The 72,089-nt window shown below is 45.7% G+C and overlaps 2 protein-coding genes across 2 annotated transcripts in view; both read right to left on the bottom strand.

The window, feature by feature from the left end:
* Window positions 1–1,789, bottom strand: part of LOC138667547 (olfactory receptor 5B21-like) — a 5,977-nt gene extending 4,188 nt beyond the window's left edge. Inside the window, exon 1 of the mRNA XM_069755712.1 lies at window positions 1,641–1,789. Coding sequence (XP_069611813.1) covers window positions 1,641–1,665 — 25 coding nt within the window. The 5' untranslated portion in view covers window positions 1,666–1,789. The remainder of the gene's footprint in view (window positions 1–1,640) is intronic.
* Window positions 1,790–53,737: 51,948 nt separating this feature from the next.
* LOC138666720 (olfactory receptor 1500-like) lies at window positions 53,738–66,402 on the bottom strand. The gene is made up of 2 exons (XM_069754907.1): window positions 65,479–66,402; window positions 53,738–53,764 (listed from the first exon to the last, which is right to left on the bottom strand). Exons 1-2 carry the CDS (start codon window positions 66,400–66,402, stop codon window positions 53,738–53,740), a joined length of 951 nt encoding a protein of 316 aa, XP_069611008.1.
* Between the last annotated feature and the right edge of the window lie 5,687 nt (window positions 66,403–72,089).

The following is a 72,089-nucleotide window of genomic DNA, read 5'->3' as shown; positions in this document are numbered from 1 at the left end:
TCCTTTCCTCAACCGTCAATCTACTAAAATGCTTGTGCATGCCCTCATCATCTCCCGCCTTGACTACTGCAACTTCCTTTTCTGTGGCCTCCCTGCTATCACGCTTGCATCTTTCCAGTCCATCCTTAACTCTGCTGCCCGACTAATTCATCTCTCTCCACGCTACTCCTCCGCTTCATCCCTCTGCAAATCTCTTCACTGGCTCCCATTCCCTCAGCATATCCAGTCGAATTACTAACACTGACCTACAAAGCCATCCACAACCTGTCTCCTCCATATAACTCTGAACTAATCTCCCGATACCTTCCCTCACGTAATCTCCTGTCCTCCCAAGACCTCCTTCTCCCCTTCACACTTCTCCGCTCCTCACCCAACTGCCTCCAAGAGTTCTCCAGAATATCCCCCATCCTGGGGAATTCTTTGCCCCAATATGACTATCAACCACATTCGAATCGTTCAGACGGAACCTGAAAACCCATCTCTTCAGGAAAGCCTTCAGCGCACTGACCATGCTGCCTCCTCACCACTACCAAAGCCTGCAAGTGCAGGGTAGTCACCCCTCCAGTCTTTAATTGTTAGTTTGTTTACTGTAAGTGATGTCTGTAATTTGTATGCAACCCTTTCTCATGTACAGCACCATGGAATCAATGGTGCTATATAAATAAATAATAATGATAACATCCTCTTCTGCCTATTTATTCTGCAGTGGGACTTTCAGTGACTACAATAGTTTTGATGTTACAAAGCCACGACGTGCTTTGCCCGAGGACTAGTGATTGCCTCAAGTGGCATACATCATGACGTCAGGCACCAGACGATAGAAGAGACTGGATGAATTAGAGGCCGAGAAAATACCCTACTGTGACAGGACAGGAGAGCAATGAGGGGGGTGTTATGTTCTTTTTTACACTTTATGGTTATTATAATTTAGGATTTGGGATCCCAACGTATAATAAGCAATTTTTTTTATATCAAATAACTTCTTTGCAAATTTTCTTTCTAAATTCAAATCAACTGCTGAATTTAAGCTTTGACAGTCTCTTTTATCACCATTTACCAATCAAAATTGCACTAAAGGATAGCATTCTTAAATTGGGTTATCATCTCAAAGTAGTCAACAACTGTGAAAAGTTCATGAAGAACTTGGCAATGTAGCCAAGCTTGACAGTGAGAGGTGGTCTTCGTCAGAGGTTTCACTGTAGTCTTGGTGAAAAGCCTTTCTATTTAAACCCCGCTGTAGGAAAAAAATATTTGCTATCTTCAGGAGACAAGGTTTCTTTACCATGAGGGTTATTAATCAGTGATCAACCGATCTACTAAGCTGGAAACAGAAAAAAACTGACCAATACATCCTTACTAGTGTGAATAGGTGCCAGATAACTTAACAGTTCAAGAAAATATAAAGCGGCTCTGAATTGTTTAGAATGGCACATCTGGAAAATTGGAACTGTATTACTGCCATAGAACATTGGTAAATTTTGAAAAATTGGAAATGCAAAAGTTCCTATAGGAAAATCTACAGTAAAAAGAAAGTACTTAGCACATAGATTGGCCAATGTATATGAGCCCAACTGCAACATCAATAAGTACCTGGGACTTTTCAAGACAGATGTAATAAAACATGACATTTACAACCTTACCTTTATAATCATGAGTGTTCTTCATTTATTCTTTCTTATTTTACCTCCCTAATTTATCTCCTGAATTATATCATGAACTACAGACTTGAACACATCGTAAAGGTTATTGCTACGTGCAATGTACGATCAAATGTTCTTTTAATCCAGCAAAGTTTAATTCATTTTTTTAAATGAGTTTTTCAGGAGGCAAAAAAAATCAATTTCATGATCAATTGACATTTTTTTTTTCTGAGGCTTTCGAAAATAAATAGTCTTGGAATTTAGAGACAATATTAGAAAGATCTAGGGAATGACTGAGAAAAAGGAGACCCCGTGCGTGCTCTGTTATCTGTATGGTCTGACTTAAATATACAAAGATATAAATCCTGAGCTCTTTATATGATCTCATCTACCCAGGAGGATGACTCTGTGCAGAGGTCCCAGTGCTGATTATTGTGGCCCAGACACAGCCCTGTGTGCTTTATTATAAATAATGGAAATATTAAATTAATTTATTAACATTACCTGAAAAGACTTCTCTCAATGGATCTTTGTGTTAGTTAAGGTCAAAGAATAATTCCATGCAGAGCCCAAATATTGGGTTTTTGACAAAGATTTCAAAGACTTTTAACCCCAAACTTTCATTAACTACAGGTAATAAGAACAACTTATCAATAAAATAAATGTCTAGTAGATAAAATGTCTTGCTAAAAACACCCCAAAAAGTATCAAAATAAATTATACTCAACCAGGAGTATCTTTTACTGGTCCTGTTCTGCTATTTACTACAACTTCACCGGTTTGTGCTTAATACCTGTAGTTCTGGCCTCAATGCACAAGAAATGGTCATAAATGTTCCCCTAACCAATCACTTGTTAGACAATTATTGACTAAGTGGTAGGGATGAGCGAGCACTAAAGTACTTGGATACTCGTAGCTTGAAACAAGCAATTTCTGTTTCTCGGATGCTCGTTTCCAGAAACAAGTTTATTGGGAGGCGAAATGAAATCTGAGCATTCTTCTGGCAGACTCTACACAGAGGTCTGAGGGCAGTGAAAATGTTGAAATGGATGTAAAAAGTGATGAATGGAAGGAGAACAGCATAGGGAAGGCCACTAGTAGCAACTCTGACTCCCAGATTGCTGCTGAGACCAATGGTCTCACACTTTTACTCCACTTTAAGGACTGACAACAAAACATTCAAAATCGAAGAGAAATTGGAGTTTACAGGAAAAAAAAGTTAAAAAACTTTGTTTCCTGTATAATGACTTGTATTTATGACTAAATTTAAAAACTATTGAAAAAATAATAATTTAAATAAACCAAAATTGAAATTTGTATTAAAATATTGGAAATGTCAGTGTCATTTATGAAGGAAGCAAGAAGTGCCAAAAAGTGTGGACTCAGAGACACAGACACACCTAGTATTATACATAAAGGAGGGCCTCATACACATTCTGATCAAATTGTTATGTAATGGTCCTCCGAAATTCATTAAGGCTATGTACTAAGTGCAAAGCTTTCCAAAAATTAGAAGCAGGGTCATCCATGCATGCTTAAAGACACCAATTGTAGTGCGTCATTCAAACATTGTGAGCAAAGTGTAGCTGTGTTACTCCTACACTTACAGCTCTGACAAAAATTAAGAGACCACCACATCAAAACCCAGTCAAGAGCAGCCCAATCTCCAGACCTGATCCCCATTGAAAACCCCTGAATGTAATCAAGATGATGATGGATAGTCACAAACCATCAAACAAAGAAGAACTGCTTACATTTTTGCACCAGAAGAAGTGTGAAAAGACTTGTGGAAAGCATGCCAAGAAGCATGAAAGCTGTGATTAAAAATCATCATGGTTATTCCACAAAATATTGATTTCTGAACTCTTCCTGACTTAAAACATTAGTATTGTTGTTTCTAAATAATTATGAACTTGTTTTCTTTGCATTACTTGAGGTCTGAAAGCACTGTTTTTTTATTTTGACCATTTTTCTTTGTCAGAAAAAAATATAAAATGTATTGCTTGGAAAATCGCAGACATGTAGTCAGAATTTCATAGACTAAAAGAGCAATATATATATATGTATGTATATACAAAGAGAAAAAGCAGACATACTGAACATCTTGTAGTGGTCTATTAATTTTTGCTAGAGCTGCAGATTCAGCACCATCCATACACCCTTGAAGGATACAATTGGAGTGCCTCATTCAAATATTAAAAAGGTGTAGTTGTGGGACTTCTACTCTCATAAAAGCTCTGCACACAGTGCAAAGCCAGGAAAAAAAATCTAAGGAGTGACATAAACCCTTGAAGGCATCAACCTGAGTGCCTCATAAAAAATTAGGGAAGTGTACTTCTGCTATGTCTACACACAATGAAAAGCCAGAAAAAAATTCTAAGGAGGGTCATCTATTCACCCTTGAAGGCAACAAGTGGAAGCCCACATTCAAATTTTGAGGATTGGAAATATTTTATGTGCTGTTCACATTTAGCGGTGTGGAAAAGTTGAGGGCTTTGTTCATTTTTATCATAGTGCACCTGTCAGCACTATCTGTTGACAGGCAAAAGCACCTGTCTGTTATTACCCCCCCCGGCAAAACACTAAAAACCTGCCCTAAACAAATGATAGCTATAGTGAAGCACAATATCTAAAAAGCATAGAGGGACAGCTCATGCCAGATGTCCAGCTTTGAGAGTCAATAGTTGAAGGTTGCAGTGGTATTAGTGAGAATGCATGTTTTTTTGGCCAGATATTGCTTGACCATCTCTACAAACTTTTTTCTCCTTGCCAAAAATGCCATTAGGGCCTGAATGCTGTACCTGGTGTGTGATTTCTTGCCTCTCCTCCTTGATTTGGCAAGGAAGCTTGACCCCACTGCTAGTGTTGTCTGGTGGGAGTTTTTTTCAACATAGTTTCCACAATTGCCTTCTTCTATGCACCATTTTAGTAGATCTCTATGCCTCAGGAAGGAGAGATGCAAAGTTCTCCTTGTAGCATGGGTCTAGCAGGGTGAAAAACCAATATTTTTTTTTGGCCAAGATGAATATAAAGTGAGGGTCACGGGAAAAGCAGCTGTACATAAAGTAGGCCATATGTGTCAAGGTCCCTACAGCCATAATTTCACTGTCTCCACCTTGAAGATGGCTCTCCATTTCCTCCTATTTTTCCCTCTCATATCTTCCTCCATCTCCACCTGGTCCGCATGCAAAGCTTCATGTTTAACTGTCAGTAGCTTCTGTTTAAGAAAGCACAAAAGTAGGATTGTTGTGCTGACTATGGCATCATCGCTGTTCATGTCATCATCTTTGTGGGGTCCTCAAAGTTTTTGAGAACCAAACATATGTCAGACATCCAAGCCCACTTCTCAGTTGTTATGTGCTGAGACTGACCAGAATACTGAAGGGCATTTTGGAACTGGTATTCCACAGCTGGTCTCTGCTGCTCACAAAGCCTTTGCAGCTTGTGCAGTGTGGAGTTCCAGGGCGCGGTGACGTCGCACACCAGTTACCTGCTCTGCTGCAGCTTTGCCAGAGCAACGGCAGCTGTAGATGACATGCAGAGATCAGCGCTGAAGCAGCTTACCTTGACTAGTGTTGAGCATTCCGATACCGCAAGTATCGGGTATCGGCCGATATTTGCGGTATCGGAATTCCGATACTGAGTTCCGATATTTACCGCATATCGGCTACCGGAATCGGAAGTGCCCAGGCCCCAGAATTCAAACTGCACGAATTCAGCCAATGAGGAATGATTGCAAGTGTGGGCACATCCTGTTCAGCATGGTGGGCATGTAACTACTGGCAAGGCTGTGATTGGCTGCTGAAATGATGTTATTATGCACTGTAAAAAATGCTGTCGCCATTTTGCGCTCACTCTGCTGTGATTTCAGTTAGGGACAGGACGCTGTGTTCTAACTGATGGCCAGTTGAGATAGCGATTTGCTTCATTGCGCTTTTCCCAGGCTAATTTAGCAACCGCTGTGTGTTCACCTTGCTCTTGCCTTGCAGCGCTGTTTTAAGGTCTCTGTGCATGTGTGTGTGTGTGTGAAGCTCACTCTGTAGTCTGTGTGCAGCCATAGCCGGTTGTATTCAGCTCAGGGGGTTCACACTGCCTCATTCTGTTCTATCCATTGTCCTTTTTTGCTGGACAGTCAGCGCCACATGGTTCCTCACAAAGTCGTAGGCAGGGGACACTTTGTGAGGAGAATGAGGAGTCAATGGATGAGGAAGACCTCCGTCCAGAGGAGAGAGTTACACAATTGTCCAGTAGTCAGTGTGTACAGCGAGGGTGGGGTGATGAAGAGCGGGCAGAGATCACGCCTGAAGCAGGGGACAGCGTTTCTTAGCCAGTTGGCAGTCTGCAGCACATGTTTGATTTCATGCTGCTTTGCCTGAGAAACGACCGCCACATCGACCAAATTCTCAACATGCCTGATTATTGGGTGTACACCCTCCTCGATCCTCGCTACCGGGACAATGTACAAAACCTCAAAGTGGCGCTACATCGATGACATTTTTTGTGTATGGGAGGGTACCCATGAGTGCCTCCTTGATTTCTTGACAGAACTTAATTCTATTCATCCAGAGTTGAAATTTACTATGACGTGTTCGGTGGATAGAGTGCAATTTCTAGACACTATGGTTTACAAACAAAATGGGAGACTTTGGACGGATTTGTTTACCAAGGCAACGGATAGGAATAGTCTCCTACGGTATGAGAGCTATCATCCAAGGCGCATGATGGATTCATTACCCTGGAGTCAATTGATTCGAGTATGTAGGGTGGTTAAGGATACAGAAATATGTGATAAAAGACTCGATGAGATGTGTAAAAAGTTTATACGGAGAGGATATCCAAAGACGAAAGTGTTGGATCACAAAGAGAAGGCGATGAGATTAACTAGTGAGGAGTTACAGACCCATAATGTTAAAGAGAAACAGAAACGAGTGCCGTTTGTTTCCACCTATTGTCCAGCTAGCAATGGTATTGCCAATATCTTGAACAAACATTGGGGTTTATTACATAAGGGTCTACCTCAGGTACAAGATTTTGTATCACGCCCTATTCTCTCATATAGACGAGGTCGAAATTTGAGAGACCAGTTGGTCAAATCTGATGTTGGGACGGGTAAGGTTGCCATACAGAGGACTCTTTGCCCTCCACGTATGGGCAACTTTCCCTGCCTCAACTGTGCCTGTTGTGGCAATATGCTTAAAGGAGACAGTTTTTGTCACCCTCGAACTGGCAAAAAATTTTTGATTAAGGAACGTTATACGTGTCTATCAAAATTTGTTATTTACCTGATAGTGTGTCCATGCGGGCTCATGTACGTGGGCGAAACAACGAAGGAGATAAGAACGAGAATAAGCAAACATAAAAGCACAATACGGACTAATGTATTGGATTTACCAATTCCCAAACACTTTAGTGAATGTCGTCATTCAATCAATCAGCTACGTTTTAGGGTCATAGACGGGGTTCCGGTATTGAGGAGGGGTGGCGATAGGACACTTAAACTGAAGCAAAAAGAGTTGAGGTGGATCTCAGTATTGGAGACACTACAGCCCAGTGGGTTGTACAGATTTGTGTGTCATAACCTTTACTATCTAGGTATTTAAGACATTGTATGGTCTATTAATTGAGTTCCAATGATATGCAAATAGTGTCCCCCCTACTCATTGGGAGCGTATACTCCCCCTCTGTGTATTTTAAATATGTGGTTATTTGTTTTTGTATGTTTTTTTATGATTCTGTTTAATATGTTTTTTTCTGTTTTCTTTTTTCTTCCTATAGTGGGTCGATGATTTGATACCTGAAGAACAGACGGAGGTTGTTTGTATTAGATTATCTGGCATTTTACGATCGCCCTGGAATCTGGGTTTTTTTTATGCCCGTTTTTCCGTCCCCCCCCTTTTTTTCTTCTCCTCCCTGTGTTCCTTATTTGTTAAATCAGCTTTAATCTCTCCGCAGTAAATACATAATTGCTATGGATTTAGCTATGGTTGCGTCGTCACTGTGGACACATGCGCGGTGTGGCGGGTGGGCGGGCTGGAGTCCCTGGCGTCTGTACGCTATGGTGTCTCCATGCCAACCCTCATAGGCCGCGCTGTGTCTGCCTCCTTCAGTTGCCGGCGCTAGGTGTATGACGCCGGGCGCGGCGTGCTGCGCGGCGCCGTGGGACGGTCATGTGACCGTCGGTGCGGTGCTCTCTGTGCGCACGCGCCGGCGTCTTAGGGTGGGTGACACACCTTCCAGTGCGGGTTAGCTGATTGGGTGACTGTACATTGTGCGCCTTTTCCTCAAAGCACAGTGATTGGAGAAGAAAGGGGATGTGCTCTATGAAGATCCGATGATTGGATGAATCTATGCCATGACAACGGAACAACAAAAACAGTTATTGGGCTGTGAAAATATATTATACCCCGATCTGCGATTTTCTATGTTAATTATTGTGTTTATTATTGAGGAGGATTTGTTATTGTTCTTAGGATGATATGATGTTTATTATTTGTGCACATATTTTATTTGTATAGATTTAATAAAGGCCGCCCCTCGATGGTGATTGGTGCCCATGTGGACTCCACACTATTTAAGATGGCCACTTTTGATACTTTGTATACTTGACAAAGGCGACTTTGGCCGAAACGTTGTAATTTTGTATGGCAGAATAAAGCAACTTTTTTGGAAATCGTTTTCACCTGAGATGGATGCTGCTCTCTTTTCTTCTTTGAGTTTTCCTGGTCTGATTTGATCCTTGGACTTTGGAGCGTGCATCCCCCAAACCGAGTGCTGATGGTTGAATTTACCTAATGTACAAAACCTCATCACACCGTTGACCCGGGAGCGTAAAATGCGGGAGTACCAAGACACACTGGTGAATTCCATCATCTTCTCCAGTCCAACTGAGAGGAGTGCTGCTAGTGCTTTACAAAGCAGCTCAGTGCGTCGAGACAGTGGAGGAGGCTCTGCACAAAGAGGGAGCAGAAGCAGTGCCTCTGCCCAAGGCAAGCCCAGTATGGCACAACTCTGGCACACTTTTGTGTGCCCGCCCCAAATGTCTACACCATCACCGGCGGCTCCAGTCAGCAGGAGGCAACGGTTCCGTCAGATGGTGACAGACATGTCTTGCCCTCTTACTGTACTCCCAGACGGCTCTTCTCCTTTCAAGTTTTGGTCTCTAAGCTGGATACATGGCCAGAGCTAAGCCAGTATGCATTGGAAGTGCTGGCTTGCCCTGCGGCTAGTGTCTTATCGGAACGTGTCTTTAGTGCCGCAGGTGGTGTACTAACAGACCGTCGCATGCAACTATCCTCCGATAACGTTGACTAGCTTACTTTTCTGAAAATGAACCAGGCCTGGATTTCACAGGAATTTGCCACTCCTCTGCCTGATTAAATAATTGGGTGTCATCCAGGTCTCCTGATGTGTTCATCTTTCTACCACCTGAACTGTAATTCCAGGGCTCCAACACCGCCAGTTGAGGCTCCGAAGTGCAAGCTGCACAGTCAAAACATACGACCCAGTGTTATTGGGTTTCAGTGGGAGGTCAACGTGTGCACAACTTTAAATTGGTGCATGGGTAGGTTCCCAAACCATAGGATAACTAGTAACAAAACCCAGCACTCAACTTGTTGAGAAAAGAAGGTTGGATACTTTATTATGTCCCAACGCACAAATGTTTCGGTCACACATGTGACCTTTGTCAGTGACTGTAAAGTATATTACAAAATAATGCATCACAATGGGGTACAAAAAGAATCAAAACAATAAATAAATAATAAACAAGGTATATACAACATAGACATGGACAACCGTACATGTGTATGGCCAAGGAAAGAGATTCTATATCCGTGAAACATATGTGGTACTGAGAGTTATAGGACTATACTGGCACAGTGAGTGAGGAGGAAAATATGGAGAAATACATACCAAAGATTGGGATGATAGATAAGTACTGATGGCTATATATGTTGCCTAGAGTGATGAAAACATGGAAAGAAGCCGGTAAATCCCGGTGAGGCAGGGAGTAGAACTAGGTGAAAAGATGTAGGAAGATACATACCGAAGATGGGAGTAATCTAAGAATGCTGATGGCTAAAAGCGCTATCTAGAATAGGAATGGAGACATGGCGGAAAAACCGGTTAGTACCGGTATAAATGAGGAAAAAACTACGGTGGAAAGCATATATGTCAGGCCTACCAACAATGTCCTGAATGCAGCGTTAATCTTAGATGAGAGTCTCTCGATGCAGTCTAAGGAGAGGGGGTGGGGGAGAAAAAAGGTCAGGGAATAGGTGCCATAAATGGTTCAGAGTAATAGCGATGGTCTCAATACAGTACCTTATGCAGAGCTAGTTCCGCGGTGTCCACTGCTGTACGGGTAAGGAGAACTGTGAAGACAGGGTATATAAACCCAGAGGGCGGGATGACCACCGGAAATGTGGGGGCTAAGAAGCGTCAGAGTCCCAGATAGGGCGGATGTGACGCGCTATAGGAGATGGTGCGGACCGCACTAAAGAAAAATGTAGGGCGGGCAGACAGGAGCCGGATATGACGAACCGGAAGTGGGGCACCGGACGTCATATGGACACACAACATCGCCATATTGGATGAGGCTGTGTAAAGTATAGATCGAAAATAGCGAGCCGGAAGTGGGGCACCGGCTGACACAATCCATCTAGAATGGGGCAGGGCTACATCGTATGTGACCGCTAGTATCCTGGATAGGCAGGCTTAAATAAACGGGTAATAGTGCACAGGACAAAAGGGGGAGTACCTACGCCATATTGGATGAGGCAGAACTGCCTAATACATCGGTGTGTGTATAGGAAAACCCTATGTGAGAGCGCTTAGACTTAGCAAAAAGGCAATAAAAAGAGGGGAAAAAAATAGAAGCAGAAACTACAAATACATGACAGTAGGTTGCACCTAAATAGTAATCTACTGATGTTCCAAAAGGTAGAGGAACGTGGCTGTGAGTGACCTAAGAGGAAAAAAGAGGAGAGAAAGAGGATGATGAAGGTGGGCGTGACTTATCCAGAGCACAGTGATAGCCAGTAGTTGGGACGGTGCTCGTGATCCGTGGTGCCAATAAGTCAGTATAGGCGACTCTAAAAAGATAGAAAAGAGCAAATTAGTGATCATATACAGCAACAACCATTAAACAAACGCCATAAGCTCATAGTCACGGTTAAGACCCTTAGGAGCTAATGTCTCTAAGGTATGTATCCAGAATGCCTCTTTCTTATGTAGTGAAGTGACTCTATCGCCACCCCTCCTAGGGGGTGGAACACTATCGATGACCTGAAATCGTAGTTGAGAAATGGAATGGCCCATGGTGTGAAAATGGTGTGGGATCGGCAGGAGTAGGTTCTTGCACCGAATTGTAGATTTGTGCTTTGAAATCCGGTCCCTTACTGACTGTGTTGTCTCCCCCACATATAATAGCCCACATGGGCACTTGATGAGGTATACCACGTAAGATGACTCACACGTGAAAAAGTGATTAATTTTAAAGGTTTTGCCTGATTTGGGGTGTTGAAACGTATTACCATTTAGCACATTATGGCACTGTGCACAATGAAGGCATGGAAAAGTGCCAGTTCTAGGACGTGATAGAAATGTCTGTCTCCTCTGATCCCCTGTCCTGATGTCGGCTCTGACTAAACTATCCCTCAGGTTAGGCGGCCGTCTAAAACATGGTAGGAATGGTGTCCTGAATTCTGGAATATCCGGATGTGCTGTGGACAGAAGGTGCCAATGTCGTCTTATGGCCTTATGAAGGATAGAGGAGAAGGGTTTCAGTAACGTCAGCTGATCCGCATCTGTGTAGTCGGCAATATGTCCTGCGACCGCCACGCTGACACAACTGAAATGTAAGGGAAGCTGTCCCCCCCAGGCATTTGTTACTGAAAGAGCCACCTCGGGCAGCAGTAATGCTGCACAAGGAAAAGTTAGCTCTTTTAGTTCCTTGCACACGCAGAACTTAACACTTATAAAATATGTCCACTGATACCGTTAAACCGTCCCGGAGGTGGGACTTTCCTTCGTAATGTGATGCAGCACAGCCGTCATTCATACCCCCTTGGTGCCGTATGCCGCCTCCTCAGCATTGTTTTAAGCTTTCACGGAGCCTGTGCTGTTCTGTTATCCCTTGGCCATGCACACTTAGCGCTGCCTGTCTTCTGACATAATTTGGTGTCAGGTTGGCTGCGCCTGTGCGGCCGTGCTGCCCGAGATCCCGCCTCCCAGTGTCTTCTGATTGAATCACACTGCGAGCCTGGGATCCATGGGCATACGCAGTGCATATCTTCACCTCAGGCTCTCGCTCATCTCCCTCCGCCTTCTTCAGACTGTGCGCCGTCAGCTAATCCTTAATAGCATGCCACGGCCGTGACGCCGCACAGTCTGAGGAAGCCGGAAGGAGGGGAGTGAGAGGCGAGGATATGCACTGCACATGCCCATGGATCCCAGGCCCGCAGTGGGATTACATTAGACAACACTGTGAGGTGGGATCTCGGGCAGCGTGGACGCACAGGCACTGCCAGCCTGACACCTAAATGATGTCAGAAGACGGGCAGCGCTAAGTGTGCATGGCAAAGGGATAACATAACAGCGCAGGCTCTGTGACAGCTTCAAACTATGCTGAGGAGGCGGCGCACGGCACCAAGGGGGTAGGAATGACGGCTGTGCTGCGTCCCATTATGAAGGAAATTCCCACCTCTGGGCCGGTTTCACGGTATCAGGGGACACATTTTATAAGTGTTTAGTTCTGTGTTTGCAAGGAGCATAATTAAAAGAGCAACCTTTTCCTTTTGCATCCTTAGTGCTGCACAAGATGGCTCTTTCAGCTACAAACGCCTTGGGGGGGTTAAAGGTTCCCTTTCAACTTGCTCCAATCAGGCTTCAGCCTACATTCTGTTCCTCTGCTCCTCCTGCTGTCCCTGGGCTCTAACACCGCCAGTTGGTGCCTGGAAGTGCTGTCTGCACAGTCAACAGTCGCTCCTCTGTTATTGGGGTTCATTAACGTCAGCGGTTCACCAGCTGTGTGTGCGGCAATACCTCCAATCTGCTCCTCCTGCTGTCCCTGGGCTCTAACACCGCCAGTTGGTGCCTGGAAGTGCTGGCTGCACAGTTAACACCTGCTGCCGTGTTATTGGGTTTCAGTAACATCAGCTGATTCCCAGCTGTGTATCTGGCAAAACCTCCAATCTGCTCCTCCTGCGTCCCTGGGCTCTAACACCGCCAGTTGATGCCTGGAAGTGCTGTCCGCAAAGTCAACAGTCGCTCCTCTGTTATTGGGGTTCAGTAACATCAGCTGTTCCCCAGCTGTGTGTGCGGCAATACCTCCAATCTGCTCCTCCTGCTGTCCCTGGGCTCTAACACCGCCAGTTGGTGCCTGGAAGTGCTGGCTGCACAGTTAACACTTGCTGCCGTGTTATTGGGTTTCAGTAACGTCAGCTGATTCCCAGCTGTGTATCCGGCAACGTGTCATGCGACCGCCATGCTGGCACACTAACAGACATTTACATGCCTACAGTGCAGGCTTCGGCCTACACTCTGCTCCTCCTGCTGTCCCTGGGCTCCAACACTGCTGGTTGCTGCCCGGAAGTGCTGTTTGCACAGAGCCAAACACCTCGCCAAATGTGTTAGTGGGGTCCAGTCACGCCTGCTGCTCCCCTGCTGTGTATCCGGCAACATGTCATGTGACCGCCACGCTGGCACAACTTAAATTTAAGGGAACCTGTCCCTCCCCCCCAGGCGTTTGTTACTGAAAGAGCCACCTTGTGCAGCAGTAATGCTGCACAAGGAAAAGGAGCCTATTTTCATTGTGCTCCTTGCACACGCTGAACCTAACACTTATAAAATGTGTTTCCTCACACCGTTAAACCGTCCGGGAGGTGGGACTTTCCTTTGTTATGTGACGCAGCACAGCCGTCATTCCCACCCCCTTGGCTCCATGTGCCGCCTCCTCAGCGTTGTTTGATTCTGTCACGGACCCTGCACTTTTGTGTTATCCCTTGGCCATGCACAGTTTGCGCTGCCCGTCTTCTGACATCCTTTGTTGTTGGGCTGGCTGCGCCTGTGCGTCCACGCTGCCCGAGATCCCACCTCGCAGTGTCGTCTAATGTAATCCCACTGCGGGCCTGGGATCCATGGGCATGCGCAGTGCATATCCTTGCCTCTCACTCCCCTCCTTCCGTCCTCTTCAGACTGTGCGGCGTCAGCTGATCCCTAATAGCAGGCCACGGCCATGACGCCGCACAGTCTGAAGAAGCAGGAAGGAGGGGAGTGAGAGGTGAGGATATGCACTGCGCATGCCCATGGATCCCAGGCCCGCAGTGGGATTACATTAGACGACACTGCGAGGTGGGATCTCGGGCAGCGTGGACGCACAGGCACTGCCATCCTGACACCTGTATATGTGTTTCATTCAGCGTGCGCAAGGAGCAAAATTTAAAGAGCAACCTTTAACTTGTGCAGCATTACTGCTGCACAAGGTGTGGCTCTTCTAGTTTGTAACACCTGAGGGTGGGTTAAAGGTTACCTTTGAAATTGGTTCATTTAGGCTTCGGCCTACACTCTGCTCCTCATGCATACCCTGGGCTCTAACACTGCCAGTTGGTGCCCGGAAGTGCTGGCTGCACAGAGAAAAACACCCACCAATGTGTCAGTGGGGTTCAGCAATGCCAGCTGTTCCCCTGCTGTGTAGCCGGCAACGTGTCCTGCAAACGCCATGCAGACACAACTGACCTAAAGCTGCCTCCAGTGCAGGCTTTGGCCTACACTCTGCTCCGCTCCTCCTCCTGCTGTGCCTGGGCTCTAACACCACCAGTTGGTGCCTGGAAGTGCTGGCTGCACAGTTAGCACTTGCTGTTGTGCTCTTGGGTTTCAGTAACGTCAGCTGATTCCCAGCTGTGTATCTGGCAAAACCTCCAATCTGCTCCTCCTGCTGTCCCTGGGCTCTAACACTGCCAGTTGGTGCCTGGAAGTGCTGTCCGCACAGTCAACAGTCGCTCCTCTGTTATTGGGGTTCTGTAACATCAGCTGTTCCCCAGCTGTGTGTGCGGCAATACTTCCAATCTGCTCCTCCTGCAGACCCTCGGCTCTAGCACTGCCAGTTGGTGCCCGGAAGTGTTGGCTGCACAGAGAAAACACCCGCCAATGTGTCAGTGGGGTCCAGCAACGCCAGCTATTCCCCTGCTGTGTAGCCGGCATCGTGTCCTGCAAACGCCATGCAAACACAACAGACCTAAAACTGCCACCAGTGCCGGCTTCGGCCTACACTCTGCTCCTCTCCTCCTCCTGCTGACCCTGGGCTCTAACACCGCCAGTTGGTGCCCGGAAGTGCTAGCTGCACAGAGAAAAACACCAGCCAATGTGTCAGTGGGGTTCAGCAACGCCAGCTGTTCCCCTGCTGTGTAGCCGGCATCTTGTCCTGCAAACGCCACGCAGACACCAGAACTGAAATTAAAGGGAACCTGTCCCCCCCCCAGACGTTTGAATATATAACAGCCACCTTGTACAGCAGTAATACTGCATTTGTACAAGGTGGCTCATTAAGTTATTCTCCTTGCACACGTCGAACTCAACACGTAAAAAATGTGTCCCCCGTCCCTGAGGTGTGACTTTCCTTTGTAATGACACGCAGCAACCCCCTTGGTAGCGCTGCCCGTCTTGTGACATCATTGTTTGGCTGGCTGCGCATGTGCATCCGCCCTGCCCGACACAACGCCCCTCGGTGTCTTATTTATTTTGACTGCGAGGGTGTGATTGATGGGCATGAGCAGTGCATATCTTCGCCTGTCTTCACTCATCTCCTTCCGCCTTCTTCAGACTGTGCGGCATCATGGCCGTGACATGCGATAATAAGGGATCAGCGAAGGCCGCCCAGTCTGAAGCACGTGTAAGGACATGAGTGAGAGGCGAACATATTTACTGCGCAAGGCCATGAATCCCAGCCCCACAGTGTGAATTTGAGAAAAGACACTGCAGGGCTGGGATTCATGGGCATAGCTAACCGCACCGGCCGACATGAAATGAGGTCACAAGACAGGCAGCGCTAACAGTGCATGGCCAAGGGATAACACAACAGTGCAGACTCCTGTACAGCTAATAACGACGCTCAGGAGGCTGCGCCCAGCACCAAGGTGGGATTTTTGACAGCTGCGCTGCGTCTCATTAAAAAAGGCAAGTCACGCCTCCAAGACAGTTTGACTGTATAAGGGGCTAAATTGTATATGTGTTTCATTCAGCGTGTGCAAGGAGCAAAATTTAAAGAGCAACCTTTAACTTGTGCAGCATTACTGCTGCACAAGGTGTGGCTCTTCTAGTTTGTAACACCTGAGGGTGGGTTAAAGGTTACCTTTGAAATTGGTTCATTTAGGCTTCAGCCTACAATCTGCTCCTCATACATACCCTGGGCTCTAACACTGCCAGTTGGTGCCCGGAAGTGCTGGCTGTACAGAGAAAAACACCCACCAATGTGTCAGTGGGGTTCAGCAATGCCAGCTGTTTCCCTGCTGTGAAGCCGGCATCGTGTCCTGCAAACGCCACGCAGACACAACAGACCTAAAACTGCCACCAGTGCAGGCTTCGACCTACACTCTGCTCCTTACCTCCTCCTGCTGACCCTGGGCTCTAACACCGCCAGTTGGTGCCCGGAAGTGCTAGCTGCACAGAGAAAAACACCAGCCAATGTGTCAGTGGGGTTCAGCAATGCCAGCTGTTCCCCTGCTGTGTAGCCGGCATCGTGTCCTGCAAACGCCACGCAGACACCAGAACTGAAATTAAAGGGAACCTGTCCCCCCCCCAGGCGTTTTAATATATAACAGCCACCTTGTACAGCAGTAATGCTGCATTTGTACAAGGTGGCTCATTAAGTTATTCTCCTTTTACAAGTCAAACTCAACACGTCTAAAATGTGTCCCCCATCCCTGAGGTGTGACTTTCCTTTGTAATGACATGCAGCAACCCCCTTGGTAGCGCTGCCCATCTTCGGACATCATTGTTTGGCTGGCTGCGCCTGTGCGTCCGCCCTGCCCGACACAACGCCCCTCGGTGTCTTATTTTTTTGGACTGCGAGGGTGTGATTGATGGACATGAGCAGTGCATATCTTCGCCTGTCTTCACTCATCTACTTCCGCCTTCTTCAGACTGTGTGGCCTCATGGCCGAGGCATGCGATAATAAGGGATCAGCGGAGGCCGCCCAGTCTAAAGCAGGTGTAAGGACATGAGTGACAGGCGAACCTATTTACTGCGTAAGGCCATGAATCCCAGCCCCGCAGTGTGAATTAATGAAAAGATACTGTGGGTCTGGGATTCATGGGCATCACTAGCCGCACCGGCCGACATGAAATGAGGTCAGAAAACGGGCAGCGCTAACAGCGCGTGGCCAAGGGATGACACAACAGCGCAGACTCCTGTACAGCTAATAATGACGCTCAGGAGGCTGCGCCCAGCACCAAGGTGGGATTTGTGACAGCTGTGCTGCGTCTCATTAGGAAGGCAAGTCACGCCTTCATAGAAAGTTTGACTGTATAAGGGACTAAATTTTATACGTGTTTCATTCAGCGTGTGCAATGAGCAAAATTTAAAGATCAGCCTTTTCCTTGTGCAGCATTATTGCTGCACAAGGTGTGGCTCTTCTAATTGTAACACCTGATGGGTGGTTAATAGTGTTGAGCGATACCGTCCGATACTTGAAAGTATCGGTATCGGATAGTATCGGCCGATACCCGAAAAATATCGGATATCGCCGATACCGATATCCGATACCAATACAAGTCAATGGGACATCAAGTATCGGAAGGTATTCTCATGGTTCCCAGGGTCTGAAGGAGAGGAAACTCTCCTTCAGGCCCTGGGATCCATAGGGATGTGTAAAATAAAGACTTAAAATAAAAAATATTGATATATTTACCTCTCCGGCGGCCCCCGAACTCAGCGCGGGTAACCGGCAGGCTTCTTTGTTCAAAATCAGCGCTTTTAGGACCTGAGAATCACGTCCCGGCTTCTGATTGGTCGCGGGCCGCCCATGTGACCGCCACGCGACCAATCACAAGCCACTACGTCTTTGAAAGTCATTACCGCGCTCATTTTTAAAAATGGAAGAAAAACATTAGACTCGAACAAAGACGACCCAGGAAAACATACTCTGAAGGGAGGTAAGAACATTTCTAAAACAATCCACAGTGAGGAGATTGGAACAAAACAAAATCCTCTAAACTGCATGCTCGCAAACGCCAGAAGCCTGACAAACAAGATGGAAGAACTAGAAGCAGAAATATCTACAGGTAACTTTGACATAGTGGGAATAACCGAGACATGGTTAGATGAAAGCTATGACTGGGCAGTCAACTTACAGGGTTACAGTCTGTTTAGAAAGGATCGTAAAAATCGGAGAGGAGGAGGGGTTTGTCTCTATGTAAAGTCTTGTCTAAAGTCCACTTTAAGGGAGGATATTAGCGAAGGGAATGAGGATGTCGAGTCCATATGGGTTGAAATTCATGGAGGGAAAAATGGTAACAAAATTCTCATTGGGGTCTGTTACAAACCCCCAAATATAACAGAAAGCATGGAAAGTCTACTTCTAAAGCAGATAGATGAAGCTGCAACCCATAATGAGGTCCTGGTTATGGGGGACTTTAACTACCCGGATATTAACTGGGAAACAGAAACCTGTGAAACCCATAAAGGCAACAGGTTTCTGCTAATAACCAAGAAAAATTATCTTTCACAATTGGTGCAGAATCCAACCAGAGGAGCAGCACTTTTAGACCTAATACTATCTAATAGACCTGACAGAATAACAAATCTGCAGGTGGTCGGGCATTTAGGAAATAGCGACCACAATATTGTGCAGTTTCACCTGTCTTTCACTAGGGGGACTTGTCAGGGAGTCACAAAAACATTGAACTTTAGGAAGGCAAAGTTTGAACAGCTTAGAGATGCCCTTAATCTGGTAGACTGGGACAATATCCTCAGAAATAAGAATACAGATAATAAATGGGAAATGTTTAAGAACATCCTAAATAGGCAGTGTAAGCGGTTTATACCTTGTGGGAATAAAAGGACTAGAAATAGGAAAAACCCAATGTGGCTAAACAAAGAAGTAAGACAGGCAATTCACAGTAAAAAGAAAGCATTTGCACTACTAAAGCAGGATGGCACCATTGAAGCTCTAAAAAACTATAGGGAGAAAAATACTTTATCTAAAAAACTAATTAAAGCTGCCAAAAAGGAAACAGAGAAGCACATTGCTAAGGAGAGTAAAACTAATCCCAAACTGTTCTTCAACTATATCAATAGTAAAAGAATAAAAACTGAAAATGTAGGCCCCTTAAAAAATAGTGAGGAAAGAATGGTTGTAGATGACGAGGAAAAAGCTAACATATTAAACACCTTCTTCTCCACGGTATTCACGGTGGAAAATGAAATGCTTGGTGAAATCCCAAGAAACAATGAAAACCCTATATTAAGGGTCACCAATCTAACCCAAGAAGAGGTGCGAAACCGGCTAAATAAGATTAAAATAGATAAATCTCCGGGTCCGGATGGCATACACCCACGAGTACTAAGAGAACTAAGTAATGTAATAGATAAACCATTATTTCTTATTTTTAGTGACTCTATAGCGACAGGGTCTGTTCCGCAGGACTGGCGCATAGCAAATGTGGTGCCAATATTCAAAAAGGGCTCTAAAAGTGAACCTGGAAATTATAGGCCAGTAAGTCTAACCTCTATTGTTGGTAAAATATTTGAAGGGTTTCTGAGGGATGTTATTCTGGATTATCTCAATGAGAATAACTGTTTAACTCCATATCAGCATGGGTTTATGAGAAATCGCTCCTGTCAAACCAATCTAATCAGTTTTTATGAAGAGGTAAGCTATAGGCTGGACCACGGTGAGTCATTGGACGTGGTATATCTCGATTTTTCCAAAGCGTTTGATACCGTGCCGCACAAGAGGTTGGTACACAAAATGAGAATGCTTGGTCTGGGGGAACATGTGTGTAAATGGGTTAGTAACTGGCTTAGTGATAGAAAGCAGAGGGTGGTTATAAATGGTATAGTCTCTAACTGGGTCGCTGTGACCAGTGGGGTACCGCAGGGGTCAGTATTGGGACCTGTTCTCTTCAACATATTCATTAATGATCTGGTAAAAGGTTTACACAGTAAAATATCGATATTTGCAGATGATACAAAACTATGTAAAGCAGTTAATACAAGAGAAGATAGTATTCTGCTACAGATGGATCTGGATAAGTTGGAAACTTGGGCTGAAAGGTGGCAGATGAGGTTTAACAATGATAAATGTAAGGTTATACACATGGGAAGAGGGAATCAATATCACCATTACACACTGAATGGGAAACCACTGGGTAAATCTGACAGGGAGAAGGACTTGGGGATCCTAGTTAATGATAAACTTACCTGGAGCAGCCAGTGCCAGGCAGCAGCTGCCAAGGCAAACAGGATCATGGGGTGCATTAAAAGAGGTCTGGATACACATGATGAGAGCATTATACTGCCTCTGTACAAATCCCTAGTTAGACCGCACATGGAGTACTGTGTCCAGTTTTGGGCACCGGTGCTCAGGAAGGATATAATGGAACTAGAGAGAGTACAAAGGAGGGCAACAAAATTAATAAAGGGGATGGGAGAACTACAATACCCAGATAGATTAGCGAAATTAGGATTATTTAGTCTAGAAAAAAGACGACTGAGGGGCGATCTAATAACCATGTATAAGTATATAAGGGGACAATACAAATATCTCGCTGAGGATCTGTTTATACCAAGGAAGGTGACGGGCACAAGGGGGCATTCTTTGCGTCTGGAGGAGAGAAGGTTTTTCCACCAACATAGAAGAGGATTCTTTACTGTTAGGGCAGTGAGAATCTGGAATTGCTTGCCTGAGGAGGTGGTGATGGCGAACTCAGTCGAGGGGTTCAAGAGAGGCCTGGATGTCTTCCTGGAGCAGAACAATATTGTATCATACAATTATTAGGTTCTGTAGAAGGACGTAGATCTGGGTATTTATTATGATGGAATATAGGCTGAACTGGATGGACAAATGTCTTTTTTCGGCCTTACTAACTATGTTACTATGTTACTATGTAATAGCTTGCGGTGACGTCGCGGCTTGTGATTGATCGCGTGGCCGCGACCAATCACAAGCCGCTACGTCTTTGAAAGTCATTACCGCGCTCATTTTTAAAAATGAGCGCGTTAATAGCTTGCGGTGACGTCGCGGCTTGTGATTGGTCGTGTGGCCGCGACCAATCACAAGCCGCTACATCTTTGAAAGCCATTAACGCGCTCATTTTTAAAAATGAGCGCGTTAATAGCTTGCGGTGACGTCGCGGCTTGTGATTGGTCGCGTGGCCGCGACCAATCACAAGCCGCTACGTCTTTGAAAGTCATTACCGCGCTTATTTTTAAAAATGAGCGCGTTAATATCTTGCGGTGACGTCGCGGCTTGTGATTGGTCGCGTGGCGGTCACATGGGCGGTCCGCGACCAATCAGAAGCCGGGACGTGATTCTCAGGTCCTAAAAGCGCTGATTTTGAACAAAGAAGCCTGCCGGTTACCCGCGCTGAGTTCAGGGGCCGCCGGAGAGGTAAATATATCAATATTTTTTATTTTAATTCTTTATTTTACACATCTCTATGTATCCGATACCGATACCCGATACCACAAAAGTATCGGATCTCGGTATCGGAATTCCGATACCGCAAGTATCGGCCGATACCCGATACTTGTGGTATCGGAATGCTCAACACTAGTGGTTAAAGGTTACCTTTGAAATTGGTTCACTTAGGCTTCGGCCTACACTCTGCTCCTCCTGCATACCCTGGGCTCTAACACTGCCAATTGGTGCCCGGAAGTGCTAGCTGCACAGAGCAAAACACCCGCCAATGTGTCAGTGGGGTTCAGCAACGCCAGCTGTTCCCCTGCTGTGTAGCCGGCATCGTGTCCTGCAAACGCCACGCAGACACCAGAACTGAAATTAAAGGTAACCTGTCCCCCCCCAGGCGTTTGAATATATAACAGCCACCTTGTACAGCAGTAATGCTGCATTTGTACAAGGTGGCTCATTAAGTTATTCTCCTTGCACATGTCGAACTCAACACGTCTAAAATGTGTCCCCCGTCCCTGAGGTGTGACTTTCCTTTGTAATGATATGCAGCAACCCCCTTGGTAGCGCTGCCCGTCTTCTGACATCATTGTTTGGCTTGCTGCGCCTGTGCGTCCGCCCTGCCCGACACAACGCCCCTCGGTGTCTTATTTTTTTGGACTGCGAGGGTGTGATTGATGGGCATGAGCAGTGCATATCTTCGCCTGTCTTCACTCACCTCCTTCTGCCTTCTTCAGACTGTGTGACCTCATGGCCGTGGCATGCGATAATAAGGGATCAGCGGAGGCCGCCCAGTCTGAAGCAGGTGTAAGGACATGAGTGACAGGCGAACCTATTTACTGTGCAAGGCCATGAATCCCAGCCCCGCAGTGTGAATTAATGAAAAGACACTGCGGGGCTGGGATTCATGGGGATCTCTAGCCGCATCGGCCGACATGAAATGAGGTCAGAAGACGGGCAGCGCTAACAGCGCGTGGCCAAGGGATAACACAACAGCGCAGACTTCTGTACAGCTAATAACGACGCTCAGGAGGCTGCGCCCAGCACCAAGGTGGGATTTGTGACAGCTGTGCTGCGTCTCATTAAGAAGGCAAGTCACGCCTTCAAGACAGTTTGACTGTATAAGGGGCTAAATTATTTGACGTGTTTAATTCAGCGTGTGCAAGGAGCAAAATTTAAAGAGCAACCTTTTACTTGTGCAGCATTACTGCTGCACAAGGTGTGGCTCTTCTAGTTTGTAACACCTGAGTGGGGGTTAAAGGTTACCTTTGAAATTGGTTCAATTAGGCTTCGGCCTACACTCTGCTCTTCCTGCAGACCCCGGGCTCTAACACCGCCAGTTGTTGCCCGGAAGTGCTGGCTGCACAGAGCAAAACACCCGCCAATGTGTCAGTGGGGTTCAGCAACGCCAGCTGTTCCCCTGCTGTGTAGCCGCCAACGTGTCCTGCAAACGCCACGCAGACACAAAGCTGCCTCCAGTGCAGGCTTCGACCTACATTCTGCTCCCCCTGCTGACCCTTTGCTCCAACACCGCTTGTTGGGGCTCTAGGAAGACAATCTTGAATAGGTCCACATCCTGGTTCCAGCACCGTCAGCTGGTTCTCGGCAGTGACTTTGTCACGGGTACTCCCTCCTGCCCAGCCGGGTTCCAGCATCGTCAGCTGATTCCGGGTAGTGTCAAGGTCACTTACATGCCTATACGTTGTCCAGTCGTGTTGCGGTCGGGTTAGACAACTCCATGGTGCCTCCAGTTTAGGAGCTTCCTATGTGGGCTGCGGGAAGTGGCAATCAAGGCTGGTTCTGTAGTGCCAGTAGGCCAAGCTCCCCCTGTAGGACTGTTGGTGTTCGGTAACTGTGGCAGCCTCGCGGCCTAGCTGTTCTCTCTTCTCCTGTGGACCTTCTGCTCCACATCCTGGTTCCAGCACCGTCAGCTGGTTCCGGGCAGAGCCTTTGGCTTAGGTGCCTCATTCTGGGTATCCAAGTTCCGCCAACGTCAGGCGGTCCTTGGTAGTGCTTTTTAGCACAGGTACCTCCTGCTAAGTAACCATGTTCCAGCACCGTCAGCTGGTCCTCGGTGCCATTGGCACTTGCACACTTGGGCAACGCATCCGGGTTCCAGTACCATCAGCTGGTTCTCGGCAGTGTCTTTGTCACGGGTACTCCCTCCTGCCCAGCCTGGTTCCAGCACCGTCAGCTGGTTCCAGGTAGTGTTAAGGTCACTTACACGCCTATACGTTGTCCAGTCGTGTTGCGGTCGGGTTAGACAACTCCATGTTGCCTCCAGTTTAGGAGCTTCCTATGTGGGCTGCGGGAAGTGGCAATCAAGGCTGGTTCTGTGATGCCAGTAGGCCAAGCTCCCCTTGTAGGACTGTTGGTGTTCGGTAACTGCGGCAGCCTCGCGGCCTAGCTGTTCTCTCTTCTCCTGTGGACATTCTGGTCCACATCCTGGTTCCAGCACCGTCAGCTGGTTCCGGGCAGAGCCTTTGGCTTAGGTGCCTCCTTCTGGGTATCCGAGTTCCGCCAACGTCAGGTGGTCCTTGGTAGTGGTTTTTAGCACGGGTACCTCCTGCTTAGTAACCGGGTACCAGCACCGTCAGCTGGTCCTCGGTCATGCCATTTGCTCTTGCACACTTGGGCAATGCATCCGGGTCCCAGTACCGTCAGCTGGCTCTCGGCAGTGTCTTTGTCACAGGTACTCCCTCCTGCCCAGCCTGGTTCCAGCACCGTCAGCTGGATCTGGGTAGTGTCAAGGTCACTTACAGGCCTATACGTTGTCCAGTCATGTTGCGGTAGGGTCAGCCAACTCCAATGTGCCTCCAGTTTAGGAGCTTCCTATGTGGGCTGCGGGAAGTGGCAATCAAGGCTGGTTCTGTAGTGCCAGTAGGCCAAGCTCCCCCTGCAGGACTGTTGGTGTTCGGTAACTGCGGAAGCCTCACGGCCAAGCTGTTCTCTCTTCTCCTGTGGAACTTCTGCTCCACATCCTGGTTCCAGCACAGTCAGCTGTTTCCGGGTAGTGTCAAGGTCACTTACATGCCTATACGTTGTCCCGTCGTGTTGTGGTCGGGTTAGCCAACTCCATGGTGCCTCCAGTTTAGGAGCTTCCTATGTGGGCTGCGGGAAGTGGAAATCAAGGCTGGTTCTGTAGTGCCAGTAGGCCAAGCTCCACCTGTAGGACTGTTGGTGTTCGTTAACTGCGGCAGCCTCGCGGCCTAGCTGTTCTCTCTTCTCCTGTGGACCTTCTGGTCCACATCCTGGTTCCAGCACCGTCAGCTGGTTCCGGGCAGAACCTTTGGCTTAGGTGCCTCCTTCTGGGTATCTGAGTTCCGCCAACATCATGCGGTCCTTGGTAGTGCTTTTTAGCACGGGTACCTTCTGCTTAGTAACCGGGTTCCAGCACCGTCAGCTGGTCCTCGGTTGTGCCATTGGCTCTTGCAAACGTGGCCAACACATCCGGGTTCCAGTACCGTCAGCTGGTTCTCGACAGTGTCTTTTGCTCTTGTACCTTCTGCTCCCCATCCTGGTTCCAGTACCGTCAGCTGGTTCCGGGCAGAGCCTTTGGCTTAGGTTCCTCCTTCTGGGTATCCGAGTTCCACCAATGTCAGGTGGTCCTTGGCAGTGCTTTGTGGCACGGGTACCTCCTGCTTAGTAACCGGGTTCCAGTAACGTCAGCTGGTCCTCGGTAGTTCCATTGGCTCTTGGACCTTCGGGTAGCCATCCGAGTTCCAGTTCCATCAGCTGGTTCTCGTCATTTTCTCAGCCTTCTTGTACCTTTTGCTACATTTCCAAGTTCAAGACCCTAAAGACGACGACCCGGAAGACGACCCCTAAGATGACGACGACACCAGAGACGACAACCACTGACATGACGACGACCCTGGAGACGATGACCCTGAAGACCACCCCGATGACGACGACGATGACGACTCCGGAGATGACGACCCTGGAGACGACGACCCTGGAGACGACGACCCTGGAGATGACGACATGGAAGACCAAGAAGCAGAAGAACAAGAGGCTGCAGAACAAAGAGCAGAAGAACATTAAGCATAACACTTAATATCAGAGCAAAAGATATTATCTAAATTATAAGCAGAAGAAGACTAAGCAGTGTATGGGGGTGAGTCCGTTCCTCCTTGTGGTGCCCCTGGATAAAGCCTGATGCTGCAGGCCAAACTGAACGCGGACAAATGTAACTTTTGTGACTGGCAGAACGGAAGGTGTAATCTTCAAACTTTTATAGATAACTACGGGAATGCCTGTCACAAATAAGAATATGATGAAGAAGTAGAATATGAGAAGAATAATAGTTGAATAAAATGAATATGAAGAATGTAACAAAAAAAAATAGGTAGAAGATGAAGAAGATGAATAAGGTGAAGAAGAAGTTGATGTCAAAGATGCTGATGATGATGAAGAAGAAAATGTGGGAAAAGTAAAAGAAAGGTGAAAGGCGTGGAAGTAGTGAAACATCAATATCTGACAAAATAAAAAAAATCTTAACATAGTCAATATCTTTGTAACTCCGAACGTCTTAAAAAAAAATTAAATTCTTGCTATTCTATTTGATTGGGCTAAACCTCTATGCCTTTAATGTCTCCGCCACCTCCCCAATACATCCTACATTATTCTTACTTGTTTTCCTTCATGTAGAATGAACCTACAAGGAAAGAAATGGCCTGAGTTTTGGTGCAGTCTCCCCCCCAAAAGGGAAATTCTAATTGTCACAAAGTGGATATACGTCAGTTCTATTAGTTTGTTGTATATTGGCCAGCCATGTTCTGCCACTTACATTGTGTTGTGTTACACACTGGGCCTGAGTTTTCTGTCATTTCTATGTTAGCTTATTGACTGAGCACTCCTCCCTTCACAACACAATGTAAGTGGCAGAAAGTGGCTGGAAGATATGTGAAAAAATACAAGGACTGTAGTACAATTTCAATCTCTCTACAATGATCTCAGGACAAGTATGGCAGCTACAAAAAAGACTGCTGCACACAAAAGTGTGGACAAAGAAACAAGATAACTGTGCAGAAAGGAGCAACAGGATTTTTGCTTTTAAAAAAGCAGTTGGTTTGCACAGCAGCATACAAACAGCAATGCAGCTATCAGGGAGCCTTATAAGGCAGCCTAATAAGCTGCAGAGCTGATGCACAAAAATATAAACTCCACTGTCCTTGCAAAAAAAAGGTGGTGTTTAACAGTGGAAATCGCTACAGCACAAGCAGTTTGGGGGTTAATCTTCCCTCCCTAACTATATCTCGTCTTCTGATGAAGCTGCAGCAACCTCTCCCTATGCTACGATCGGCAGAAGTAAGAGGGTGGTCGGCGTGCACGCCCCTTTATAGCCCATGTGATGCCACAAAAAGCAAGCCAATCACTGTCATGCCCTTCTCTAAGATGGTGGGGAACGAGGCCTATGTCATCACGCTGCCCACACTCTGCATCCTGCTTCATTGGCTGAAAAATGGCGCTGAACGCATCATATGAAACGCGACTTTAGCGCGAAGATCGCCGACCTCATGGCCGATCCCACACTAGGATCGGGTCGGGTTTCATGAACCCCGACTTTGTCGAAAGTCGGCGATTTTTTAATACGTCCGATCCGTTTCACTCAACCCTACTTGGCAGCCAGTGTTTTCTCAGAACTAGGGTTGAGCGACCTTGACCTTTTTAGAGTCGAGTCGTGTTTCGCGAAACCCGACTATCTTAGAAGTCGAGTCGAGTGGAATTGGCCGATTATGGCAAAAAGTCGGGTATCGCCCGAAGCACGAAACCCAATGCAAGTCAATGGGGGAGCATAGTCGGCAGTGAGTGGAGGCCAGGAAAACACCTACACTGCCCATTTTAATGGCAAAAACATCCATTTTGGTAAAAGAAGCTTGTCAATCGTAATTTACCTTATAATAATTGGAAGGCATTTGAAATTGGGGTAATTTGGCTAAAGTTGTGGGGGGTAGGGCTGGTTCAAGTAATTAGTGGGCCCAGTAAATCTGGACCACGTCACGGCAGTGGAGCAGGGAGAGGTAAGTATTTCAACTTTGCAAGTGCTGTGATCCTGAGCAAGCAGGGGAAGCCCACTCGTTGGCATTGGCACTGGCACAGGGCCCCTCAAAGTACAGCGGTGTGTTTGCACGGCGGGGGCGCCTCCCACCGGCAGCAACACTTTTGCGTGCTATGAGAGGCCCTGTGCCAGTGACGTCGCCAACTAGTATTCCTCCCCCCACCTGATGAAGGAACCTGCACTTTCATCTGCACCTTCCTCTTTGTCCCCGTGTAAGGTGGTATGGTATGCGGGAAGAGGAACCTGACTTTCAGCAGGGTCACAATCTTGCTGTGTAGCGTGCACGGGGAATTTTGCGTTATGGTTCAATGTACCAGCAGACTCATCTATCACTGGCTGGGCAATGGGCAGGATGAGGAGGAAAGACAGATATAGGCCCAAAGAATAAAGTGGGCTAAATGCAGCTCAAAATTGGTAACACAGGACTAACCAGGGGGCATTGCAGTGGAGGACAAATGGAATGAGAGGCTGACACAGAGAGTAGGCCCAAATCAGTAAGTAGTCGAAATGCAGTTCAAAATTGGCAACCGTAGTAAACAGGCGGCACAGCTTTGTTCAGTGGAGGAGAACAGCAAGGAGTGGCAGACACCGATAGTAGTCCCCAACCCAACTAGTAGGCCAAATGCAGTCTAACATTAACAACTACTTAACGAGAGCCTGAAAATGGAATTTCAGGACAGGAAACCAGGAGAACAGCAAGGAGTGGCAGACACCGATAGTAGGCCCCAAACCAACTAGTACGCCAAATGCAGTAGTTCCATTTAACTACAATTAGAGTTGAGCGACCTTGACCTTTTTAGAGTCGAGCCGGGTTTTGCGAAACCCGACTATGTCCAAAGTCGGGTCGAGTGAAATCGGCCGATTATGACGTAAAGTCGGGATCGACCGAAACACGAAACCCAATGCAAGTCAATGGGGCAGCATAGTCGGCAGTGAGTGGGGGCCAGGAAAACACCTAGAGTACCCATTTTAATGTCAAAACCATCCATTCTTCTTAATGAAGCTTGTCAAGCGTAATTTACCTTATAATAATTGGAAGGCATTTGAAATTGGGGGTCATTTGGCTAAAGTTGTGGGGGGTAGGGCTGGTTCAAGTAATTAGTGGGCCCAGGAAATCTGGACCACGTCACGGCAGTGGAGCAGGGAGAGGTAAGTATTTCAACTTTGCAAGTGCTGTGAACCTGAGCAAGCAGGGGGGGCCCACTCGTTGGCATTGGCACTGGCACAGGGCCCCTCAAAGTACAGCGGTGTGTTTGCACGGCGGGGGCGCCTCCCACCGGCAGCAACACTTTTGCGTACTATGAGAGGCCCTGTGCCAGTGACGTCGCCAACTAGTATTCCTCCCCCCACCTGATGAAGGAACCTGCACTTTCATCTGCACCTTCCTCTTTGTCCCCGTGTAGGGTGGTATGGTATGCGGGAAGAGCAACCTGACTTTCAGCAGGGTCACAATGTTGTTGTGTAGCGTGCACGGGGAATGTTGCGTTATGGGTCAATGTACCAGCAGACTCATCTATCACTGGCTGGGCAATGGGCACGATGAAGTGGAAACACAGATATAGGCCCAAAGAAGAAAGTGGGCTAAATGCAGTTCAAAATTGGTAACACAGGAATAACCAGGGGGCATTGCAGTGGAGGACAACTGGAATGAGAGGCTGACACAGAGAGTAGGGCCAAATCAGTAAGTAGTCGAAATGCAGTTCAAAATTGGCAACCGTAGTAAACAGGCGGCACAGCTTTGTTCAGTGGAGGAGAACAGCAAGGAGTGGCAGACACCGATAGTAGTCCCCAACCCAACTAGTAGGCCAAATGCAGTCTAACATTAACAACTACTTAACGAGAGCCTGAAAATGGAATTTCAGGACAGGAAACCAGGAGAACAGCAAGGAGTGGCAGACACCGATAGTAGGCCCCAAACCAACTAGTACGCCAAATGCAGTTGTTCCATTTAACCACAATTTAATGAGAGCCTGAAGATAGAAGCTCAGGAAAGGCAACCTGGGGAACACCTTGGAGTGTAACACACCATCTCTCTCCACCCTATACCCATTTTGTAGGCCTAATGCTGTGTACTTTTCTACAACTACTAAACGAGGGTCGGAAGACCGAAGCAATGGCAAGGAAACCTGGGGAACACCTTGGAGTGTAACACACCATCTCTCTCCACCCCATACCCAATTTGTAGGCCTAATGCAGCCTACTTTCCGACACCTACTAAACGAGAGCATGAAGATCGAAGTTCAGGAAAGGCAACCTGGGGAACACCTTGGAGTGTAACACACCATCTCTCTCCACCCCATACCCATTTTTTAGGCCTAATGCAGTGTACTTTTCTACAACTACTAAACGAGAGTCGGAAGACCGAAGCAATGGCAAGGAAACCTGGGGAACACCTTGGAGTGTGTTACACACCATCTCTCTCCACCCCATTCCCCATTTTTTAGGCCTAATGCAGCCTACTTTCCGACACCTACTAAACGAGAGCATGAAGATCGAAGCTCAGGAAAGGCAACCTGGGGAACACCTTGGAGTGTAACACACCATCTCTCTCCACCCCATACCCATTTTGTAGGCCTAATGCTGTGTACTTTTCTACAACTACTAAACGAGAGCATGAAGACCGAAGCAATGGCAAGGAAACCTGGGGAACACCTTGGAGTGTAACACACCATCTCTCTCCACCCCATACCCAATTTGTAGGCCTAATGCAGCCTACTTTCCGACATCTACTAAACGAGAGCATGAAGATCGAAGCTCAGGAAAGGCAACCTGGGGAACACCTTGGAGTGTAACACACCATCTCTCTCCACCCCATACCCAATTTGTAGGCCTAATGCAGCCTACTTTCCGACACCTACTAAACGAGAGCATGAAGATCGAAGCTCAGGAAAGGCAACCTGGGGAACACCTTGGAGTGTAACACACCATCTCTCTCCACCCCATACCCATTTTTTAGGCCTAATGCAGTGTACTTTTCTACAACTACTAAACAAGAGTCGGAAGACCGAAGCAATGGCAAGGAAACCTGGGGAACACCTTGGAGTGTAACACACCATCTCTCTCCACCCCATTCCCCATTTTTTAGGCCTAATGCAGCCTACTTTCCGACACCTACTAAACGAGAGCATGAAGATCGAAGCTCAGGAAAGGCAACCTGGGGAACACCTTGGAGTGTAACACACCATCTCTCTCCACCCCATACCCATTTTGTAGGCCTAATGCAGCGTACTTTTCTACAACTACTAAACGAGAGCATGAAGATCGAAGCTCAGGAAAGGCAACCTGGTGAAAACCTTGGAGTGTAACACAACCTGTCTCTACACCCCATACCAAATTTGTAGGCCTAATGCAGCGTAGTTTCCACCAACTACTAAACGAGAGCCGGAAGATCGAAGCTCATGAAAGGCAACCCGGGGAACACCTTGGAGTGTAACACAACCTCTCTCTACACCACGAAAGGGCTGATTCTTAGGAAGGAAGGCTGTTGTAAATAAGCATTGCGCGTCCGAGGGTGATTATATTCTTATTCGGTATCTACTCACCCTCGGACGCGCCATGCTTCTTGATTTGTAATTAATGTTTATTTGCAATGTGCTTTTGACTTACTCAATTATTTTTTTAATTATTGATTTTATTAAATTAATAGTTTAACATCTTATTGGAAATAATTTAAAGGAGACGCGACAGGACAACACTCGGTGGATGCCATATCTGTGTTAACAACTCCAAAAAACTTTCAGTTAACTTCTTGCAGGAGAAAGAAATTGTAGCTGTTGGACCTTTGTAGTACAGTTCCAGATATTTGTTGTGTGTTTGTTTTGATTGTTAAAATGTCTGCATTTGAGATCTCAACACGATCTTATTTTTTATAATCAAATTAATTTTTTAAATATTTTATTAGGTTGGTTCAAGGGGTACACGGGCCGCAGTAGACAGGTCAGTGGAGGCCTAGTGGAAGGAGGGACCGCAGATGCGCCACTGTTTCACCCATACACAATTAGTAGGCCTAATGCAGCGTAGTTTCCAACAGCTACTAAACGAGAGCCGGAAGATCGAAGCTCAGGAAAGGCAACCTGGGGAACACCTTGGAGTGTAACACAACCTCTCTCTACACCACGGAAGGGCTGATTCTTAGGAAGGAAGGCTGTTTTAAATAAGCATTGCGCGTCCGAGGGTGATTATATTCTTATTCGGTATCTACTCACCCTCGGACGCGCCATGCTTCTTGATTTGTAATTAATGTTTATTTGCAATGTGCTTTTGACTTACTCAATTATTTTTTTAATTATTGATTTTATTAAATTAATAGTTTAACATCTTATTGGAAATAATTTAAAGGAGACGCGACAGGACAACACTCGGTGGATGCCATATCTGTGTTAACAACTCCAAAAAACTTTCAGTTAACTTCTTGCAGGAGAAAGAAATTGTAGCTGTTGGACCTTTGTAGTACAGTTCCAGATATTTGTTGTGTGTTTGTTTTGATTGTTAAAATGTCTCCATTTGAGATCTCAACACGATCTTATTTTTTATAATCAAATTAATTTTTTTTATATTTAATGATGTTGGTTCAAGGGGTACACGGGCAGCAATAGACAGGTCAGTGGAGGCCTAGTGGAAGGAGTGACGGCAGACAGGCATCAAAGGCCTAACATTGGGCTGGCTGTAGGCAAGTTAAAATTGGTTCCAGGGGAACACGGCCATCAGTGGCCTGGTCAGTGTAGTTGTAGTTGAAAGAACGGGACGCAGACAGGCTTCGAAGGCCTAACATAATAACATAGGGCTGGCTGTAGGCAAGTTAAAATTGGTTCCAGGGGAACACGGCCATCAGTGGCCTGGTCAGTGTAGTTGTAGTTGAAAGAACGGGACGCAGACAGGCTTCGAAGGCCTAACATAACAAACTTGGGCTGGCTGTAGGCACTTTTAAATTGGTTCCAGGGGTACATGGGCAGCAGTGTATGGTCAGTGGAAGTCTAGTGGAAGGAGTGACCGCAGACAGGCTTCCAAGGCCTAACATAACAAACTTGGGCTGGCTGTAGGCACTTTTAAATTGGTTCCAGGGGTACACGGGCAGCAGTGGTCTGGTCAGTGGAAGTCTAGTGGAAGGAGTGACCGCAGACAGGCTTCCAAGGCCTAACATAACAAACTTGGGCTGGCTGTAGGCACTTTTAAATTGGTTCCAGGGGTACACGGGCAGCAGTGGTCTGGTCTGTGGAAGTCTAGTGGAAGGAGTGACCGCAGACAGGCTTCGAAGGCCTAACATAACAAACTTGGGCAGGCTGTAGGCACTTTTAAATTGGTTCCAGGGGTACACGGGCAGCAGTGGTCTGGTCTGTGGAAGTCTAGTGGAAGGAGTGACCGCAGACAGGCTTCGAAGGCCTAACATAACAAACTTGGGCTGGCTGTAGGCACTTTTAAATTGGTTCCAGGGGTACACGGGCAGCAGTGGTCTGGTCAGTGGAAGTCTAGTGGAAGGAGTGACCGCAGACAGGCTTCCAAGGCCTAACATTACAAACTTGGGCTGGCTGTAGGCACTTTTAAATTGGTTCCAGGGGTACACGGGCAGCAGTGGTCTGGTCTGTGGAAGTCTAGTGGAAGGAGTGACCGCAGACAGGCTTCGAAGGCCTAACATAACAAACTTGGGCTGGCTGTAGGCACTTTTAAATTGGTTCCAGGGGTACACGGGCAGCAGTGGTCTGGTCAGTGGAAGTCTAGTGGAAGGAGTGACCGCAGACAGGCTTCCAAGGCCTAACATTACAAACTTGGGCTGGCTGTAGGCACTTTTAAATTGGTTCCAGGGGTACACGGGCAGCAGTGGTCTGGTCTGTGGAAGTCTAGTGGAAGGAGTGACCGCAGACAGGCTTCGAAGGCCTAACATAACAAACTTGGGCTGGCTGTAGGCACTTTTAAATTGGTTCCAGGGGTACACGGGCAGCAGTGGTCTGGTCAGTGGAAGTCTAGTGGAAGGAGTGACCGCAGACAGGCTTCCAAGGCCTAACATAACAAACTTGGGCTGGCTGTAGGCACTTTTAAATTGGTTCCAGGGGTACACGGGCAGCAGTGGTCTGGTCTGTGGAAGTCTAGTGGAAGGAGTGACCGCAGACAGGCTTCGAAGGCCTAACATAATAAACTTGGGCTGGCTGTAGGCACTTTTAAATTGGTTCCAGGGGTACACGGGCAGCAGTGGTCTGGTCAGTGGAAGTCTAGTGGAAGGAGTGACCGCAGACAGGCTTCAAAGGCCTAACATAACAAACTTGGGCTGGCTGTAGGCACTTTTAAATTGGTTGCAGGGGTACATGGGCAGCAGTGGTCTGGTCAGTGGAAGTCTAGTGGAAGGAGTGACCGCAGACAGGCTTCGAAGGCCTAACATAACAAAATTGGGCTGGCTGTAGGCACTTTTAAATTGGTTCCAGGGGTACATGGGCAGCAGTGTATGGTCAGTGGAAGTCTAGTGGAAGGAGTGACGGCAGACAGTCTTCGAAGGCCTAACATAACAAAACTGGGCTGACTGTAGGCACTTTTAAATTGGTTCCAGGGTAACACGGCCAGCAGTGGCCTGGTCAGTGTAGTAGTTGTAGAAAGAAGGGACCGCAGACAGGCTTCGAAGGCCTAACATAACAAAAATGTCAAAACAATGGTATTGTCAGTGCCAGGCATTGAAGGATGTCAGCGCCTAGACTACACATTGGTGAAGCTGTGAGAGATAATTTTGCTAGTGGTAGAGCACTGTTTGAGCTGGGGGGGGGAACTGTCTTGTGGCCGGCGGTACAGGCACAGGGCCCCTCATATTACAACGGTGTGTCTGACGTTGGGTGCGCACCACCACCGCCAGAGACACTTTATTGTACTATGAGGGACCCAGTGGCAGTGCCGTCGACCAAAAGCGGCCACACCCACCTCTTCAGACAAACAGCACTCTCAAGGGTCCAAGCGCAAAGTGGCGATAGCACGGCCCCGTGTGGGGAGTTTGGCCATTTCGTGAGGTGGAAACATGTCGTATGCTGGACAATCAGGTGAAGAAAATTACGAGATTGGAAAAGTCATTCAGAATAGTCCACAGGCAAGACCTTTTCATAGGAAAGCTAGGTGTCAGCCGGGCAGGGTGGGGCAAAAGATTTTGAAATCCAGTTGTGGTTCATTTTAATGAAGGTTAGATCATCTACATTTTGGGTAGCCAGACGAGTCCTTTTTTCTGTTAGTATTGAACCTGCAGCACTGAATACTCTTTCTCATAGGACACTAGCTGCCGGGCAAGCAAGCTCCTGCAATGCATATTCTGCCAATTCTGGCCAGGTGTCTAATTTGGATGCCCAGTAATCAAATGGGAATGACGGTTGAGGGAGAACGTCGATAAGGGATGAAAAATAGTTTGTAACCATACTGGACAAATGTTGTCTCCTGTCACTTTGAATTGATGCTGCAGTACCTGTCCTGTCTGCGGTCATAGAAAAATCACTCCACAACCTGGTCAGAAAACCCCTCTGGCCAACGCCACTTCTGATTTCTGCCCCTCTAACACCTCTGGTCTGCTGGCCCCTGGAGCTCGTGTGAGAACGATCACGGGCGCTGTGTGCAGGGAATGCCAGAAGCAAACGGTCAACAAGAGTTGATTGTTTTGTTGCTAATATTAGTTCCAAGTTCTCATGTGGCATAATATTTTGCAATTTGCCTTTATAGCGAGGATCAAGGAGGCAGGCCAACCAGTAATCGTCATCGTTCATCATTTTTGTAATGCGTGTGTCCCTTTTGAGGATACGCAAGGCATAATCCGCCATGTGGGCCAAAGTTCCCGTTGTCAAATCTGCGGTTGTGCTTGGTTGAGGGGCAGTTGCAGGCAAATCTACGTCACTTGTGTCCCTCAAAAAACCAGAACCCGGCCTTGCCACGCCACCAATTTCCCGTGCCCCCGGGAAAGCTTCCTCATTAAAAATATACTCATCCCCTTCATCCTCCTCATCCTCCACCTCCTCTTCGCCCGGTACCTCGTCATGTACACTGCCCTGACCAGACAATCGCTGACTGTCATCAAGGCTTTCCTCTTCCTCTGGTGCAGACGCCTGATCCTTTATGTGCGTCAAAATTTGCATCAGCAGACGCATTAGGGGGATGCTCATGCTTATTATGGCGTTGTCTGCACTAACCAGCCGTGTGCATTCCTCAAAACACTGAAGGACTTGACACATGTCTTGAATCTTCGACCACTGCACACCTGACAACTCCATGTCTGCCATCCTACTGCCTGCCCGTGTATGTGTATCCTCCCACAAAAACATAACAGCCCGCCTCTGTTCGCACAGTCTCTGAAGCATGTGCAGTGTTGAGTTCCACCTTGTTGCAACGTCTATGATTAGGCGATGCTGGGGAAGGTTCAAAGAACGCTGATAGGTCTGCATACGGCTGGAGTGTACAGGCGAACGGCGGATATGTGCGCAAAGTCCACGCACTTTGAGGAGCAGGTCGGATAACCCCGGATAACTTTTCAGGAAGCACTGCACCACCAGGTTTAAGGTGTGAGCCAGGCAAGGAATGTGTTTCAGTTGGGAAAGGGAGATGGCAGCCATGAAATTCCTTCCGTTATCACTCACTACCTTGCCTGCCTCAAGATCTACAGTGCCCAGCCACGACTGCGTTTCTTGCTGCAAGAACTCGGACAGAACTTCCGCGGTGTGTCTATTGTCGCCCAAACACTTCATAGCCAATACAGCCTGCTGACGTTTGCCAGTAGCTGCCCCATAATGGGAGACCTGGTGTGCAACAGTGGCAGGTGCGGATGGAGTGTTTGTGCGACTGCGGTCTGTGGACGAGCTCTTGCTTCTGCAGGAGGACGAGGAGGAGGAGGAGGAGGAGGGGGTGCGAACGGCTACAGACAACTGTTTACTAGACCGTGGGCTAGGCAGAACTGTCCCAAACTTGCTGTCCCCTGTGGACCCTGAATCCACCACATTTACCCAGTGTGCCGTGATGGACACGTAACGTCCCTGGCCATGCCTACTGGTCCATGCATCTGTTGTCAGGTGCACCTTTGTGCTCACAGATTGCCTGAGTGCATGGACGATGCGCTCTTTAAAATGCTGGTGGAGGGCTGGGATGGCTTTTCTGGAAAAAAAGTGTCGACTGGGTAGCTCGTAGCGTGGTACAGCGTAGTCCATCAGGTCTTTGAAAGCTTCGCTTTCAACTAACCGGTAGGGCATCATCTCTAACGAGATTAGTCTAGCTATGTGGGCGTTCAAACCCTGTGTACGCGGATGCGAGGCTAAGTATTTCCTTTTTCTAACCATAGTCTCATGTAGGGTGAGCTGGACTGGAGAGCTGGAGATCGTGGAACTAGCGGGGGTGCCGGTGGACATGGCAGACTGAGAGACGGTGGGAGATGGTATTGTTGCCGCCGGTGCCCTAGATGCAGTGTTTCCTACTACGAAACTGGTGATTCCCTGACCCTGACTGCTTTGGCCTGGCAAAGATACCTGCACAGATACAGCAGGTGGTGCGCTAAATGGTGGTCCTACACTGCCGTAAGGGATGTTGCGTTGATGACTAGCTTCATTGGCCGAGGGTGCAACAACCTTAAGGGACGTTTGGTAGTTAGTCCAAGCTTTCAAATGCATGGTGGTTAAATGTCTATGCATGCAACTAGTATTGAGACTTTTCAGATTCTGACCTCTGCTTAAGGAAGTAGAACATTTTTGACAGATGACTTTGCGCTGATCAATTGGATGTTGTTTAAAAAAATGCCAGACTGCACTCTTTCTAGCATCGGATACCTTTTCAGGCATTGCAGACTGAGCTTTAACCGGATGGCCACGCTGTCCTCCACCAGGTTTTGGCTTTGCCACGCGTTTTGGGCAAGATACGGGCCCGGCAGATGGAACCTGTGGCGATGTTGATGCCTGCTGCGGCCCCTCCTCCTCCTCTGCTTCAGAACTGCTGCCGCCTGCACCCTGTTCCCCCAATGGCTGCCAATCGGGGTCAAGAACTGGGTCATCTAATAACTCTTCTTGTACCTCCTGCGCAACTTCGTCTGTGTCACCGTGTCGTTCGGTGGTATAGCGTTCGTGATGGGGCAACATAGTCTCATCAGGGTCTGATTCTTGATCAGCACCCTGCGAGGGCAATGTTGTGGTCTGAGTCAAAGGACCAGCATAGTAGTCTGGCTGTGGCTGTGCGTCAGTGCACTCCATGTCAGATTCAACTTGTAATGGGCATGGACTGTTAACTGCTTCACTTTCTAAGCCAGGGACGGTATGTGTAAAGAGCTCCATGGAGTAACCCGTTGTGTCGCCTGCTGCATTCTTCTCTGTTGTTGTTTTTGCTGAAGAGGACAAGGAAGTGACTTGTCCCTGACCGTGAACATCCACTAACGACGCGCTGCTTTTACTTTTACCAGTTTCACGAGAGGAGGCAAAAGAGCTAGAGGCTGAGTCAGCAAGATAAGCCAAAACTTGCTCTTGCTGCTCCGGCTTTAAAAGCGGTTTTCCTAATCCCAGAAAAGGGAGCGTTCGAGGCCTTGTGTAGCCGGACGACGAACCTGGCTCCACAGCTCCAGACTTAGGTGCAATATTTTTTTCCCCACGACCACCTGATGCTCCACCACTACCACTACCCTCATTACCAGCTGACAATGAACGCCCCCGGCCACGACCTCTTCCACTAGACTTCCTCATTGTTTTAAAAACGTAACCAAACTAACGTTATTTGTTGCAGTCACACAACTTACACGGTGAGCTATAACTTCAGTATGATTTAGCTACCCCTTTACAGGTTGGTGAGACCACAGCGAAAATCAGGCCCAATGTTACACACTCTTTTTTTGGTGGCTGCAAATTAGAGAGATGCCCCACACGCAGGACTGTCACTGAAGCACAAATGTTAATATTAATGTCACACTATTATTTTTTTTTTATTTTTATTTTTTTCAGGAACACTTTAGAAACCCCCCCCAAAAAAAAATAGATTTTTGCAGGGAGAATTTAGAAAACAAATGTAACAAACTATATGCTTTCTATGGGCCACTGAGTGAGAGATGACGCACACAGGAATCAGGAGTGGCACACAAGCCCAGAGGCCAATATTTTTCTACCAATGATTGATGGAGTTATTTTCTCTGGTAGATTTTGGAACCCAAATCAAGGAAAAAAAATATAGGCTTTCTATGGACCACAATTGGAGAGAGAGAGAGAGAGAGAGAGAGAGAGAGATGGCACACCCAGGAGTCAAGACTGGCACACAAGCAGAAAGGCCAATATTAATCTCCCACTGTTTTTTTTGTTTGTTTGTTTTTTTTTTTTTTCAGGGAGACTTTAGAAAAAAAAATAATAAAAAAAATATGATTTTATCAGGAAGAATTTAGAAACCAAATAAAATAAAATTATTTTTTCAGGGAGAATTTATAAAACAAATAAAAACAAAAATAGGCGTTCTATGGCCCACTGACTGAGAGATGACGCACACAGGAGTCAGGAGTGGCACACAAGCCCAGAGGCCAATATTTTTCTACCAATGATTGATGTAGTTATTTTCTCTGGTAGATTTTGGAACCCAAATCAAGGAAAAAAAATATAGGCTTTCTATGGACCACAATTGGAGAGAGAGAGAGAGAGAGAGAGAGAGAGAGAGATGGCACACCCAGGAGTCAAGACTGGCACACAAGCAGAAAGGCCAATATTAATCTCCCACTGTTTTTTTTGTTTGTTTTTTTTTTTTTTTTTTCAGGGAGACTTTAGAAAAAAAAATAATAAAAAAAATATGATTTTATAAGGAAGAATTTAGAAACCAAATAAAATAAAATGATTTTTTCAGGGAGAATTTATAAAACAAATAAAAACAAAAATAGGCGTTCTATGGCCCACTGACTGAGAGATGACGCACACAGGAGTCAGGAGTGGCACACAAGCCCAGAGGCCAATATTTTTCTACCAATGATTGATGTAGTTATTTTCTCTGGTAGATTTTGGAACCCAAATCAAGGAAAAAAAATATAGGCTTTCTATGGACCACAATTGGAGAGAGAGAGAGAGAGAGAGAGAGAGAGAGATGGCACACCCAGGAGTCAAGACTGGCACACAAGCAGAAAGGCCAATATTAATCTCCCACTGTTTTTTTTGGTTGTTTTTTTTTTTTTTTTTTCAGGGAGACTTTAGAAAAAAAAATAATAAAAAAAATATGATTTTATCAGGAAGAATTTAGAAACCAAATAAAATAAAATGATTTTTTCAGGGAGAATTTATAAAACAAATAAAAACAAAAATAGGCGTTCTATGGCCCACTGACTGAGAGATGACGCACACAGGAGTCAGGAGTGGCACACAAGCCCAGAGGCCAATATTTTTCTACCAATGATTGATGTAGTTATTTTCTCTGGTAGATTTTGGAACCCAAATCAAGGAAAAAAAATATAGGCTTTCTATGGACCACAATTGGAGAGAGAGAGAGAGAGAGAGAGAGAGAGAGAGAGAGATGGCACACCCAGGAGTCAAGACTGGCACACAAGCAGAAAGGCCAATATTAATCTCCCACTGTTTTTTTTGGTTGTTTTTTTTTTTTTTTTTTCAGGGAGACTTTAGAAAAAAAAATAATAAAAAAAATATGATTTTATCAGGAAGAATTTAGAAACCAAATAAAATAAAATGATTTTTTCAGGGAGAATTTATAAAACAAATGAAACCAAAAATAGGCGTTCTATGGCCCACTGACTGAGAGAGAGAGAGAGATGGCACGCTTAGTACTGGCACACAAGCCCAAAGGGCAATATTAATCTCCCTTTTTTTTTCAGGGAGAATTTCTAAAACCCAAAAAAAAAAAAAAATAGGCTTTCTATGGCCCACTATTTGTGAGAGAGATGGGACGCTCAGGACTGGCACAGATGGCACGCTCAGGACTGGCACAGAAGCCCAGAGGCCAATATTAATCTCCCTTTTTTTCTGGGAGAATTTATAAAACCAAAAAAATATTTAAATAGGCTTTCTATGGCCCACTATTTGTGAGAGAGATGGCACGCTCAGGACTGGCACAGATGACACGCTCACAACTGGCACACAAGCCCAGAGGCCAATATTAATCTCCCTTTTTTCAGGGAAAATTTATAAAACCAAAAAAAAAATTAAATAGGCTTTCTATGGCCCACTATTTGTGAGAGAGATGGCACGCTCAGGACTGGCACAGATGGCACGCTCACAACTGGCACACAAGCCCAGAGGCCAATATTAATCTCCATTTTTTCAGGGAAAATTTATAAAACCAAAAAAAAAATTAAATAGGCTTTCTATGGCCCACTATTTGTGAGAGAGATGGCACGCTCAGGACTGGCACAGATGGCACGCTCACAACTGGCACACAACCCCAGAGGCCAATATTAATCTCCCTTTTTTTCAGGGAGAATTTATAAAACCAAAAAAAAAAATTAAATAGGCTTTCTATGGCCCACTATTTGTGAGAGAGATGGCACGCTCAGGGCTGGCACAGATGGCACGCTCAGGACTGGCACACAAGCCCAGAGGCCAATATTAATCTCCCTTTTTTTCAGGGAGAATTTATAAAACCCAAAAAAAAATAAAATAGGCTTTCTATGGCCCACTATTTGTGAGAGAGATGGCACACTCAGGACTGGCACACAAGCCCAAAGGCCAATATTAATCTCCCACTGTTTTTTTTATCAGGGAGAATTTATACACCCCACAAAAAAAAATACAGAAAAATGAAAAGGCTTTCTATGGCCCACTATGTGAGAGAGATGGCACACACAGGGATGGCACTCTAGCAGAAATGCCAAATTGCCAATCTTAATCTCCCACCAAAAAAAAAACAAAAAAAAAAACAGGGAATGTCCTACAATTACTATCTCCCTGCCTGCAGTAATCTCAGCCAGGTATGGCAGGCAGCTACTATCTCCCTGCCTGCAGTAATCTCAGCCAGGTATGGCAGGCAGCAATAAGGAGTGGACTGATGCACAAATGAAATAAAAAGTGTGGACAAACAAAAAAGATAGCTGTGCAGAAAGGAAGGAACAAGAGGATTTGTGCTTTGAAAAAAGCAGTTGGTTTGCACAGCGGCGTACACACAGCAATGCAGCTATCAGGGAGCCTTCTAGGGCAGCCCAATGAGCTACAGCGCTGAGGGGAAAAAAAAAAAAAAAAACTTCCACTGTCCCTGCACACCGAGGGTGGTGTTGGACAGTGCAAATCGCTGCAGCACAAGCGGTTTTGTGGTTAATGGACCCTGCCTAACGCTATCCCTGCTTCTGACAAAGCGGCAGCAACCTCTCCCTAAGCTCAGATCAGCAGCAGTAACATGGCGGTCGGCGGGAACGCCTCTTTATAGCCCCTGTGACGTCGCAGACAGCAAGCCAATCACTGCAATGCCCTTCTCTAAGATGGTGGGGACCAGGACCTATGTCATCACGCTGCCCACACTCTGCGTTTACCTTCATTGGCTGAGAAATGGCGCTTTTCGCGTCATTGAAACGCGACTTTGGCGCGAAAGTCGCGTACCGCATGGCCGACCCCGCACAGGGGTCGGATCGGGTTTCATGAAACCCCGACTTAGCCAAAAGTCGGCGACTTTTGAAAATGTTCGACCCGTTTCGCTCAACCCTAACTACAATTTAATGAGAGCCTGAAGATAGAAGTTCAGGAAAGGCAACCTGGAGAACACCTTGGAGTGTAACACACCATCTCTCTACACCCCATACCCAATTTGTAGGCCTAATGCAGTGTAGTTTCCAACAACTACTAAACGAGAGCATGAAGATCGAAGCAATGGAGAGGAAACCTGGGGAATACCTTGGAGTGTAACACACCATCTCTCTACACCCCATACCCAATTTGTAGGCCTAATGCAGCGTAGTTTCCAACAACTACTAAACGAGAGCATGAAGATCGAAGCTCAGGAAAGGCAACCTGGAGAACACCTTGGAGTGGAACACACCATCTCTCTACACCCCATACCCAATTTGTAGGCCTAATGCAGGGTAGTTTCCAACAACTACTAAACAAGAGCATGAAGATCGAAGCAATGGAGAGGAAACCTGGGGAACACCTTGGAGTGTAACACACCATCTTTCTACACCCCATACCCAATTTGTAGGCCTAATGCAGTGTAGTTTTCAACAACTACTAAACGAGAGCATGAAGATCGAAGCAATGTGGACGAAACCTGAGGAACACCTTGGAGTGTAACACACCATCTCTCTACACCCCATACCCAATTTGTAGGCCTAATGCAGTGTAGTTTCCAACAACTACTAAACGAGAGCATGAAGATCGAAGCAATGGAGAGGAAGCCTGGGGAACACCTTGGAGTGGAACTCACCATCTCTCTACACCCCATACCCAATTTGTAGGCCTAATGCAGCGTAGTTTCCAACAACTACTAAACGAGAGCATGAAGATCGAAGCAATGGAGAGGAAACCTGGGGAACACCTTGGAGTGTAACACACCATCTCTCTACACCCCATACCCAATTTGTAGGCCTAATGCAGCGTAGTTTCCAACAACTACTAAACGAGAGCATGAAGATCGAAGCTCAGGAAAGGCAACCTGGAGAACACCTTGGGGAGGCAGACACCGTTAGTAGGCCCTACCAAAGTTGTACCCCCAATGCAGTTTTAAAATTCCTAGAGGCTGAAAACAAGACTATTGACGCTCAGCTTTTTTCAAAGGAACACAGCTGAATTGAGTGGCGCAGACAGACACAGGTAGTAGGACTCAAACCAAAAATGTGGCTCACTGCAGCTTAAAAAAGTTACAGGGGTACACAAGCAGCAGTGCTCTGGGCAGTGGAGGACAATTTCAATAGTGGACCGCAGACAGACTTTGTACGCCTACTATTAAAAAAAGGATGCTCTATGCAATTAAAAATAGGTTCCAGGGGTCCACGGGCAGCAGTGGTGTGGTCAGTGGACGAGTATTGGAAGGAGGGACCGCAGACAGGCGTAGTAGGCCTAACATAAAATAATTAGGCTGTAGACACTGTAAAATTGGTTCCAGGGGTACACGGGCAGCAGTGGTGTGGTCAGCGGAGGAAAATTGGAATTAGGGACTGCAGACAGACTTTGTAGGCAGTCCCCTGTGGACCATGCATCCAACACATTAACCCAGTGCGCAGTAATGGACACGTAACTTTTTGTGGACATGCCTACTGGTCCATGCGTCTCTTGTCAGGTGCACCTTTCTACTGTTTGATTGCCTGAGTGCTATGACAATGCAGACTTTTTCATGCCGGTGGAGGGCTGGGATGGCTTTTCTCGCAAAAGAAATGTCGACTGGGTAGCTTGAACCGTTGCACAGCGTAGTTCATCTGGGCTTTCTAAATATAAAACAAAGAAAAAAAGGAGGCTACATGCACTTTCAGCTGGGTTCCAGGGGTACACGGCCAGCATTGGTCTGGTCAGTTGAGAACTATTGGAAGGAAGGACCGCAGACACGCTTCAAAGGCCTAACATAGTAACAGATGGCTGTAGGCAATTTTAAATTGGTTCCAGGGGAACACAGGCAGCAGTGGTGTGGTCAGTGGAGGCCTAGTGGAAGGAGTGACCGCAAACAGGCATCGAAGGCCTAACATAATAACATATGGCTGTAGGCAATTTTAAATTGGTTCCGTGGGTACACAGGCAGCAGTGGTGTGGTCAGTGGAGGCCTAGTGGAAGGAGTGACCGCAAACAGGCATCGAAGGCCTAAAATAAAAAAATTGGGCTGGCTGTAGGCAATTTTAAATTGGTTCCAGGGGTACATGGGCAGCAGTGGTGTGGTCAGTGGAGGCCTAGTGGAAGGAGTGACCGCAGACAGGCATCGAAGGCCTAAAATAATAACACATGGCTGGAGGCAATTTTAAATTGGTTCCGTGGGTACACGGGCAGCAGTGGTGTGGTCAGTGGAGGCCTAGTGGAAGGAGTGACCGCAAACAGGCATCGAAGGCCTAAAATAAAAAAAATTGGGCTGGCTGTAGGCAATTTTAAATTGGTTCCAGGGGTACACGGGCAGCAGTGGTGTGGTCAGTGGAGGCCTAGTGGAAGGAGTGACCGCAGACAGGCATCGAAGGCCTAAAATAAAAAAATTGGGCTGGCTGTAGGCAATTTTAAATTGGTTCCAGGGGTACACGGGCAGCAGTGGTGTGGTCAGTGGAGGCCTAGTGGAAGGAGTGACCGCAGACAGGCATCGAAGGCCTAAAATAATAACACATGGCTGTAGGCAATTTTAAATTGGTTCCGTGGGTACACGGGCAGCAGTGGTGTGGTCAGTGGAGGCCTAGTGGAAGGAGTGACCGCAAACAGGCATCGAAGGCCTAAAATAAAAAAATTGGGCTGGCTGTAGGCAATTTTAAATTGGTTCCAGGGGTACACGGGCAGCAGTGGTGTGGTCAGTGGAGGCCTAGTGGAAGGAGTGACCGCAGACAGGCATCAAAGGCCTAAAATAATAACACATGGCTGTAGGCAATTTTAAATTGGTTCCGTGGGTACACGGGCAGCAGTGGTGTGGTCAGTGGAGGCCTAGTGGAAGGAGTGACCGCAAACAGGCATCGAAGGCCTAAAATAAAAAAATTGGGCTGGCTGTAGGCAATTTTTAATTGGTTCCAGGGGTACACGGGCAGCAGTGGTGTGGTCAGTGGAGGCCTAGTGGAAGGAGTGACCGCAGACAGGCATCGAAGGCCTAAAATAATAACACATGGCTGTAGGCAATTTTAAATTGGTTCCGTGGGTACACGGGCAGCAGTGGTGTGGTCAGTGGAGGCCTAGTGGATGGAGTGACCGCAAACAGGCATCGAAGGCCTAAAATAAAAAAATTGGGCTGGCTGTAGGCAATTTTAAATTGGTTCCAGGGGTACACGGGCAGCAGTGGTGTGGTCAGTGGAGGCCTAGTGGAAGGAGTGACCGCAGACAGGCATCGAAGGCCTAAAATAATAACACATGGCTGTAGGCAATTTTAAATTGGTTCCGTGGGTACACGGGCAGCAGTGGTGTGGTCAGTGGAGGCCTAGTGGATGGAGTGACCGCAAACAGGCATCGAAGGCCTAAAATAAAAAAATTGGGCTGGCTGTAGGCAATTTTAAATTGGTTCCAGGGGTACACGGGCAGCAGTGGTGTGGTCAGTGGAGGCCTAGTGGAAGGAGTGACCGCAAACAGGCATCGAAGGCCTAAAATAAAAAAATTGGGCTGGCTGTAGGCAATTTTAAATTGGTTCCAGGGGTACACGGGCAGCAGTGGTGTGGTCAGTGGAGGCCTAGTGGAAGGAGTGACCGCAGACAGGCATCGAAGGCCTAACATATAAAAAAATTGGGCTGTTGGCAATTTAAAATTGGTTCCAGTGGTACAAGGGCAGCAGTACAATGGTCAGTGGAGGCCTAGTGGAAGGAGGGACCGCAGACAGGCTTCGAAGGCCTAACATAAAAAAATAGGGCTGTTGGCAATTTAAAATTGGTTCCAGGGGTACACGGGCAGCAGTACAATGGTCAGTGGAGGCCTAGTGGAAGGAGGGACCGCAGACAGGCTTCTAAGGCCTAAGATAACAAAAATGTCAATATAATGGTATTGTCAGTGCCAGGCTTTTAAGGATGTCAGCGCATAGACTAAACATTGGTGGAGCTGTGAGAGATAATTTTGCAAGTGGTAGAGCACTGTTTGAGCTGGGGGAGGGGGGAACTGTCTTGTGGCCGGCGGTACAGGCCCAGGGCCCCACATATTACAACGGTGTGTCTGACGTTGGGTGCGAACCACCACCGCCAGAGACACTTTATTGTACTAGGAGGGACCCAGTGGCAGTGCCGTCGACCAAAAGCGGGCACACCCACCTCTTCAGACAAACAGTACTCTCACGGGTGCTGGCGCCAAGTGGCGATACCACGGCCCCGTGTGGGGAGTTTGGCCATTAAGTGAGGTGTAAACATGTCGTATGCTGGACAATCAGGTGCAGAAATTTCATAGGAAAGCTAGGTGTCAGCCGGGCAAGGTGGGGCAAAAGATTTCAAAATCCAGTTGTGGTTCATTTTAATAAAGGTTAGATCATCTACATTTTGGGTAGCCAGACGAGTCCTTTTTTCTGTTAGTATTGAACCTGCTGCACTGAATACTCTTTCTGATAGGACACTAGCTGCCGGGCAAGCAAGCTCCTGCAATGCATATTCTGCCAATTCTGGCCAGGTGTCTAATTTGGATGCCCAGTAATCAAATGGGAATGACGGTTGAGGGAGAACGTCGATAAGGGATGAAAAATAGTTTGTAACCATACTGGACAAATGTTGTCTCCTGTCACTTTGAATTGATGCTGCAGTACCTGTCCTGTCTGCGGTCATAGAAAAATCACTCCACAACCTGGTCAGAAAACCCCTCTGGCCAACGCCACTTCTGATTTCTGCCCCTCTAACTCCTCTGGTCTGCTGGCCCCTGCAGCTCGTGTGAGAACGATCACGGGCGCTGTGTGCAGGGAATGCCAGAAGCAAACGGTCAACAAGAGTTGATTGTTTGGTTGCTAATATTAGTTCCAAGTACTCATGTGGCATTATATTTTGCAATTTGCCTTTATAGCGAGGATCAAGGAGGCAGGCCAACCAGTAATCGTCATCGTTCATCATTTTAGTAATGCGTGTGTCCCTTTTGAGGATACGTAAGGCATACTCCGCCATGTGGGCCAAAGTTCCAGTTCTCAAATCTGCGGTTGTGCTTGGTTGAGGGGCAGTTTCAGGCAAATCCACGTCACTTGTGTCCCTCCAGAAACCAGAACCCGGCCTTGCCGCGCCAACAATTTCCAGTGGCCCCGGAAAAGCTTCCTCATTAAAAATATAATCATTCCCATCATCCTCCTCGTCCTCCTCCTCCTCTTCGCCCGCTACCTCGTCCTGTACACTGCCCTGGCCAGACAATGGCTGACTGTCATCAAGGCTTTCCTCTTCCTCAGCTGCAGACGCCTGATCCTTTATGTGCGTCAAACTTTAAATCAGCAGACGCATTAGGGGGATGCTCATGCTTATTATGGCGTTGTCTGCACTAACCAGCCGTGTGCATTCCTCAAAACACTGAAGGACTTGACACATGTCTTGAATCTTCGACCACTGCACACCTGACAACTCCATGTCTGCCATCCTACTGCCTGCCCGTGTATGTGTATCCTCCCACAAAAACATAACAGCCCGCCTCTGTTCACACAGTCTCTGAAGCATGTGCAGTGTTGAGTTCCACCTTGTTGCAACGTCTATGATTAGGCGATGCTGGGGAAGGTTCAAAGAACGCTGATAGGTCTGCATACGGCTGGAGTGTACGGGCGAACAGCGGATATGTGAGCAAAGTCCACGCACTTTGAGGAGCAGGTCGGATAACCCCGGATAACTTTTCAGGAAGCACTGCACCACCAGGTTTAAGGTGTGAGCCAGGCAAGGAATGTGTTTCAGTTGGGAAAGGGAGATGGCAGCCATGAAATTCCTTCCGTTATCACTCACTACCTTGCCTGCCTCAAGATCTACAGTGCCCAGCCACGACTGCGTTTCTTTCTGCAAGAACTCGGACAGAACTTCCGCGGTGTGTCTGTTGTCGCCCAAACACTTCATAGCCAATACAGCCTGCTGACGTTTGCCAGTAGCTGCCCCATAATGGGAGACCTGGTGTGCAACAGTGGCAGCTGCGGATGGAGTGGTTGTGCGACTGCGGTCTGTGGACGAGCTCTCGGTTCTGCAGGAGGACGAGGAGGAGGAGGAGGGGTGCGAACGGCTACAGCCAACTGTTTCCTAGACCGTGGGCTAGGCAGAACTGTCCCAAACTTGCTGTCCCCTGTGGACCCTGCATCCACAACATTCACCCAGTGTGCCGTGATGGACACGTAACGTCCCTGGCCATGCCTACTGGTCCATACATCTGTTGTCAGGTGCACCTTTGTGCTCACAGATTGCCTGAGTGCATGGACGATGCGCTCTTTAACATGCTGGTGGAGGGCTGGGATGGCTTTTCTGGAAAAAAAGTGTCGACTGGGTAGCTCGTAGCATGGTACAGCGTAGTCCATCAGGGCTTTGAAAGCTTTGCTTTCAACTAACCGGTAGGGCATCATCTCTAACGAGATTAGTCTAGCTATGTGGGCGTTCAAACCCTGTGTACGCGGATGCGAGGCTAAGTACTTCCTTTTTCTAACCATAGTCTCATGTAGGGTGAGCTGGACTGGAGAGCTGGAGATCGTGGAACTAGCGGGGGTGCCGGTGGACATGGCAGACTGAGAGACGGTGGGAGATGGTATTGTTGCCGCCGGTGCCCTGGATGCAGTGTTTCCTACTACGAAACTGGTGATTCCCTGACCCTGACTGCTTTGGCCTGGCAAAGAAACCTGCACAGATACGGCAGGTGGTGCAGAAAATGGTGGCCCTACACTGCCGGAAGGGATGTTGCGTTGATGACTAGCTTCATTGGCCGAGGGTGCTACAACCTTAAGGGACGTTTGGTAGTTAGTCCAAGCTTGCAAATGCATGGTGGTTAAATGTCTATGCATGCAACTTGTATTGAGACTTTTCAGATTCTGCCCTCTGCTTAAGGTAGTTGAACATTTTTGACAGATGACTTTGCGCTGATCAATTGGATGTTGTTTAAAAAAATGCCAGACTGCACTCTTTCTAGCATCGGATACCTTTTCAGGCATTGCAGACTGAGCTTTAACCGGATGGCCACGCTGTCCTCCAACAGGTTTTGGCTTTGCCACGCGTTTTGGGCAAGATACGGGCCCGGCAGATGGAACCTGTTGCGATGTTGATGCCTGCTGCGGCCCCTCCTCCTCCGCTTCAGAACTGCTGCCGCCTGCACCCTGTTCCCCCAATGGCTGCCAATCGGGGTCAAGAACTGGGTCATCTATTACCTCTTCTTGTAGCTCGTGTGCAACTTCGTCTGTGTCACCGTGTCGGTCGGTGGTATAGCGTTCGTGATGGGGCAACATAGTCCCATCAGGGTCTGATTCTTGATCAGCACCCTGCGAGGGCAATGTTGTGGTCTGAGTCAAAGGACCAGCATCGTAGTCTGGCTGTGGCTGTGCATCAGTGCAGTCCATGTCAGATTCAACTTGTAATGGGCATGGCCTGTTAACTGCTTCACTTTCTAAGCCAGGGACGGTATGTGTAAAGAGCTCCATGGAGTAACCCGTTGTGTCGCCTGCTGCATTCTTCTCTGTTGTTGTTTTTGCTGAAGAGGACAAAGAAGCGACTTGTCCCTGACCGTGAACATCCACTAACGACGCGCTGCTTTTACATTTACCAGTTTCACGAGAGGAGGCAAAAGAGCTAGAGGCTGAGTCAGCAAGATAAGCCAAAACTTGCTCTTGCTGCTCCGGCTTTAAAAGCGGTTTTCCTACTCCCAGAAAAGGGAGCATTCGAGGCCTTGTGTAGCCAGACGACGAACCTGGCTCCACAGCTCCAGACTTAGGTGCAATATTTTTTTTCCGACGACCACCTGATGCTCCACCACTACCACTACCCTCATTACCAGCTGACAATGAACGCCCCCGGCCACGACCTCTTCCACCAGACTTCCTCATTGTTTTAAAAACGTAACCAAACTAACGGTATTTGTTGCTGTCACACAACTTACACGGTGAGCTATAACTTCAGTATGATTTAGCTACCCCTTTACAGGTGGGTGAGACCACAACGAAAATCAGGCACAATGTTACACACTCTGTTGTTGGTGGCAACAAATGAGAGAGATGCCACACACGCAGGACTGTCACTGAAGCACAAATGTAAATATTAATCTCCCACTGATTTGATCTTTTTTTTTTTTCAGGTAGACTTTAGAAAAAAAAAAAATAGAATAAAATGATTGTTTCAGGAAGAATTTAGAAACCAAATAAAATAAAATGATTTTTTCCGTGAGAATTTAGAAAACAAATAAAACAAAAAATAGGCTTTCTATGGCCCACTGAGTGAGAGATGACGCACACAGGAGTCAGGAGTGGCACACAAGCCCAGAGGCCAATATTTATCTCCCACTGATTGATTTAGTGATTTTATCAGGTAGATTTTGGAACCCAAATCAAGCAAAAAAATAAATAAGCTTTCTATGGCCCACAATTGGAGAGAGAGAGAGAGAGAGAGAGAGAGAGAGATGGCACACCCTGGAGTCAAGACTGGCACACAAGCAGAAAGGGCAATATTAATCTCCCACTGATTTGATTTTTTTTTTTTTTTTCAGGGAGACTTTAGAAAAAAAAATAATAAAAAAAATATGATTTTATAAGGAAGAATTTAGAAACCAAATAAAATAAAATGATTTTTTCAGGGAGAATTTAGAAAACAAATAAAACAAAAAATAGGCTTTCTATGGCCCACTGAGTGAGAGATGACGCACACAGGAGTCAGGAGTGGCACACAAGCCCAGAGGCCAATATTTATCTCCCACTGATTGATTTATTGATTTTTTCAGGTAGAATTTAGAACCCAAATCAACCAAAAAAATAAATAGGCTTTCTATGGCCCACTATTTGTGGGAGAGATGGCACGCTCAGGACTGGCACACAAGCCCAGAGGCCAATATTAATCTCCCACTTTTTTTTTTTTTTCCAGGGAAATTTTATAAACCCAATAAAAAAAATAATAAATAGGCTTTCTATGGCCCACTATCTGAGAGAGAGAGAGAGAGATGGCACGCTTAGGACTGGCACACAAGCCCAAAGGTCAATATTAATCTCCCTTTTTTTTTTCAAGGAGAATTTATAAAACCAAAAAAAATAAATAAATAGGCTTTCTATGGCCCACTATTTGTGAGAGAGATGGCACACTTAGGACTGGCACACAAGCCCAAAGGCCAATATTAATCTCCCACTGATTGATTTATTGATTTTTTCAGGTAGAATTTAGAACCCAAATAAAGCAAAAAAAATAAATAGGCTTTCTATGGCCCACTGAGTGAGTGATGATGCACACAGGAGTCAGGAGTGGCACACAAGCCCTGAGGCCAATATTTTTCTCCCACTGATTGATGTAGTGATTTTTTCAGGTAGATTTTGGAACCCAAATCAAGCAAAAAAATAAATAGGCTTTCTATGGCCCACTGAGTGAGAGATGGCACACACAGGGATGGCACTCTAGCAGAAATGCCAATCTTAATCTCCCACAAAAAAAAAAAAAAAAGGAACTGTCCTTCAATTACTATCTCCCTGCCTGCAGTAATCTCAGCCAGGTATGGCAGGCAGCAATAAGGAGTGGACTGATGCACAAATTAAATAAAAAGTGTGGACAAACAAACAAGATAGCTGTGCAGAAAGGAAGGAACAAGAGGATTTGTGCTTTGAAAAAAGCAGTTGGTTTGCACAGCGGCGTACACACAGCAATGCAGCTATCAGGGAGCCTTCTAGGGCAGCCCAATGAGCTACAGCGCTGAGGAAAAAAAAAAAAATGTAGCTTCCACTGTCCCTGCACACCGAAGGTGGTGTTGGGCAGTGGAAATCGCTACAGCACAAGCGGTTTGGTGGTTAATGGACCCTGCCTAACGCTATCCCTGCTTCTGACGAAGCGGCAGCAACCTCTCCCTAGGCTCAGATCAGCAGCAGTAACATGGCGGTCGGCGGGAACGCCCCTTTATAGCCCCTGTGACGCCGCAGACAGCAAGCCAATCACTGCAATGCCCTTCTCTAAGATGGTGGGGACCAGGACCTATGTCATCACGCTGCCCACACTCTGCGTTTACCTTCATTGGCTGAGAAATGGCGCTTTTCGCGTCATTGAAACGCGACTTTGGCGCGAAAGTCGCGTACCGCATGGCCGACAACGCACAGGGGTCGGATCGGGTTTCATGAAACCCGACTTTGCCAAAAGTCGGCGACTTTTGAAAATGAACGACCCGTTTCGCTCAACCCTACTCAGAACGTGTCTTCAGTGCTGCTGGTGGTGTATGGACAGGTAAAGGCAGCCAGCTTTCCCCTGAAAGTGTAGACCGCCTAACTTTCATCAAGATGAACATGTCATGGATCTCCAAGGACTGTTGCACTCTGATCGAAGACTGTGCAGACTTGGTGATATTTAATTTTTTATTGTGATGCATTAATGTCACGTAACTGCACTCTGTGATATCTTTAGTGTGGCTTCTGTGCCTGCTGCGGCTGCAGCTGTTGCTGATGTTAACACAAATTTGTGGAAATGTGAACAGTCATGGTTGGTCTACCTCTGCTGAGTTAGCTGTAGTGGAAGACGTCTCAGTCCCAATTATTCTCTTTCTATTCTCATGACAGTTAGTCCACTTCGGTGGTGTCAGGCCCTCATTTTTTAGAATGTGAACACTCCTGTTTGGGTGTCCATCTGCTGGATGGGGTGTATTGTAAGACCTGTCGGTCCCTATTATACTGTTTGTACTGTCATAAAATTGATGCCACTTCTGTGGTGTAAGGCCCTCATTTGTTTAATGTGAACACTCCTGGTTGGATGTCCACCTGCTGTACTTGGTGTAGTGGTAGACCTATCGGTCCCTATTATAATATTTCTAATGTGGTGAAATTGATATCACTTTGGTGGTGTATGACATTCATTTTTGGAAATGTGAACACTCCTGGTTGGGTCTCCTTCATGCATGTTGCCTGTAGCAGTAGGCTTTCAACACCATCAGGGCTCCACTTCCTTAGACTCATCTACCCAGGTTACTATCCTTACATTTTTCTGACAATGGTAGTCTACAAAGTGATATTTGTGCCACCTGATTCAGAAGTCCTTGAGGTCAGAGCTATGAGTATTTGACAGAAAAGGACAAATTTCAGGTACAACTGAAGCTTGATGTTCAGACGGTGCAGCTCAGTTTACTATAGTGTGTAAGGATGGCACAGACCCAGATATCATATCTAATCCATCATGTCATATGTATATTATAATTGCTGCGTCTTTGGCTACTTTCATCCCTAGTACTGGTGGTAAGCTTTTGCATCTGCAGTGAAAAGCGAGGCTCTCTTGTTCAGACATGTAGTTTGTCAGTCTTTTGTTCAGTGAAACATTTTCCAAGCAGGGAACACAGCTTTTCCTGGTGATGCCTCAATTTGATTCCCTTTATGAAGTCTCAAAAAACTCCCCAATGTTGCTTTAAGAGTAAGAATCTAAAAGAATGGATATCCAATGTTGATGAACTTGCTTAAAGCTAACAGCACGTCTATCATTCCACGAGCAAATAATCATGCGGGTGACTATGCAGGCAATCATGAACGAGAGCATCATTAACTCATTTTTCATACCTCTCTGCAACAGTTGGTCATCACAGTCAATGTAATTGGCGCCTAAAGAAAATTCAGAAAAAGCTGCTCCCAGTAAAATTGCTTAAGACAAAAGTGTGTGCCATATAAAGTCTACTCAAAATAAGAGGTGTCTCTGCCATTGTGGGGACAGAAAATTATTCTATTGTTGACACAGGCTATCATTCCATGATATGAAAGCTATGAATCTGTTGAATTGTCACAAGTGCAAGTACAAACAGAAACTATATCACTTATGGGTTATAGCACACGATAACCGACTAAAAGCAATAAACAAAGACAGAAAGCAAACAGACAAAACTCCCCGCGGATTCACGTCAGTGGAACCCCCTGACCCAGAAACAGATACTCCCCCCACCACTATAGTACCGCACAGGCAGCACAGTCTATCCTGCAATGAGTTAAGTGCCAATATCTCTAACTTACCAATGGTATGACTGACACAGCTAAGTGCGGGTCCGCGTTGCGTGAGGGTAGATGTGCCTCTGTCCAATGTAAACCGCCAAGGGTTCCGGCGTGGTGCGCGTCAGATGACGCTATGCAGCGTACCTCAGGGATGCCCCGGCCGGTAGCATTCCCCGGATACCGCACACAAAAACAACAATGGCCGATAGGCTCCTCCTACCTAGTGACGTCACCTGCAGTAAGGAGCGCTGGATCGCTCAAAAAAGGGAGGGGAGAGGGTTCAAACCAACGCGTTTCAAAGAGCAGCACTCTTCTTCCTCAGGGTTACCGCTCCCCCCAGCTCACCCCATCTTATATATTGTCTGGCCATTACTGCGCACCGCCCCCTTCTTAACCCCAGGTTTACTGGCTTTCATAGAAACAGCCACACCAATGTTATACCCACAGCATATGGCACAGTATATTTGAACCCCTTTGCCTGTATTAATATGGGCTACGAATGACTACCCCTATATGCTGCATGAACACAAAAAAACCAGATTACCTTTTTTTTTTTTTTATATATAACTTTATTAATAAACACAAAATATCTAAAAAACCACATTAAAGCGTATTTAAAATTATTGCAGCCTATGGCACAGTATATTAGAACCCCTTTGCCTGTATTAATATGGGCTACGAATGACTACCCCTATATGCTGCATGACCAAAAAAAAAAAAAAAAACAGATTACTTTTTTTTTTTTTTTTATATAACTTTATTAATAAACACAAAATATCTAAAAAACCACATTAAAGCGTATTTAAAATTATTGCAGTGACACTAACATACATAAAACCAATTAAAAAACTCTCAGTGGTACCTGAGAAATAGATATACTACAATAAATACACTACATTAAAAATACCATATATTAAAATGTCCCACAATATATATAAAAAATCCCATCTAAGGAAAAACCTTCTCTTAGAGTCTATGTTATTAGCCATTGTGTGAGGCTACCAGTAATATCTACTGGCGTCACCCCGATACCCTATTTTCCAGTATTCCATCTGGTTAACAGTCCACTAAAAGGCAAATATTTCCACCTCATGATTCAAACCCTTCGGGGCCAGGCTGTCCAACGTGAATATCCATTGTGTTTCCACCCTGGACATGCTCCTAATGTAGTCACCACCCCTAGGATTCTGATGGACACGTTGAATGCCAGCAAAGGATATTCCCTTAGTGGATTTATTATGTTTAATTAAAAAATGCCGGGATAGGGGATGTCCAACGTGACCTTTCTGAATATTCTTCATGTGCTCTTTCAGTCGGGTCATAAGGCTCCTTTTGGTACGCCCTACATACAATTTATCACACGGGCATCGGATCACATAAATGACCCCTTTAGAGAAACAAGAAATCCTATCCTTAATCATAAATTCCTTTTTTCCAGTGGCATCTTTAAATGAAGTCTGCAATACTTTCTTGAAATTAGTGTTAATACAACTAAAACAGCTTCCACAAGGTGCAAAACCCTCATTCGGTGGTACAGAGGTCTTGGATTTCTTGTTCCCATCAGTGATTGCTAGTTTAGTAGTTGGAGCTATGATATGGCCTAAAGATTGGGCTTTTTTATAGATGAATCTTGGGGCACTGGGCAAATATTCTCCCACTATTTTATCCCCTTGTAATACTGCCCAATGTTTGGCTATTATTCTCCTAAACTGTTTGTGGCCTGTATGGAATTGAGATATGAGTGGAAGTTTATTAATTTGTTCCCTAATGTTGTTTTCATGAGTGTTAATTATTCTTCCGGGATGTACTAGCTCATCTCTTGATATATGCTCCATATCACGTCTTGCTTGATCCACTAAATGTTTCGGGTAGCCTTTATCCAGAAACTGTTGTGACAAAAATTCTGCCTCCGCATGGTAATCCTCCTCCTTAGTGCAATTGCGCCTGATCCGTGTGAATTGGCTCCTAGGGATATTAGTGAGCCACACGGGAAGATGGCAACTCGTTATGTGGATAAAACTATTAGCATCTACTTCTTTATGATGGCACCTTGTACACAATTGATTGCCATCTATATAGATGTTAAGGTCCAAAAAGTTTACATTCGTGGTGCTTGTAGTTGGAGTAAACTCAAGACCATATTCATTTACGTTTAAACCAGATATAAATACTTCAAGGTCATATTGTGATCCTTCCCAGATAAATAAAACATCATCGATAAATCGACGCCAGATTACCAACTTATCATGGAGTTTTCCAGTTACAAAAATTTTAGACTCCTCCCACTTGGCCACATACAAGTTCGCATAACTAGGGGCAAACCATGTCCCCATAGCGGTGCCCCACTTTTGTAAAAAGAACTGTTCTTCGTATAAAAAATAATTGTGCTTAAGAATGAATTGTATGCACTCCTGAATGAACTCCACCTGAGTGGAAGAGTACAGACCCAACAGTTGAAGATAGTGGCCTGCTGTTTGGCAGCCCCTATCTTGATCAATTACTGTGTACAAGGACTTAATGTCCAATGTACCTAAAATAAAGCTGGGTTTCCATGTAACCGTTTCCAAAATTTGTAGCACGTGGCCTGTATCTTTAAGATAGGCCGGTATCAAGGACATACACTTCTGTAGATGGACGTCCACATACCTAGACAGATTTGCTGTCAGGCTATTAATGCCAGAAATAATGGGCCTTCCAGGTGGGCACTTTTGATCTTTGTGGAGTTTTGGGATATGATAAAACAGTGCTACGCTTGGGGTGCGGTTCATTACAAACTCAAACTCCTTTTTGTTTAGAATGACCATCGATTTCCCCTTAGCGCAAAGGATGTTCAATTTCTTTACAAAAAATGATGTAGGGTCATTTTTTAACCCCTTCATGACCCAGCCTATTTTGACCTTAAAGACCTTGCCGTTTTTTGCAATTCTGACCAGTGTCCCTTTATGAGGTAATAACTCAGGAACGCTTCAACGTATCCTAGCGGTTCTGAGATTGTTTTTTCGTGACATATTGGGCTTCATGTTAGTGGTAAATTTAGGTCAATAAATTCTGCGCTTATTTGTGATAAAAACGGAAATTTGGCGAAAATTTTGAAAATTTCGCAATTTTCACATTTTGAATTTTTATTCTGTTAAACCAGAGAGATATGTGACACAAAATAGTTAATAAATAACATTTCCCACATGTTTACTTTACATCAGCACAATTTTGGAAACAAAATTTTTTTTTTGTTAGGAAGTTATAAGGGTTAAAATTTGACCAGCGATTTGTCATTTTTACAACGAAATTTACAAAACCATTTTTTTTAGGGACCACCTCACATTTGAAGTCAGTTTGAGGGGTCTATATGGCTGAAAATACCCAAAAGTGACACCATTCTAAAAACTGCACCCCTCAAGGTACTCAAAACCACATTCAAGAAGTTTATTAACCCTTCAGGTGCTTCACAGCAGCAGAAGCAACATGGAAGGAAAAAATGAACATTTAACTTTTTAGTCACAAAAATTATCTTTTAGCAACAATTTTTTTATTTTCCCAATGGTAAAAGGAGAAACTGAACCACGAAAGTTGTTGTCAATTTGTCCTGAGTACGCTGATACCTCATATGTGGGGGTAAACCACTGTTTGGGCGCACGGCAGGGCTTGGAAGGGAAGGAGCGCCATTTGACTTTTTGAATCAAAAATTGGCTCCACTCTTTAGCGGACACCATGTCACGTTTGGAGAGCCCCCGTGTGCCTAAAAATTGGAGCTCCCCCACAAGTGACCCCATTTTGGAAACTAGACGCCCCAAGGAACTTATCTAGATGCATAGTGAGCACTTTGAACCCCCAGGTGCTTCACAAATTGATCCGTAAAAATGAAAAAGTACTTTTTTTTCACAAAAAAATTTTTTAGCCTCAATTTTTTCATTTTCACATGGGCAACAGGATAAAATGGATCCTAAAATGTGTTGGGCAATTTCTCCTGAGTACACCGATACTTCACATGTGGGGGTAAACCACTGTTTGGGCACATGGTAAGGCTCGGAAGGGAAGGAGCGCCATTTGACTTTTTGAATGAAAAATTATTTCCATCGTTAGCGGACACCATGTCGCGTTTGGATAGCTCCTGTGTGCCTAAACATTGGCGCTCCCCCACAAGTGACCCCATTTTGGAAACTAGACCCCCCAAGGAACTTATTTAGATGCCTAGTGAGCACTTTAAACCCTCAGGTGCTTCACAAATTGATCTGTAAAAATGAAAAAGTACTTTTTTTTCACAAAAAAATTCTTTTCGCCTCAATTTTTTCATTTTCACATGGGCAGTAAGATAAAATGGATCATAAAATTTGTTGGGCAATTTCTCCCGAGTACGCCAATACCTCATATGTGGGGGTAAACCACTGTTTGGGCACACGGCAGGGCTCGGAAGGGAAGGCGCGCCATTTGACTTTTTGAATGGAAAATTAGCTCCAATTGTTAGCGGACACCATGTCGCGTTTGGAGAGCCCCTGTGTGCCTAAACATTGGAGCTCCCCCACAAGTGACCCCATTTTGGAAACTAGACCCCCCAAGGAACTTATCTAGATGCATATTGAGCACTTTAAACCCCCAGGTGCTTCACAGAAGTTTATAACGCAGAGCCATGAAAATAAAAAATAATTTTTCTTTCCTCAAAAATGATTTTTTAGCCTGGAATTTCCTATTTTGCCAAGGATAATGGGAGAAATTGGACCCCAAATATTGTTGTCCAGTTTGTCCTGAGTACGCTGATACCCCATATGTGGGGGTAAACCACTGTTTGGGCGCACGGCAGGGCTCGGAAGGAATGGCACGCCATTTGGCTTTTTAAATGGAAAATTAGCTCCAATCATTAGCGGACACCATGTCACGTTTGGAGGGCCCCTGTGTGCTTAAACATTGGAGATCCCCCAGAAATGACACCATTTTGGAAACTAGACCCCCAAAGGAACTAATCTAGATGTGTGGTGAGGACTTTGAACCCCCAAGTGCTTCACAGAAGTTTATAACGCAGAGCCATGAAAATAAAAAAAAAAAATTATTTTCTCAAAAATGATCTTTTAGCCTGCAATTTTTTATTTTCCCAAGGGTAACAGGAGAAATTTGACCCCAAAAGTTGTTGTCCAGTTTCTCCTGAGTACGCTGATACCCCATATGTGGGGGTAAATCACTGTTTGGGCACATGCCGGGGCTCGGAAGTGAAGTAGTGACGTTTTGAAATGCAGACTTTGATGGAATGCTCTGTGGGCGTCACGTTGCGTTTGCAGAGCCCCTGATGTGGCTTAACAGTAGAAACCCCCCACAAGTGACCCCATTTTGGAAACTAGACCCCCAAAGGAACTTATCTAGATGTGTGGTGAGCACTTTGAACCCCCAAGTGCTTCATAGAAGTTTATAATGCAGAGCCGTGAAAATAATAAATACGTTTTCTTTCCTCAAAAATAATTATTTAGCCCAGAATTTTTTATTTTCCCAAGGGTTACAGAAGAAATTTGACCCCAATATTTGTTGTACAGTTTCTCCTGAGTACGGTGATACCCCATATGTGGGGGTAAACCACTGTTTGGGCACATGCCGAGGCTCGGAAGTGAAGTAGTGACGTTTTGAAATGCAGACTTTGATGGAATGCTCTGTGGGCGTCACGTTGCGTTTGCAGAGCCCCTGATGTGGCTTAACAGTAGAAACCCCCCACAAGTGACCCCATTTTGGAAACTAGACCCCGAAAGGAACTTATCTAGATGTGTGGTGAGCACTTTGAACCCCCAAGTGCTTCATAGAAGTTTATAATGCAGAGCCGTGAAAATAATAAATACGTTTTCTTTCCTCAAAAATAATTATTTTAGCCCAGAATTTTTTATTTTCCTAAGTGTTACAGGAGAAATTGGACCCCAAAAGTTGTTGTCCAGTTTCTCCTGAGTACGCTGATACCCCATGAGTGGGGGTAAACCACTGTTTGGGCACACGTCGGGGCTCAGAAGGGAAGTAGTGACTTTTGAAATGCAGACTTTGATGGAATGGTCTGCGGGTGTCACGTTGCGTTTGCAGAGCCCCTGGTGTGCCTGAACAGTAGAAACCCCCACAAGTGACCCCATTTTAGAAACTAGACCCCCCAAGGAACTTATCTAGATATGTGGTGAGCACTTTGAACCCCCAAGTGCTTCACAGACGTTTACAACGCAGAGCCGTGAAAATAAAAAATCATTTTTCTTTCCTCAAAAATTATGTTTTAGCAAGCATTTTTTAGATTCACAAGGGTAACAGGAGAAATTGGACCCCAGTAATTGTTGCGCAGTTTGTCCTGAGTATGCTGGTACCCCATATGTGGGGGTAAACCACTGTTTGGGCACACGTCAGGGCTCGGAAGCGAGGGAGCACCATTTGACTTTTTGAATACGAGATTGGCTGGAATCAATGGTGGCGCCATGTTGCGTTTGGAGACCCCTGATGTGCCTAAACAGTGGTAACCCCTCAATTCTACCTCCAACACTAACCCCAACACACCCCTAACTCTAATCCCAACTGTAGCCATAACCCTAATCACAACCCTAACCGCAACACACCCCTAACCACAACCCTAACCCCAACACACCCCTAACCCTAACCACAACCCTAATTCCAACCCTAACCCTAAGGCTATGTGCCCACGTTGCGGATTCGTGTGAGATATTTCCGCACCATTTTTGAAAAATCCACGGGTAAAAGGCACTGCGTTTTACCTGCGGATTTTCCACGGATTTCCAGTGTTTTTTGTGCGGATTTCACCTGCGGATTCCTATTGAGGAACAGGTGTAAAACGCTGCGGAATCCGCACAAAGAATTGACATGCTGCGGAAAATACAACGCAGCGTTTCCGCGCGGTATTTTCCGCACCATGGGCACAGCGGATTTGGTTTTTCATATGTTTACATGGTACTGTAAACCTGATGGAACACTGCTGCGGATCCGCAGCCAAATCCGCACCGTGTGCACATGGCCTAATTCTAAAGGTATGTGCACACGCTGCGGAAAATGCTGCGGATCCGCAGCAGTTTCCCATGAGTTTACAGTTCAATGTAAACCTACGGGAAACAAAAATCGCTGTACACATGCTGCGGAAAAACTGCACGGAAACGCAGCGGTTTACATTCCGCAGCATGTCACTTCTTTGTGCGGATTCCGCAGCGGTTTTACAACTGCTCCAATGGAAAATCGCAATTGTAAAACCGCAGTGAAATGCGCAGAAAAAAACGCGGTAAATCCGCCATAAATCCGCAGCGGTTTAGCACTGCGGATTTATCAAATCCGCAGCGGAAAAATCCGCAGAGGAACAGAATACGTGTGCACATACCGAAACCCTAACCCTAGCCCTAACCCTAGCCCTAACCCTACCCCTACCCCTAACCCTACCCCTAACCCTACCCCTAACCCTAACCCTACCCCTAGCCCTAACCCTACCCCTAACCCTACCCCTAGCCCTAACCCTAACCCTAGCCCTAACCCTACCCCTAACCCTAACCCTACCCCTAACCCTAACCCTATTCTAACATTAGTGGAAAAAAAAAATTTCTTTATTTTTTTATTGTCCCTACCTATGGGGGTGACAAAGGGGGGGGGTCATTTATTATTTTTTTTATTTTGATCACTGAGATATAATCTATCTCAGTGATCAAAATGCACTTTGGAACGAATCTGCCGGCCGGCAGATTCGGCGGGCGCACTGCGCATGCGCCCGCCATTTTGGAAGATGGCGGCGCCCAGGGAGAAGACGGACGGGACCCCGGCTGGATCGGTAAGTATGATGGGGTGGGGGGGACCACGGGGGGGGGGATCGGAGCACGGGGGGGGAATCGGAGCGCGGGAGGGGTGGAACGGAGAGCGGGGGGCGTGGAACGGAGCACGGGGGGGCTGGAACGGAGCACCGGGGGGTGGAACGGAGCACCGGGGGGGTGGATCGGAGTGCAGGGGGGGTGATCGGAGCACGGGGGGGTGATTGGAGCACGGGGGGAGCGGACAAGAGCACGGGGGGAGCGGAGCACTGGACGGAGGGGAGCCGGAGCAGTGTACCGGCCAGATCGGGGGACTGGGGGGGCGATCGGTGGGGTGGGGGCACATTAGTATTTCCAGCCATGGCCGATGATATTTCAGCATCGGCCATGGCTGGATTGTAATATTTCACCCGTTATAATAGGTGAAATATTACAAATCGCTCTGATTGGCTGTTGAAAGTGAAACTGCCAATCAGAGCGATCGTAGCCACGAGGGGGTGAAGCCACCCCCCCTGGGCTAAACTACCGCTCCCCCTGTCCCTGCAGATCGGGTGAAATGGGAGTTAACCCTTTCACCCGGCCTGCAGGGACGCGATCTTTCCATGACGCCACATAGGCGTCATGGGTCGGAATGGCACCGACTTTCATGACGCCTACGTGGCGTCATGGGTCGGGAAGGGGTTAATTTTTGATACGTAATTGTATCGCTAAGGATTCTCCTTGACTCTTCCCGGTACATAGACCGTGTTAGTACCACTATCCCTCCCCCCTTGTCTGCTGGACGGACTATAATGTCGTTATTTTCCTGCAGTTCCTTTATTGCTGTTCTTTCCTGTATAGATAGATTATGGGGCATGAATTTTGGTCTGTGGCTACTCATTCTTCTAATGTCCGCTGTGACCAATGAGTCAAAAGTGCGAAACGCATTCGAATATTCCTGTGCAGGAGTAAATCTAGAAGGGTTAGATAGCGCAGTATGAATATATTCATTTGTTGTTTGGTGCGCACTTGAAATAGATGTTGTCTCCTTCTTTAGGAAATACTTTTTTAGAGCCAAGTTACGTAAAAATTTTTTCATACAAATGTATAATTTAAACGGATTAGTTGCCGATGTAGGAGCAAATTTTAACCCCTTTTGCAGTAACGATACTTCACTAGTTGATAACACATGCTCACTTAAATTGAATATTTTTTGGGTGTTACTGTTCCCATAAATATTTTTTGTTATTTTAACTTTGGAGCGTTTCCCACCCCTTTTACCTCTTTTGGTTTTGTGGAACGGGCCTGAAAAAAATCCCGATTGATGGAGGGGCGAAATAGGGGAGGTCTAGATTCCCTTGAGCCCCTCCCAGATGGCTTATTGGAAGATATACCCGCCATTGCTCTACTTCTTACATTGGTTCCAGGTGGACGAGGGGTACTTACCGCAGAATTTGTCTCTTTACCCCAGTCCCTCCTGCCGGGGGGACCCTTAATCATCTCGATGATCGTTTTACTCCCACTTTGCTTACTCGCCCTACAATCTCCTGGGCCATAGGGTTCAAAAAAAAAAAAAAAAAAAAGGTAATCTGGTTTTTTTGTGTTCATGCAGCATATAGGGGTAGTCATTCGTAGCCCATATTAATACAGGCAAAGGGGTTCAAATATACTGTGCCATATGCTGTGGGTATAACATTGGTGTGGCTGTTTCTATGAAAGCCGGTAAACCTGAGGTTAAGAAGGGGGCGGTGCGCAGTAATGGCCAGACAATATATAAGATGGGGTGAGCTGGGGGAGCGGTAACCCTGAGGAAGAAGAGTGCTGCTCTTTGAAACGCGTTGGTTTAAACCCTCTCCCCTCCCTTTTTTGAGCGATCCAGCGCTCCTTACTGCAGGTGACGTCACTAGGTAGGAGGAGCCTATCGGCCATTGTTGTTTTTGTGTGCGGTATCCGGGGATTGCTACCGGCCGGGGCATCCCTGAGGTACGCTGCATAGCGTCATCTGACGCGCACCACGCCGGAACCCTTGGCGGTTTACATTGGACAGAGGCACATCTACCCTCACGCAACGCGGACCCGCACTTAGCTGTGTCAGTCAAACCATTGGTAAGTTAGAGATATTGGCACTTAACTCATTGCAGGATAGACTGTGCTGCCTGTGCGGTACTATAGTGGTGGGGGGAGTATCTGTTTCTGGGTCAGGGGGTTCCACTGACGTGAATCCACGGGGAGTTTTGTCTGTTTGCTTTCTGTCTTTGTTTATTGCTTTTAGTCGGTTATCGTGTGCTATAACCCATAAGTGATATTGTTTTCCACATTTGCTAGCGCGGCATCTATCTGTTTGTTTTTTGGTTTATATTGTTACACAGGGGGGCACTACCCTGACTGATGCCAGCAGCTGCAATATCACTAGGCAGTTTCTCTGGGTGAGCGCCAGTGTTTATAATATACAAACAGAAACTGTTGATGGCATCAAGAAAGGTTTAGATGAATTTTTAGAAAAGAATAAAACCAATGCTAATGTTAGAGTTTTAGTATTCCTATACTCATTTTCAAACGCACTCAGGAGAAAACATTTTGTGTAGATATGATTGTAAAATGTTTTTTTTGCCTTACTCTGTATCATTGGGAAGAGGCAAGGTTCTAAAAATGGTCCCAATCCCTAAGCTTCTTACACAGGTTCACAAGAAGAACATCAGAGTTCAATATGTAACTAATACTCTTTCCATTATTTTATGGAATTTACCCGACATAAACTGTGCCTCATTTTTATTACTTTCAGACAATCCTTTTAAAATCTAAAAACTATAAAAGTATCAATTTTAAGAAAAAAAATGTGAATCCACTGCTCAAAATACTTAAACATACTTTATATGCACTTAAGGCTGGTTTCACACTTGCGTTTCAAAACGCATGCGTTTAAAAAAAAAAACGCATGGTGAAAAAACACATGTAAACGCATGCAAACGCTGCGTTTTTTTGACGCATGCGTTTTTGCATGTGGTGAAAAAAACGCAGCGTTTTCACGCATTTACATGCGTTTTTTCATGCGTTTGCGTTTTTTAAACGCATGCTGAGAAATGTGTGACAGCTGCCAATCATCAAAATAAAGTAAAAAACCCACTATAAACAGAAATAGTTATGGTTAGGGTTAGGGGTAGGGATCATAACTCTAACCCTAACCCTAAAGGGATCCTAACCCTAACCCTAACCCTACCCCTAACCCTAAGCCTAAAGTGATCCTAAGCCTAACCCTAACCCTAAAGGGATTAGGGTTAGGGGTAGGGTTAGGGTTAGGATCCCTTTAGGGTTAGGGTTAGGGGTAGGGTTAGGGTTAGGGATAGGATCCCTTTAGGGTTAGGGTTAGGGTTAGGATGCCTTTAGGGTTAGGGTTAGGATCCCTTTAGGGTTAGGGCTAGGATCCCTTTATCACCTTTATGGTGGGGGGTGGCATATCAGTGTGTTTTCTGTTTTTTTTTTAATAAAAACGCATGCGTTTTTAAAGCAAACAAACACATGTGCTTAAAAACGCATGCGTTTCCATTGACTCCAATGTATTTTTTGACACAAAAAAACGCATGAAAACGCATGAGTTTTTATGTGTCAAAAAAACGCCTCTCAAAAATACTACAAGTTGCATTTCTGAAAAAGAACGCATTCAGCAAAAAAACGCATGCGTTTCAAAACGCGACCAAACGCGTACAACAAAAAACGCATGCGTTTTCAATGTTAAATATAGGAAAAAAAAACGCATGCGTTTTTTGTGCAAAAAACGCTGCAGACAAAAACGCAAGTGTGAAACCACCCTTACTTATATGTTTTTTTATATCATTATCATGCATTACCCATTTATTGATCATTTCTTGTAGAGATTTTTTAATATCCTTATTTCTCAAACTGTAGATAATGGGGTTCACCATTGGAGTGAATACAGTATATAGAAGTGATAGGAATTTACTAAGGTTTAAGGTTTGCTCTCCTTTTGGGAAAAGATAAACGCTCAATAAAGTAATGTAGAATATAGAGACTACAATGAGGTGGGAGCTACAGGTGGAGAAGGCTTTCTGTCTACTGATATTGGACTGGAACTGTAAGATAGTGACAATTATATTAATATAAGAAATAATTACTATTATGATGGGGATAACCAATACTAGAGAACATATTATATAAGCTTCTATCTCAATAGCGTAAGTACTAGAACAAGCTAATTCTACCAGAGGAACAAGATCACAGAAAAAATGGTCAATGATATTTGGTCCACAAAATGTCAGCAAAGATATTGTTACACAGTACATTAATGCAATGGAAAAACCCAACACCCAACACATGGCGGCCAAAATCACACAGCTGTCACTTGTCATGATAGAGGTATAACGGAGGGGATTACAGATGGCCACATATCTGTCGTAGGACATCACCGTGAGGAGAAGACATTCAAATGCTTCTGAGGCACAGAAAAAATAAAACTGAGTCATACAACAGATAAAAGTAATGTGTCCCTCGTTATATATTAGAATATTGAGCAGATTGGGGACAATATCGGAGGGTAACAAGATGTCACTGACGGACAGTTGCGAAATGAAGAAGTACATTGGAGAGTGGAGGTTCCTGCTGGTGGACACCAGGGTGATGATCAGGAGGTTCCCACATATTGTCCCACAGTAAACAACGAGGAGAAGACAAAACAGGAAATAATTACATTGTTGGCTGAGTTGAAACGCTAGAAGGAAATAATCTATTTCCAAGGTCATATTTTTCTCCTGCATAAATAACAAATAACATATAAATTAGAGTAGAGCAGATTAATTTAACCCCTTCACCCCAAAGCCTGTTTTCACCTAAGTGACAGGGCCAATTTTTACAATTCTGACCACTGTCACTTTATGAGGTCATAACTCTGAAACGCTTCAACGGATCCTGGTGATTGTGACACTGTTTTCTCGTGACATATTGTACTTCATGATAGTGGTAAAACTTCTTCGATATGACTTGCATTTATTTGTGAAAAAAACAAAAATTTGTCGGAAATTATGAAAATTTAGCAATTTTCAAACTCTTAGTTTTTATGCCCTTAAATTAGAGAGTTATATCACATAATATAGTTAATAAACAACATTTCCCACATGTCTGCTTTACATCAGCACAATTTTGGAAACATAACTTTTTTTTGTTAGGACGTTATAAGGGTTAAAAGTTGACCAGCGATTTCTCATTTTTGCAACAAAATTTGCAAAACCATTTTTTTACGGACCACCTCACACTTGAAGTGACTTTGAGGGGTCTATATGACAGAAAATGCCCAAAAATGACACCATTCTAAAAACTGCACCCCTCAAGGTACTCAAAACCACATTCAAAAAGTTTATTAACCCTTCAGGTGCTTCACAGGAATTTTTTGAATGTTTAAAAAAATTGAACATTTAACTTTTTTTTCACAAAATTTTTACTTCAGGTCCAATTTGTTTCATTTTACCAAGGGTAACAGGAGAAATGGGACCAAAAAATTTGTTGTACAATTTGTCCTGAGTACGCCGATACCCCATATGTGGGGGTAAACCACTGTTTGGGCACATGGCAGAGCTCGGAAGGGAAGGAGCGCCATTTGACTTTTCAATGCAAGATTTGCTGGAATTGAGATCGGAGCCCATGTCACGATTGGAGAGCCCCTGATGTGCCTAAACAGTGGAAACCCCCACAAGTGACACCATTTTGGAAAGTAGACCCCCTAAGGAACTAATCTAGATGTGTGGTGAGCACTTTGAACCTCCAAGTGCTTCACAGAAGTTTATAATGTAGAGCCGTAAAAACAATTTTTTTATTAATTTTCACAAAAAATGATCTTTTTGCCCCAAATGTTTTATTTTCCCAAGGGTAAAAGGATAAATTGGACCCCAAAAGTTGTTGTACAATTTGTCCTGAGTACGTCGATACTTCATATATGGGGATAAACCACTGTTTGAGCGCATGGCAGAGCTCGGAAGGGAAGGAGTGCCATTTGACTTTTCAATGCAAAATTGGCTGGAATTGAGATCGGACGCCATGTCGCATTTGGAGAGCCCCTGACGTGCCTTAACAGTGGAAACCCCCCACAAGTGACCCCATTTTGGAAAGAAGACCCCGTAAGGAACTTATCTAGATGTGTGGTGAGCACTTTTAACCCCCAATTGTTTCACTAAAGTTTAGAATGTAGCATTGTGAAAATTAAAAAATCATTATTTCTTTCCACAAAATGATGTTTTAGCCCGCAATTTTTTTTCCCAAGGGTAACAGGAGAAATTGGACCACAAATGTTATTGTCCAATTTGTCCTGAGTACGCTGATACCCCACATGTGGGGGGGAACCACCGTTTGAGTGCATGGCAAAGCTCGGAAGGGAAGGAGCACCGTTTGAAATGCAGACTTAGATGGAATGGACTGCAAGTGTCATGTTGCATTTGCAGAGCCCCTGATGTACCTAAACAGTAGAAACCCACCACAAGTGACCCCATATTGGAAACTAGACCCCCAAGGAACTTATCTAGATGTGTTGTGAGAGCTTTGAACCAACAAGTGTTTCACTACAGTTTATAACGCAGAGCCGTGAAAATAAAAAATATTTTTTTTTCCACGAAAATGATATTTTATCCCCTATGTTTTTGTTTTCCCAAGGGTAACAGGACAAATTGGACCCCAAAAGTTGTTGTCCAACTTGTCCTGAGAACGCTGATACCCCATATGTTGGGGGGAACCACTGTTTGGGTGCACGGCAGAGCTCGGAAGGGAAGGAGCGCCATTTGAAATGCAGACTTAGATGGATTGGTCTGTAGGCGTCATGTTGCATTTGCAGAGCCCCTGATGTACCTAAACAGTAGAAACCCCCCACAAGTGACCCCATATTGGAAACTAGACCCCCCAAGGAACTTATCTAGATGTGTTGTGAGAGCTTTGAACCAACAAGTGTTTCACTACAGTTTATAACGCAGAGCCGTGAAAATAAAAAATATTTTTTTTTCCACGAAAATGATATTTTATCCCCTATGTTTTTATTTTCCCAAGGGTAACAGGACAAATTGGACCCCAAAAGTTGTTGTCCAACTTGTCCTGAGAACGCTGATACCCCATATGTTGGGGGGAACCACTGTTTGGGTGCACGGCAGAGCTCGAAAGGGAAGAAGCGCCATTTGAAATGCAGACTTAGATGGATTGGTCTGCAGGCGTCATGTTGCATTTGCAGAGCCCCTGATGTACCTAAACAGTAGAAACCCCCCACAAGTGACCCCATATTGGAAACTAGACCCCCCAAGGAACTTATCTAGATGTGTTGTGAGAGCTTTGAACCAACAAGTGTTTCACTACAGTTTATAATGCAGAGCCGTGAAAATAAAAAATATTTTTTTTTCCACGAAAATGATATTTTATCCCCTATGCTTTTATTTTCCCAAGGGTAACAGGACAAATTGGACCCCAAAAGTTTTTGTCCAACTTGTCCTGAGAACGCTGATACCCCATATGTTGGGGGGAACCACTGTTTGGGTGCACGGCAGAGCTCGGAAGGGAAGGAGCGCCATTTGAAATGCAGACTTAGATGGATTGGTCTGTAGGCGTCATGTTGCATTTGCAGAGCCCCTGATGTACCTAAACAGTAGAAACCCCCCACAAGTGACCCCATATTGGAAACTAGACCCCCCAAGGAACTTATCTAGATGTGTTGTGAGAGCTTTGAACCAACAAGTGTTTCACTACAGTTTATAACGCAGAGCCGTGAAAATAAAAAATATTTTTTTTTCCACGAAAATGATATTTTATCCCCTATGTTTTTATTTTCCCAAGGGTAACAGGACAAATTGGACCCCAAAAGTTGTTGTCCAACTTGTCCTGAGAACGCTGATACCCCATATGTTGGGGGGAACCACTGTTTGGGCACACAGGAGAACTCGGAAGGGAAGGAGCCCTGTTTTACTTTTTCAAAGCAGAATTGGCTGGAATTGAGATCGGACGCCATGTCGCGTTTGGAGAGCCCCTGATGTGCCTAAACAGTGGAAACCCCCAATTATAACTGAAACCCTAACCCCAACCCTAACCCTAGCCCTAACCCTAACCCTAGCCCTAGCCCTAACCCTAGCCCTAACCCTAGCCCTAACCCTAGCCCTAGCCCTAACCCTAGCCCTAACCCTAGCACTAATGGGAAAATGGAAATAAATACATTTTTTTACATTTTATTATTTTTCCCTAACTAAGGGGGTGATGAAGGGGGGTTTGATTTACTTTTATAGCGTTTTTTTGGTGGATTTTTATGATTGGCAGCTGTCACACACTAAAAGACGCTTTTTATTGCAAAAAATAGTTTTTGCATCACCACATTTTGAGAGCTATAATTTATCCATATTTTGGCCCACAGAGTCATATGAGGTCTTGTTTTTTGCGGAACGAGTTGACGTTTTTATTGGTAACATTTTCGGGCAGATGACATTTTTTGATCGCTTTTTATTCCGATTTTTGGGAGGCGGAATGAACAAAAACCAGCAATTCCTGAATTTCTTTTAGGGGGGGCGTTTATACCGTTCCATGTGTGGTAAAATGGATAAAGCAGTTTTATTCTTCGGGTCAGTACGATTACAGCGATACCTCATTTATGTAATTTTTTTTATGTTTTAATGCTTTTACACAATAAAAACTATTTTATATAAAAAAATAATTGTTTTTGCATCGCATTATTCTGAGAGCTATAACTTTTTTATTTTTCTGCTGATGATGCTGTATGGCGGCTTTTTTTTTTGCGGGACAAGATGACGTTTTCAGCGGTACCATGGTTATTTATATCCGTCGTTTTGATCGCGTGTTATTCCACTTTTTGTTCGCCTGTATGATAATAAAGCGTTGTTTTTTGCCTTGTTTTTTTTTTTTTTGCGGTGTTCACTGAAGGGGTTAACTAGTGGGACAGTTTTATAGAGCGGGTCGTTACGGACACGGCGATACCAAATATGTGTACATTTATTGTTTTTTTTTTTTTTTTACATAAATAAATGGATTTATTGGGAAATGTTTTTTTTTTGGGGGGGGGGATTTTTTTTTATTTTTTTTTACACATTCTATTTTTTATTTTTTTTACTTTCTAACATTGTCCCAGGGTGGGACATCTCTGTATTAGATCAGATCGTTGATCTGACACTGTGCATAGCACACTGTCAGATCAACGATCTGACATGCAGTTTAGCTGGCTTCCAGCGCCTGCTCTCAGCAGGCGCCGGCTAGCCAGGTCACTTCATGACCCGGAAGGAGTCCGGCGGCCATCTTGGATCCGGGGACTCCTTCCGGGTCACCGGAGCAACGCGATCTCATTGCGTTGCTCCGGTGGGAGAGCGCAGGGAGCCCCCGTCCCTGCGCGATCCCCCTCTATGCCACTGTCACTACTGACAGCGGCATCAGAGGGGTTAAATGCCCGCGATCGGCGATAGCGCCGATCGTGGGCATTGCTGCGGGGTGTCAGCTGTCATATACAGCTGACCCCCGCACCCGATCACCGCGGCGCTCAGCGCGAGACCGCGGTGATCGGTGCACCGTACTAGTACTGCTGCTGGCACTAATGCAGTGCCGGCAGCGCAGTACTAGTACGGCGCATGTCGCGAAGGGGTTAAAGTATTTTAAGGTGTAAAATTTGGTTTATATATTTTTATATCATTTCTACTTTCTGTACGTTGTTGTAAACTCTCTGCTGAAATTAAGCAACTACTGTACAATTCTTGAAAAAGACCAATGTGTGAGCCCAGCCTTGCTTCCGAGATCACTTACCTCTGATACGTTCATGTTCTGCTTCTGAGAAATAGAAATATGTCATTCTAATATTGATCTTAAAATGAAAAAGATCAGTAGAATAATGTCCACAATGACATATTGTTTGTAGGCGCAACTTTTACAGTATAAAAATCTGTAAACTTCACATACATAAAAATATTAGAAAAATAAATTGATTGGCTTCACTTATAAAAACAGAAGATGTCTCAAGAGGAAATAAATCCATTTACTCATGTGGAAAACATTTTTTTTAATATTCCAAAATATAAAGGAAACGGTCACTAATTAAAACCAGGAAATGGAAGCTTAAGAAATTGAAACTTGTAGCTTGAGGTACGTAATTGCCATATTTCCAGGGCATTCTGGGAAAAGTAAAGAATTACAGCGAGTCTGAAAATATTTAGGTGTAGCTGGATTGAGCTGCAAAACTTTACAACAGTTCAACAGCAATTCCTTTAGTTCAATGGAGAAGGAGATTACACATATGGTGGGCAGCAACGTTTACTATATGTTTAACGACTTGCCAGAGGAAAATAAAAACTTTACTTCTAGAAATGCGAGCTTGTGACTCTGTTAGAGGAAAAGGTGCAAAGTCTTCAAGACAGAATAGCTACACTGAAGCTCATCAAAGAAGAAGAGCGTTTCCTTGACAGAGCAGAAGAATCTCTTCAGAATGTTGCAA

Source organism: Ranitomeya imitator, chromosome 2 (genome assembly GCF_032444005.1).
Source record: "Ranitomeya imitator isolate aRanImi1 chromosome 2, aRanImi1.pri, whole genome shotgun sequence".
Classification (NCBI taxonomy): domain Eukaryota; kingdom Metazoa; phylum Chordata; class Amphibia; order Anura; family Dendrobatidae; genus Ranitomeya; species Ranitomeya imitator.
The sequence above is the reverse complement of the archived record's forward strand: the minus strand, read 5'-3'. Positions and strand labels throughout refer to the sequence as shown.

Excerpts from the sequence above, each read along its gene's own strand:
- LOC138666720 (XM_069754907.1), bottom strand. The coding sequence starts at position 66,402 with ATGCAGGAGAAAAATATGACCTTGGAAATAGATTATTTCCTTCTAGCG. Across the intron at positions 53,765-65,478 it reads AAGAAATGATCAATAAATGG|TCGGTTATCGTGTGCTATAA; the intron begins GTAATGCATGAT and ends TATTGCTTTTAG.